This window comes from Cornus florida, unplaced genomic scaffold, assembly GCF_030987335.1.
Source record: "Cornus florida cultivar Cherokee Brave unplaced genomic scaffold, ASM3098733v1 CherokeeBrave_3.0.0_Hap2_Chr01, whole genome shotgun sequence".
NCBI lineage: Eukaryota > Viridiplantae > Streptophyta > Magnoliopsida > Cornales > Cornaceae > Cornus > Cornus florida.
Genome location: NW_026775571.1, coordinates 3,988,791 through 4,060,879, shown reverse-complemented (window position 1 = coordinate 4,060,879; position 72,089 = coordinate 3,988,791). Strand labels below are relative to the sequence as shown.

Here is a 72,089-nt window from a genome sequence, read left to right as displayed (position 1 = left end):
GCACTTTTTAGCGCTCATCATATGGTATGGTGGAATATTAGGGATGGCTTGGTTCGAAACACTAAGACCTACCTATTCTAGGGATGGATTAGTTTAAAACACTAAGTCCTACCTATTTTGAAATGAGTTGGATTAACTATAAACGTTAAGTCCTACTTATATACATGACAGGTCAAGAAATATTTGATTGTCATACATTGTACGGATTTTATATATATATATATATATATATATATATTTATGGTGTCGTGATATGAGCTTAAGCCTCAGGATCATAGTTAGGGTGTGTATATCGCCTAGGATAGATAACTGGACATAGTTGTTGTTCCCTGGTAGGTCTTGGTGTACATGACCACGTTACGTGCGATTTGCATGTTACCTTCTATTCAGACTGAGACTACACTATAGTCTAGTGAACGTCCTATAGTATGTGTATATATATATATATGGATTATTCTAGTTATTATTGAACTATCTAGGATGAATCTGTGTATCAGGTTTCTGTATGGATTATAGTAGGATAGGACTTGCATGTGGGCCTGACCCACTCTTTTATTTTTCAGATGCTCGTCAGTTCCAGGGTTAGAGCTTGGTCGTGCAGAGCTGATACAGACACTCATTCCTCTGACTACGTAAGACTACTTTCCATGTTTAGCTTTATATTTTGTTTCAGTTGTTTCCATTTCAGTTTGGGATTTTATTAGGGGTCCACTAAAGATGGATTCCCGAGTCATTAATTATTGGAGTTTATTATATGGAGGTTTTGGATTTATGGATTTTAATTATATACTGTTGAGGATTTTTAATTTTGAATTCTTTCAGCCTATTATTTTATTCTTATTTCAGTTTTGTATTCCGTGTTTGTTAAATATTAATTGTTTAATATTCCCTCGAGTTTAGGCTGGGACTTGATCAACCCATGTCTCGGAGTCGAGGGGTGTTACATCGGCTGTTGGGGAAGATCCCATATAAGTGATTTTTTGAGGATCGCCGAGGACAACTTCGATGGCTTCGAGAGATTCCTCGGTCGGTTTTGTAGCTTCGGCTTCCTCATCTGCCTTTAAATACTTGGGCAGAGGACTCTGTAATTACTATTTGGAAATACCTCCGGGGTTCTCATCTGGATGGGACTGCTTGAACCTCTTCTTTGCTTCATTTAACGTTAACATGTAGCATTCTTTGGCAGCAACCTGATCTCTCCAAAGATTAATAAGCTTCTTACCGTCCGGAGACAAGCAGCATATCAGTTGATGAAGGGTGGACGGAACCCTTTTCATTCGGTGGAGCCAACCTCTTCTCATAATGAGATTGTAAGAAAGGTGAATGTTTGTTAGAACAAAGTTCTCATTTAATGTTCTTTTTGCTGCAGTGACGGATAAATCAATTACCCCCATGGGGTCCACCCTTGTACCATCGAACCCCATCAAGGGACTAGAGGTGGGCCAAATAGATGATAACGGGATTTCCAGTTACTCAAAGACCGTCTTTATGATAAAATTGGTGCTATTACCTGGATCTATCAAAACTCTTTTGATCATGCAATTTTTCACCAGAAGACTAATGACTGGCGGATCCTCGTGGGGAAGCTGAACTCTGGATAAATCTTTACCGCATAACCCAATACTAATACTTCCTGCAGTGATAGTATCTACCGAGGACTACTTCCTTAGCTTATAGACTGTCCTCAGTCTGGATCGATATACCTCTTCTGACTCTTGGTCATCCTTTGACCTCCCATGTATCGCATGGATAACTTTCACCTAATTTCTCTCTATTTTTAGAGGATTGACCTCGCGAGGCTTCACGTACTCTTTTGGTGTGAGGTAGTCTGCCAACTCACCTTTGGCTATTATGTTCTCCATTTGCCGCATAAGGGATCTGCAATCATTGGTTGTATGCCCGTAATCTCTATTGTAGGCACATTGCCTGCTCTTGTCCCTTTGCTCCAAGGGTTGCCTTATTAGCTAAGGGGCTACAAATCTCACCTTATTTTCTTGGAATAACCGAGCCAAGGTGGTATGAAGAGGTGTGAACCTTTCCTCTGTCCTTTGCCTCTTCTCAGGTACCTGAGTAACTGGTGCCAAGGTATGCTGGCTTCTTTGACTTTTCAAACTTGGAGCTTTTTCCCGAGGCTTATTTTTCACTATGATAAGGGTGGCATGCTGTGCTCGATGGGCTACATTCTCTGCAAGCCTGCATGTCTGGAGGAGAATATTTGACTAGGGAGGTATAGAACTTGGTACCCTGAATCATGCTAATCTTGAACATCTCTATAGCAGTCTCAGGATGACAATCTACTATTTCTGAGCCTCCATATTAAATCTAGATAGGTAATCTTGTAGTGTTTCTCCTCTCCTCTGCCGTATGGTGAAGAGACTAGAGATGGTTTTCTTGTGCTTCTTGTTTCTGCAATATTGTGCTAGGAACATAGCGCATGGGGTTTCGTAGTTTGGGATGGATTTGTGTGGCCTATTCTTTAACCATTCCAATGCCGCTCCAATTCAGCTAGTCGGGAAAACCTTGCATATGAACACATCGTTTTGGTTGTTTAGTGCCATCTTCTGCGAGTAGTGATCGAGATAACAGGAAGGATCTCCTATACCATCATACTGAGTGAAGGAAGGCACAGTGAATTTCTTTGGTCAGTCAGTATGGCATATATCATCGGTGAACGGAGTCCTCACCAGAGAGTTCTTATGCTCTCTGGTCATCTCAGCGGGCGTCTGAACCTTTAGGAGCCTCTTCTCATCAAATGCCTCCTATATGCCGGCACCATCTAGAATACCGTTAGTCCATACCATAAGCTTACGGCTGGACTCGGCTTGTTCGTCCTGTGTACGATGAGGATGATTGTCCGAAGCAACCGCCTCGGTCATAGTCCTCTGCTTTTGTTGAACTTCATTAGGCTGTGCCTCATTGGCCTGAGGTTCGTTGACTGGAGGAGCATTCTAGTTTGGGGGAGGTGCAGCTGTATCACTTGGTAATGCCTACGGTGCTAATTGAGCCATCGTCGTTTGAAGGGCATCGTTTCGCTGTTGAAGCAATGCAACTTGAGCTGCGTTGGTCTCGTTCTCCTGACGAAGCGTTTCGAATTGGTGTAAGAATTCTTCTCGCGTCTTCTACATCAACTCCATCTGTTGATCAGCTGCTGTGGCAGATCCTCAAATTGACATTCCAGATCGTAGTAGCATAAAAGAATTGAATCAATTGCGGGAGTATATTTCTATACGTTTCCCACAGACGACACCAAAGTGTAGGTGCAAAATTTCGATCAACTAAAAATAGCCAAAAGAAAAAGATACAACTCACTCAAAAATAACAAACAGCAATAATTATTCAGAGAGAAGCGTATATTACTTGATGATCTTTATTGGAGGTCTAGACCTCTATTATACACAAAAAGGTAGGACTCGCTTGGCTTGTCCTCCAATTCATTCCATACACAATTCTTTACTAATTGAGTTACTTCCTTTTTACAATTATCTTTGTGCGAAACTTTTCCTTCTGTGGAACTTTCTTTTTATGCAGAGTCCTTTGCTTAGTAGGATTTGTTCTATTTCAAATACTTTTGGGCCAGATTCACCTTGGGCAAGCTGAGTTTGCTTGAAGGGCTGGAAGATTAGTGCCAACGATCTTGGGCCGAGCACAACTTGTATCATTGGAGCTTGCTAACGGGCTATGACCTTGTCGTTAACAACCTTGGGTTGATAGTGACTTTATTTGGACTTGACCAGGATTGGCTCCTTGTAATCCATTGAAAGATAAAAAAATGTAATTCCTTATTGTGTTGACGTGGATGACTTTCATTGGAGGGGAATTTTTCCCTCCACAACTCTTTTTGAGATTGAGAGAGTAGATAATTTTAGAAATTTATAATTTTGTTCTCTTTGAAGGGAATTTTGAATTTTTTTAATGGCTTCCTTAATAGAGATTTTCAACTCTAACAGAACTCTTATGGCAAGTTGTAGATGGGGATATATTTTTGACTTAGCAAAGGGCCTCTTCTTAGTTGAAACTTTTTGCAACCCTACATGATGAGCAAGTGTGGCAAATACTTTCTTCAGATGGAGATGTTCATTTTGGGGTGGCAATTGGCTGGGTTTTGGGTGGGTTTTGAATGGGTCACTAATCCATTCCCAATTTATTAATGGTGGATCATAAATGGGTAACGGTTTAAATGGGTCGGTCAAAAACGGGTCAACTCGTTCCAATCCTTTTATTTTTTTTCTTGCAAACTGGATCTTTTGTGATAGCAAACTTTTGATAATGACTTCAACTGCCAACATATTTAAAATGACAAATAAAGTTTAAATTATTATTATTTTTTTATCCTCAAACAAAGTTTCTTTGACTACCATATCAAATTGAAAAGATAAAAGTTAACTTAATTCCGTAAATAGTTATAAAAACTCATTCCCACGGAAGTGAAAAAAGGATTTTGTCCGTGTCAAATGTTAAAAAGATTGCATTGCATGATTGTGTCCTCAGTTTCTATGTATGTATATGAAAAAGCTGTGCCATAATTTAGCTTCTTGATTAATAATTGAAAAATATAAAATTAAATTAAATAAATAAAACACACACACCAGCACGCCCAAAGGAAATAATAACTTTTTTTTTTTTTTTTTAATAAAAAAAGACATGTTCATTCCTAACATAAAATATCAAACCATTCACTCTCTCAAAACATTTTTTCTTGCCATGATCATTTTCAACTCGTGCACTAATGGTCCAAGTCATTTTGTCTCACTGAGGTCTGAGCAATACCTCACATGCATAAACCCACCCCGAGATAATTTTCACTCCATCGGCTCTGGCCTTCCGATGCGAATGGAACTAGTTTGATGAATTGGAATCTCTCATTTAACTTGAACAATGTGTAAGTTTTTACCTTCTAATATACGAGTCATATTAATATTACTGAAATGTTTTGTTTTGTTTTGTTTGTCTTTTTTATTTTTATTTTTATTTTTAATTAACTAACTAACTCCAGTAGTACTTTTACGCGTGTGTATATATATCTATATTATTATTAAATGTGCAAAGTATTTCACTATTTCAGTATTTATTTATTTATATAAAAAAATATTTATTAATTGATATAAAAATAGTTTTTATAAAAATAGTTTCTATAAAATTTTAAAAATTACCTAATAAAATCAATCACATTCTATATAAAACTCTTATTTTTAGTTATTTATTATGGATACTTATAATATCTATAAAACTCTAAAAATTATTTAATAAAATCAATCACATTATATATAAAACTCTTATTTTTAGTTATTTTTTATGAATAATTATCACAATATAACCGACCCGGCCCAATTATGATTATGTCATTATCAAAAAAGGACACATGTCATCATCCTATTCATCCAAGAAGTCTATAAATAGAGGCATGGAGGAAGGAGGAAGGGGTCTAGAAATTGAAAATTCTAGAAATTCAGAATTCCAGAGTAAAATACAGAAGTTCTGACAAAGAGTTTCAGTATTTATTTATTTATATAAAAAAATATTTATTAATTGATATAAAAAGAGTTGAATTTCAAAGTAAAATACAAAAGCTTTGTCAAGAGTTTCAGTATTTATTTATTTATATAAAAAAATATTTATTAATTGATATAAAAACAGTTTTTATCTATACTATTATTAGATGTGTAAAAAGTGTCATTATTTATTTATATAAAAAAATATTTATTAAATGATATGAAAAGAGTTTTTACAAAAAAAAAAAAAAAAAAAAAAAAAAAAAAAAAAATCTATAAAACAGTAAAATCTACATAATAAAATTTAAATTAACCTATTTATCTATTTATTATTATCCATTTTTAATTAAAGAAAATCTAATTAGACAAGATTTATTAATATATAAAATATTTATTAATTGATATATAAAATAAAATAATTTTTATAAAACTCTACCACAAATTAGCTTTTATTATGAGTATCTTAATAAAATTAAATCTAATTAGACAAGTATATATTTAAAGAAAATAAAATAATTTCAAGAAAACTCTATTACAAATTACTTATTTTATTATCAATAAAACTCTATCAATAAAGATATATTTAAAGAGTTTCTATAAAACTCTAACACAAATTATTAATTTATCAATTTATTATGAGTTTTTTAATAAAAGGAAACCTAATTAGACAAGTATTATTAATATAAAATACTATTTATTAACTGATACAAAAAGAGGTTTTTAAAGAGTTTTTAAAACACAAATTACCTATTTCTCTATTTATTTTGAGTTTTTTTAATAAAAGTAAATCTAATTAGACAAGAATTATTAAAATAAAAAATATTTATTCATTAATATAAAAAGAGTTTATATTAAACTCTAATACAAATTATCTATTTATTTATTTATTATAAGTTTTTTAATAAAAGAAAATCTAATTTACCTAATAAAACCAATCACATTTTATATAAAATACTTAATTTTTGTTATTTCTTATAGATAATTATAATTTTTATAAAAATCTAAAAATTACCTAATAAAATTAATCATATTCTATATAAAACTTTTATTTTTAGTTATTTTTTTATGGATAATTATCACAATATAACCGGTTCGGCCCAGTTATGATTATGTCATTATCAGAAAAAGACACATGTCATCATCCTATTCATCCAAGAAACTTATAAATAGAGACATGGAAGAAGGAGGAACGAGTACAGAAATTGAGAATTCTAGAAATCTAGAATTTCAGAGTAAATTACAGAAACTCTGCCAAAGAGTTTCAGTATTTATTTATTTATATAAAAAAATATTTATTAATTGATATAAAAAGAGTTGAATTTATTTATTTATATAAAAAAATATTTATTAATTGATATAAAAATAGTTGAATTCTAGAGTAAAATACAGAAGCTCTGTCAAAGAGTTTTAGTATTTCAATATTTATCTATTTATATAAAAAAATATTTATTAATTGATATAAAAAGAGTTTTTATCTATACTATTATTAGATATGTAAAGAGTTTCAGTATTTATTTATTTATGTAAAAAAATATTTATTAAATGATATGAGAAAACACTAAAATCTACATAATAAAATTTAAATTAACCTATTTATCTATTTATTATTATTAATTTTTTAATAAAATAAATCTAATTAGACAAGAATTATTAACATAAAAAATATTTATTAATTGATATATAAAATAAAATAATTTTTATATAAGTCTACTATGAGTTTCTTAATAAAATTAAATCAAATTAAACAAGTATATATTTAAAGAAAATAAAATAATTTCTATAAAAACTCTATTACAAATTACCTATTTTATTTTCAATAAAACTTTATCAACAGAGTTTGCATGAAATTCTAACACAAATTATCTATTTATCTATTTATTATGAGTTTTTTAATAAAAAGAAACCTAATTAGACAGCTATTATTAATATAAAAAATAATTTATTAACTCATACAAATAAAGGTTTTAAAAGAGTTTTTAAAAAACTCTAACACAAATTACCTATTTATTTATTTATTATGAGTTTTTTTTTAAAGAAACTAAATCTAATTAGACAATAATTATTCAAATAAAAAATATTTATTAATTGATATAATAAGAGTTGAGTTTATATTAAACTCTAACACAAATTACCTATTTATTTATTATAAGTTTTTTAATAAAAGAAAATCTAAGCAGACAAGAATTATTAATATACAAAATATTTTTATTTGATATAAAAAATAAAATAATTTTTCTAAAATTCTACCACAAATTACCTTTTATTATGAATTTTTTTTAATAAAAGCTAATCTAATTAGATAGGAATTATTAAAATATGAAAATATTTATTAATTCATATAAAAAGAGTTTAAAAATATTTTCTATAATACTCTAACACGTATTTCATATTACAATTTTTTAATAAAAGAAAATCTAATTTTCAGAATAAAATACAGAAGCTCTACCAAAGTATTTCAGTATTTATTTAATTATATAAAAAAATATTTATTAATTGATATAAAAAAGTTTTTATCTATACTACTATTAAATGTGCAAAGAATTTCAGTATTTAAGTATTTATTTATATAAAAATATATTTATTAATTGATATGAAAAGTGTTTTTCTTTTTTATAAAAAAAAAAAAAAAAAAAAAAAAAAAAAACTTCTATCAAATTCCAAAATCTATCTAATAAAATTTAAATTAACCTATGTATCTATTTATTATTATGAATTTTTTAATAAATGAAAATTGAATTAGACAAGAATTATTAATATAAAAAAAACTTATTAATTCATATATAAAACAAAATTATTTTTCTAAAACTCTATCACAAATTATCTTTTATTATGAGTTTCTTAATAAAATTAAATTTAATTAGACGAAGATATATTTAAAGAAAATAAAATATTAAATGTGCAAAGAGTTTCAGTATTTTAGTATTTATTTATTTATATAAAAATTATTTATTAATTGATATGAAAAAAGTTTCTATAAAAAAAAATAAATAAAAGAAAAAAAAAACTCTATAAAACTTTAAAATCTACCTAATAAAATTCAAATTAACTTATTTATCTATTTATTATCATAAATTTTTTAATAAAATTAAATCTAAAGTTTCAGTATTTATTTATTTATTTAAAAAATATTTATTAAATCTGGAAAGAGTTTTAGTATTTATTTATTTATATAAAAAAATATTTATTAATTAATATGAAAAGAGTTTTTATAGAAAAAAAACTTATATAAAACTCTAAAATCTGCCTAATAAAATTCAAATTAACCTATTTATTATTATGAATTGTTTAATAAAAGAAAATCTAATTTTCAGAGTAAAATACAGAAGATCTGCTAAGGTGTTTAAGTATTTATTTACTTATATGAAAAAATATTTATTAATAGATATAAAAAAAGTTTTTATCTATAGTATTATTAGATGTGCAAAGAGTTTCAGTATTTAAGTATCTATTTATATAAAAAAATATTTATTAATTGATATGGAAAGAGTTTTTATAAATAAAAAAAAAAGTATATCAAACTCTAAAATCTATCTAATAAAATTTAAGTTAATCTATTTATCTATTTATTTTTATGAATTTTTTAATAAAAGAAAATCCTATTAGACTAGAATTATTAATATGAAAAATATTTATTAATTGATATATAAAAGAAAATAATTTTTCTAAAACTCTAGCACAAATTAACTTTTATTATGAGTTTCTTAATAAAATTAAATCTAATTAAACAAGGATATATTTAAAGAAAATAAAATAATTTTTATAAAATTCTATCACAAATCACAAATTTTATTTTTAATAAAACTGTATCACAGTAGACAAAAATATAATATTTAAAGAGTTTTTATAAAATTTTGACTCAAATTTACTATTTATATATGTATTAAGAGTTTTTTTTTAATAAAAGGAAATCTAATTAGACAAGTATTATTAATATAAATAATTACTTATTAATTGATCTAAAAAGAGTTTTTAAAAGAGTTTCTATAAAAGTATAACACAAATTACCTATTTATCTATTTATTATGAGTTTTTTTTAATAAAAGAAAATCTAATTAGACAAGTATTATTAAGATAAAAAATTATATATTAATCGATATAAAAAGAGGTTTGAAAAAAGTTTCTATAAAACTCTAACACAAATTACCTATTTATCTATTTATGATGAGTTTTTTTAATAAAAGGAAATCTAATTAGAATTATTAATATAAAAAAATATTTTTTAATTGATATAAAATGTGTTTTTTAAAGAGTTTCTATTAAACTATAACACAAATTACCTATTTATTTATTTATTATAAATAGATTTCCAAAAAATAAAATAATTTCTATAAAACTCTATCACAAATTATCTATTTTATTTTCTTTAAAACTCTATCACATATAACTTGTTTTCATCTATTTATTGTGAGTTTTTTGATAAAGGAAATCTAATTAGACAACATATATTTAAAGAAAATAAAATATTTTTTTAAAAGAGTTTATATAAAATTCTAATACAAATTACCTATTTATGTATTTATTATGAATTTTTTAATAAAATATAATATAACTAGACAATAATTATTAATATAAAAAAATATTTAATAATTGATATAAAAAATAAAATAATTTTTCTAAAACTCTACCACAAATTATCTTTTATTATGAGTTTTTTAGTAAAAGAAAATCTAATTAAACAAGAATATATTTTTTTAAAGAAAATAAATAATTTATATAAAATTCTATCACAAATTAACTATTTTATTTGCAATGAAATTCTATCACATTAGATAAGGATATATTTAAATATATAATACTATAATAATACATATAAATAAAATATAAATGTTAAAGAATTTGAACATTTCAGTATTTATTTTAAATATAAAAAATATTTATTAATTAATAAAAAAAGAGAACTATATCACATATAAGTATATAACCCTTATATTTATCTATTTTTTATGAGTTTTTTAATAAAATAAAATCTAATTTTACAAAGATATATCTAAATAAAATAAAATAATTTCTATAAAACTCTACCACAAATTATATATTTAAAGAAAATAAAATATAACCTAGGGTCTTCCAAAAACCACAAACTTCATATAATAAATTTTTATATCAATTTCAATCTAATGTATAATTAGTATAATTGAATTTCTATTTTAAAATTTAATTAAAAATTAATATAATTGAATTTCTTTTGTAAATTAAAAATTATACTAAATTTCAAATTATCTAATGAAATTCAAATTACAAATTACTTAATAAAATTCAAATTACCTAAAAGAATTTGTTACTTTGCAAAACTCAAATATTTCACTATTAAAATAAAAAATTATTAATTAATAAAAAATAAAATATACATATTTCAGTATTAATATAAAAACATAAAAGAATTTATTAATTTACGAAACTTAAACTCTATCACCAATTTCAAAATATTTTAGTATTTATTTATTAATATAAAATAAATATTTATTAATTAATATAAAAATAAAAATTTTATAAGTTACAAATATTCATCACGTGCATCGCATGTGCTTTTTCCTAATATATATATATATATATATATGCTCAGGTTCAAAGTTTGGGTTGGGGGAAATCTCACCCGGGTTTGGCCCGCAGTAGTTGTTAACATGTCGAGAATTAGATTCTGATCGTACCAATGGAAGAAACATGACCCATATTCCTCTCTCTCTCTCTCTCTCTCTCTCTATATATATATATATATTAAAATTATATTATTATTTTATTATGGTATCATTGCCCTGTCTTATTTTTTATATAAATTTATATATATAGGAAGTTGGTGTCAGGCGGAAAGAGTTATCATTGAAAAAAAAAAAAAAAAAAAGTTTTTCCGTTCAGATGGGTACTCACTATTAATCTTTAAATTATATAAATATTTATCTTTTATTTATTATTGACCCACCCACTTAAATTTCGATGACCAAATAATTTAATTTTAGTAGGTGAATTTAGGCAGTTTAACAGATTTGGACATAAATTGCCCACCCCTAAGTGTGTAAAAAAAATCACGGGCTATATACAGAGTGTGACATTCAAAAAACCTCCTTGCATTTTTCATATTGTGCAAATAAGAAAATTTTCTCTATTTGAAGACTAAAATACCTAAAATGTCCTAAAGCAAAATAATAAAATAAAAAAAGCAATTATTTCAAATTTTATTTAATTTTTTATTAACTGTATTTTAGAATTTTTATAAAAAATTTGGACAAAATTGACAATCAGGACAATTTGCTACATAGTTTCAAATAATAAAGATTTATATGTATATAGTAAATGACATGGCTCTTTTATTTTTTTTAAATCACTACTGCATTCACATGGTATCCAGTGCAAAAATGACTTCACTATGAACACCCGGCGGCCATGGTTGTTACCGAACTGTGGCCCCGGCAAAAATTTACTACACCATATTTTCAACACATTTACTTCAAAATGGATCTTAATACTATAAACACATTCCTTTCATCTTATTTTAGTTAGGTTGAAAATTAATTCTCACTTATAAATTTATAATATATATTTGTCTTTTAATTGGTTGGAATTTTAATTATTAATATAGTCCAATGATAATATATTTGACGTATTTATTGGACTGGGCAAACTTACCTTTAAAATAGATAAAATATTACGAAGGAGTACTTAAAATTTCATTATTTAATTTAAAATTTTATCAAATAGCACTTACTCTATCATAATGTTGCTCTCACTGTGAACTCTCTCCTTAATGTGGATGTGCCAGCAAAACGTAAATGGCCGGACCAATCAAAAGGAAATCTCCAGATTCTTTTTGTTCATCTTGTCTTATCTGCAAGCATTGTCTTTGCTTGGAATGGTCTTTGCTTTTCTTTTCTTCACTATGGACAAGACAAAAAGAAAAAGAATATATTAACAGTTGCCGATTGATAATTTTTGACGATGACAATATTTTACTACTTTTTATTGTTTAATTCCTTGATCAGTAAATCTTTTATTTTTTTGGATCAATTTTGAATTAGAATTAGTTCTGATAAAAAATAAGGGTGCAATTTGGGTACTAAATCTAACTTAAATTCAATTTAATTTTTCATGAATTTGAGCTTAAATTGAACCCAAATTTTAATATTATTTTTATACATATTTTTTATTTTAAATATATTATATATATGTATATATATAATTTAAATGATGATAAATGGTAAAAATGAATTGAACGGTGTTTTTTAAGAATTTGTTTATATAGTAATTTACTAGAAATTTAAATTAAGTTTTTAATTTTGTTTTAGGAATAATCTAATATGAAATTAAAAATAAATCTTAATTGTGCACACCCACACCAATCACATCTAATAAAGTATAATAATTGTCAACTGTGATATGCTACCTGGAATTTCCTTTCACATGTATTGTTTCGTGTAACTTTATGAATAGTTCGTTGTTTGATTGGTAAGGAGTGACTAAATGAAAGTCATCTTCTATCGTGTGACTTTTCTTTTTTATTTTTTATTTTATTTTTGTTTTCTAATTGAATTTAAAGATAAATATATTGTCCAGAAACAACAACATAATATAACGAGTACTTCTGAAAATCTCACAAAAACTACAATGTTTTCAAGGCCACAGTTTGTAACAACCTGGCCTTACCAATGTGCCAAGGCCAACAAATTATAGGTGGGTGCGCATCACTTTGCAACCACCGCGACAATTCAAATTCAACTGCTCGAGGAAGTTGCTATGGAATCAAATACTGTTAGACCACAATAAGGCGGAGTTAGAAATTTGAGGTTGGGGCCGGATTTGTATTATATAATTAAATTTTAAAAATTATACATTAATTATAAAAATTCTTAAATTTTAACTTTTAAAAATATAATTAAAAGAGTCCACGTTGAAAAATTACTAAATTTCAAAGTGATACAAACTAAATTTATTTTCAAATTCTCGATTTTGGATCAATATACGAGTGTTTTGAAAAAAATGGGGGGGCCAATTGAAATTTTTAATGAATTTTAGGAAAAAGCCTACAAAGTAATTAATATTTAGGGGAATAAATAAATTTTTTAAGAAAGTTTGGGGGGGCCTCCGCCCCTGATCACAATCCCTCCATCACTCAACTTCATCAATGCATCTCTGAGCAACTTTGATTCTAAAGACTACTAATAAGTGTTTGGCTCGTGAAAATCATGGTCCTTTCCAAGTGTGGAAAGGAGGTGGGTTGCGGGCGTGTCAGGAACTGCTGTCTTTCTAAAGTTGAGTTCCAAACAATATTCCGTTGGAGTTTGGGATCAGACGATTGTATGAAGTACTGGAATGACCACCTTCAAAGGTTCTTTTTGCCTTGAAAAAAGACTTCAGGACTGTTCTACACCATATTTTCAACACATTTACTTTAAGCTGGATCTTAATACTTTCAACACATTCCTTCCATCTTATTTTAGTTAGGTTGAAAATTAATTCTCACTTATAAATTTATAATACATGTTTCTCTTTTAATTGGTTGGAATTTCAATTATTAATATACTCAATGATAATATACTTGAAGTATCTATTGGGTGGTAAGTGCAGAAAACACCCTTAAAGTATATTTTTCATAACACTTTTACCCATATTTGAAAAAGTGTGCAATAAACACCCTTAATCTTTTTGTGTTGACCTTAATGATTCCATCCAAGGACAATCTAGAGGTTTTGATGATAACAAACCATTAATGATGTTTAAGGACTAATGTTTACATTGAGTGTTATATAGATTATTCACATTCATAAAATGACCTCAATGAAGCACGAAATACCATTCCAAGTGTTCCATTACACAAGAGCACATCTATGGAAAGCAAAGGAGACAAAGACTTGAAGTTGCAAGGAAAGATGGCTTGAACTACAACGAGCAAGAAAACAAGTCAAAGAAAGGAAGAAAGCAAGAATACCTCAAAGCCTAAAGATCATGGACAAAGCTTGAAGAAAGGGGTATATAGGATGGTGAGTGTTTAGAATCAAATGTCAAAGTATTTATGAATTCATTTGAAGCTCATCTCTATAGGTCTTAGCTAGAAGTGCTAAGACCATGCACATCAATCATAAAATTCATATTGGTCAACAATTAAGGCATAAGAAGCCTTCATTACCATGAGTTGGTAACGGACATTAGGACCCCATAATGCACGTCATGAAAAACTGTGTTTTTGGTTAAGTATGAAAAATAAATTTTTGAAATAATGATTATTTCAAAATAATTTTTCCTGGTAATAACTCTTTATACTTTAACTAGCCTAAACTGATTTTATCAGAATTTTTGACCAAGTCTATATTGGTCTACATGCGGATTCATTTTTACCAAAACTATAAGAAATCCAAATTTGTACTAAAATTGAATTTCTACATTTTGATTTAGTTGGATTTCAATTTTCTAGTATTTTTTATTGAATCCAAATAGGGGGTACTTCCTTATTTACATTGTAAACTTAAAGTAAAGACATTTACTTAAATGTTTTCCATGGAAATAAGGTATGTGCAGATGTCCTATGCATAGACTGTTTCATCTGTTAACCTAGAACATTTTCTGAAGCATCAGTTCTATTTCGGTCTACCGAAATACAAGACCAACTCACTTCGGTTTACCGAAACAGAGATACTGAGGATGATGCATCAGTTCTATTTCGGTCTACCGAAATACAAGACCAACTCACTTCGGTTTACCGAAATAGAGATACTGAGAGGATGATATCCAACCTTAAAACCATTTCGGACGACCGAAACACAAGGGTGTTTCATTTCGGTCGACCGAACTTGTATAGATTTGAATCTGAACGGCTATTTCCTCTCGGGTAGTGTGCACAACAACTCTATTTTTAAATTTGATGTTGAAACTCTATAAATAGAGTGAGGGGACTTCGGGATTAAGGGTTGCTATCATTGAGAAACATTATATAGTATCTAAAGAGCTTTTGTTCTTCATTCATATCATACTCTCTCATCCCATATCATTCATAGAGTATTGAGCTTCAATCTATTCAAATATATACTCTAGAGTGAGCTGAAAGTTGTGAGCTTTGATTTGCATATCAATCTTTGAGAGATATTTGTATGCAACAAATTTGATCTTCAATTTGTAAGGGCTGGTGTGGCCCAAGGAAGAAGAAGTTAGTTGGCTTCAAATTTGTAAGGATTGGTGTGACCCAAAGGAAGACTAAGAGATGTTGTCTCTTAGCAAAGTGAAATAAGGTGTTGCTTCATGTAAATGTTTGCTCTCCACCCGTAAGGAGGTGCAATAGTGGATTGGGAAGTCTCAAGAGGGGTCTTGAGCCGAGGAGTAGGAGTTTCCGAACCTCGCTAAAATTGCCGTGTGAATGTTTGCAATGTCTCTTCCCTTATCTCCTTTACATTTATGCTATTAATTGCTTATGTCCATATCTTGATTATTGCATAATTGTTAGAGGGTGTTAAGTAGAATTTGCAAATCCAAAAATTGGCCATTGTTTGCCATAAACTCTATTCACCCCCCCTCTAGAGTCAATACTTGGGTAATATTTTGATATTGTGCAAAATTACCCTTCTATTAGAAATCTGATATAAATTAATATTGTAATACCCATTTTGTGCTTTTACTCTTCCCAAAATTCCCATGCAATCATCCTTTTCACTGTAATCATCCTCTGCTGTCTGTGCTCGCTATATCCATCCGCTTCACGCCAGAAATTTTAGTGTTCATCGCTGAAATTTATTTGATTCTTACTTTAACAAACCCATCAAACTTGACTTCTTTCCCGTAGAGGTACTATGGGAAACAAGGTATCAATGTCAGAGGGTAATACTCCCATCTCTAAAAAAAAAAAACAAAAAGAAGCGTATCAATAAAAATGAGTAACAAAGGACTAAGATTCAATAAAAGATTAAAAGTGAGCGAGCAAACAAGCTTCTCCAGAAACAATCAGATTATTGATTAGATTTTTTATTTCGTCTTTGTTTGTGTAAGAAGGATGTTACACCAAAGCTTTTTCATGTGTATTGTACCCCTCCTCTTTCGGACCATTCTTTCACTTCCGCAAGTACACTCGGCCTGTCCCAATGATGGAACCACTAACATCGCCAAGAAGAAGAAATCGGAAGAAGAGAGAGAGAAAGCTGTAGAGACAAAGATCAAACAGGTAGTGGTCTCACCTGTTACACCCATTGGCCGTAGCCACTATTACCAAGCGACTACTCGCCGAGTGACGCCCACCATCGATCTCAACCACATCTGACGCCAAGACCGCCGATGAGAAACTCTTTCTAAACGAGGATCTTTACACAAGAAGTTTTCTCGGGAAACATGCCTCATGGATCGGGGAAGTATCTATGGACTGATGGGTGTATGTACGAGGGGGAGTGGAAGAGAGGGAAGGCCTCCAGGAAAGGGAAGTTCTCGTGGTCATCGGGGGCGACGTACGAGGGCGAGTTCAAGTTGGGTTGGATGGAGGGGTTCGGGACCTTCATCGGCTCCGACGGGGACACCTACTGTGGGCATTGGTTAGTGGATCGGAAGCACGGGTACAACCAGAAGTGGTACACCAATGGCGGCTACTATGACGGCTCGTGGTGGCGAAACCTCTAGGACGGCCAAGGCCGGTCCGTGTGGAAGAACGAGAATGAGTATGTGGCTGAGCGGCGGAATGGGGTGATCAATGGCAAAGAATTGTTGATTTGGCTTAATGGAAATCGATACGATGGGAAAACAGTGTCCTTTTTGGTCTTTTTACCAAAAAAAAAATTATTTTTATATATTTTATAAAATTATTCAATAAGGGTAATTTGGTCAATTTAGATTTTAAAAGTGTAAGGGAGACCTAATTGTGCCAAATTAAAACTTAAGGAGTGTTTTTTTTTGCACGTGAGGAGTGTGATATGCACAATAAGCATATTTCAGGGATGTTTTTTGCACTTGACTCTATTTATTAGACTGAGTAAATTTACCTTTAAAATAGATAAAATATCACAAAGGAGTACTTAAAATTTCGTTATTTGATTTTAAATTTTATCAAATAGCACTTAGTCTATCATAATGTTGCTCTCAATGTGAACTCTCTCCTTAATGTGATGTGCCCAGCAAACGTGAATGGCCGGACCAATCAAAAGGAAATTTCCAGATTTTTTTTGTTGATCTTGTCTTATCTACGAGCATTCGTAGTTAATTTTTAGATGAAGTTAGTCAATACACCCCACGACGGCTAGCTTGGAATGGTCTTGGAGGCATCCTATTTGCTTTTCTTTTCTTAATTGTGCATGTGTTTATTAATAATAATTGCCAACTTGATATTTTTTCCAACTTGATATTTTTTCTGTCTGTGACAATGACAATATTTTACTGTTTATTGTTTAATTTCTGGATCACTAAATTTTTATCTTATGGATGAATTTTGTAGTAAAATTAGCTCTGATGAAAAATAATTAAGGGTGCAAATTTGGGTGGGTCAATCTGAACTAAATCTAACTTAAATCCAGTTTAATTGTCATGAGCTTGAGCTTAATCTGAACCTAAATTTTAATAGTATTTTTATACATATTTTTTATTTTAAATATGTAATATATAAAATTTAAATTATGATAAATGGTAAAAATATATTGAACGGTTTTCCTAAGAATTTGTATATACGGTAATTTATTAGAAATTTGGATTAAGTTTTTAATTTTTTTTAGGAGTAATTTGATCTGAAAATAAATAATAATTAATTTATAATTTTAATATGGAGATTGGTCCTTTGAATAATTAGATCACTTTTAATTCAAAATCTCAACCGAAGTTTAAAGATTGTTGGATGCACCTCCAACGTTGCAGCTCTACTGCTCTAAAAAATAAGTTTAAGGATGTATTAAAAATAAATATTAATTGCAAATAGTGCCTTAAAGGGTTTTTTTGGCTCAAAAAAGTTAAAAAAAATTGGAAAAAGTTTTTTTTTTAAATCTTAATTTTTAAAATATTTCTACTAACATCATATCATATGGAGAAAAGTGTCTTGTTTTGATTTTTATAATTCATAATAAATATTATATTGTTTTAATTTTTTATATGATATATCCGTGAAAAAAGTTAAAAAATAAAATTTATTAAAAATTTTAAAAATATTAAAATTTTTGGAGAGCGAAATGCACTATTGGAGTACATGCGATAACTAAAATTTGGAGACTTTAAAACGCTGACGTGACTATAAAAAATTCTGATGTGGATATTGAAAAATTCTGATGTGACAAATTCGAGAGTCTAACTTTAGAGAGTCTAACTTCAGAGAGTCCATTGAATATACTCTTAGAAGGCGATATTTTCTTTCATAAATACTACTAGCTCTAAGGCAATTTTTTTTCTCAAAAATCCTTGTTCTTAGTCAAACTTGTCATTCTTTATACTAAATTTATGAAAAGTATGCATTGAAAATTCAATGTGTTTTTTAATTCTTGTCCTTTAAAGAATATGCACTATTTGAATATTTGAAACTTTGATGATTATTTCTAAGCAATCACATCATACGTCTAAGGCATTTTTCTCAAAAATCTTTGTTCTTAGTGAAACTTGTCATTCTTTATACTAAATTTTTGAAAAGTTTGCATTGAGCCTTTAGAGAATATGTAATTGCCTTGGCTCACATGGACTCAGACCTGGAAATTCAGTAGCCCAAGCGTAGGCATTGGGCGCTATCAGTCAACCATGTCGACTTGGAATTAATGTCTACCAGGCCCCTCTTTGTTGCTTTACTTTTCTATTTTATGGACTGGAAAGAAAAAAAACAAAAATTGCAAACTTGATACTTTTTCCAAATGTGACAATGACAGTTTGGCTTTTTATTGGTTTAGTTTCTGGATCCACTCAAAAAGTTTAATTTATGGAATAGTTTTGATTAAAAATTATTTCCGATACAAAATAATACTCACTAATTAAAGATCTAATAAGTTCACAGACGGATTATATATGCCTCTAAAAAAAAAAAAAAATCACTAATTGTTTCTGTGCCTCCCCTCTGTCTCACATTCATTGTACTCGCTCCGATAATACTCACTAACTAATTAAAGACCTAATAAGTCTTCTTCTGCTGATTTGTTGTGTGACTTTTCTTTTTAATATTTTCTAACCTATTTGCTTATCTATATATACTCTCCAAAAACACCCATATAATATGACGTAAAAGTAGAGAATCTCCATACTAGCTGTTCGTCTGACGTCTGGTTTGATTGGTAGGAGTGGCTAAATGAAACTCCTCTTCCATTGTGAGACTTTTCTCTACTTTTTGTTTGTTTATTTTTTATTATTATTATTATTATTATTATTATTATTATTATTATTATTCTAATAGATTTGGAGATGCATGTATTGTCTAAAAACACCAATATAAGATAACAAGTACTTCTGAGAATCTCACAAAAACTAGAGAGGGTATTAAAAAAATGGTGATTGAGTTGTTGTTGGTATTAGGATTAGTGTGGTTAACGGGAGGAGCATCCTCAGCACCGCTAGCAAAGCCTGGTTGTCCACACACATGCGGAAATATTACCATTCCTTACCCATTTGGGATTGGAGTGGGTTGCTATGCCAACGACAGCTTTGCAATAACTTGCGATAACTCCTCCAATCCACCCAAACCTTTCTTCACTACCTACAACCACTTTGAGGTGCTTGATATTTACCTATTTGCGGGCTTTGTTTACATCCATCATCCGGTGCTCGCTTATGATTGTCCAAATGGGACTAATGTTCATCGACTTGCGAATTTGTCCAGTCCTTTTTGGTTTTCTGAAGACTATAATGTTTTCACGGCCACAGGTTGTAACAACCTGGCCTTAATGATGAGCCAAGATCAACAAATTATAGGTGGGTGCGCATCACTTTGCAACCACCGCGACAATTCAAATTCAACTGCTCGAGGAAGTTGCTATGGAATCAAATGCTGTCAGCCACCATCAGGCGGAGTTAGAAATTTGAGGTTAGGGCAGGATTTGTAATATATAATTAAAGTTTTTAAAATTATACATTAATTATAAAAATTCTTAAATTTTAACTTTTAAAAATATAATTAAAAGAGTCCAAGTTAAAAAATTACTAAATTTCAAGTGATACAAACTAAATTTGTTAATGTTATATATATTTATATATTTAGCATTAACAAAACTTTGTTTGCATGCAAAGCACAATTAGTGCTGAACGTGCAGGGTGACTTTGTGTCACAGCTGGAGAGAGAGAGAAGGGAAAAAAGTAGATCGAGCAGTTAATAGTATTACTTTTTAAGTTCTCATTTTGCGAAAATAAATTTGTCCTCATTTTGCGAAAATAAATTTCTTCGCTAGTGCGCGCACGGGCGCGCGCACGCACATATATATATATATATATAGATCTTAACTCTCATCTATGCACACATACATAAATTTTCAACTACTTTGATGTGTATTTGTGTCAACGAATTTGTGGGCTAACTATGTTTGTTTCATCTACAGCGGACAAGAAAAAAACTCGATTGATTATCATAGGTATGCCCCTTCTTTCACATAAACGCACACACCTTGATAGAGTCAAGGCAATTGTGGTACCAAGTTAATTTCAAACTCTTAATTTCCTAAATTTTGGAATTTTAGTTTGATAAAGTGACCTTTTCCAACTGAGTTTTGCAGGTATGAGTACGAGTTTTGGATTCCTACTCTACTTGTTGGCATATGGTGGTTGTATAAATTTGTGAAGAGGAGAAAGAAACTCATGCTCAAACGAAAATTCTTCAAATGAAATGGGGGTTTGTTATTGCAACAACAACTATCTTCGAGCGATCAAGGTAATGTTGAGAAAAATAAATTATTTACTTCAAAGGAGTTGGAGAAGGCCACTGACCGCTTTAATGACAACCGGATCCTTGGTCAAGGAGAGCAAAGTACTGTATATAAAGGAATGCTAATTGATGGTAGAATTGTAGCAGTTAAAAAGTCAAGATAGTAGATGAAGGCAACCTTGAACAATTTATTAATGAGGTTGTTATTTTATCACAAATTAACCATAGGAATGTGGTTAACTTGCATGGGTGTTGTTTGGAGTCAGAAGTTCCCTTGCTGGTTTATGAGTACATCCCCAATGGAACCCTTTACCAGTATATCCATGAGCAAAATGAAGAGTTTCCACTTACCTGGGATATTCGTGTTCGGATTGCTACAGAAGTTTCAGGGGCTCTTGCCTATCTTCATTCAGCAGCTTCCATACCCATTTATCACCGGGATATCAAATCCACAAACATTTTGTTAGACGAGAAATTCAGAGCAAAAGTGTCAGATTTTGGGACTTCAAAATCAATTGCCATTGATCAAACTCATATGACCACAATAGTGCAGGGGACCTTCGGATACTTGGACCCAGAGTACTTCCAATCAAGCCAATTTACAGAAAAAAGTGATGTTTATAGCTTTGGAGTAGTTCTTATTGAGCTGTTAACTGGACAACCACCAATCTCATCAACCAGATCAGAAGAACGAAGTTTGGCAACATATTTCATGTTGATAATGGAGGAGAACCGTTTATTTGACATTCTAGATGCTCGAATTTCCAAAGAGATTCGGAAAGAAGACATCATTCGGGTTGCTAATCTTGCAAAAAGATGCTTGAACTTGAGTGGGAGAAAAAGGCCTACAATGAAAGAAATTGCAATTGAATTGGAAAGGATTAGAATGCCACATGGAGTATCTACCATTCAACAAAATTCTGAAGAGGATGAATATGCAGTAATTGAACTCACAGGACCTTGGGATGTTGGTTCAACTTCGACAGGGTCTTATTTGCATAGGAGTGCATCATCATCACCGGATGCCCATCCTTTGTTATTTAAGTAATCGTGATTGTTAAGAATGTTTGTTCGCTAGTTTTTTTTTTCCCTTCATATTTTACATCTGTCTTGTTTGAATAAATAGTGTATCAATCATCACCCTTGTATTTCCTACTTATGTTGTTTAAGAAATCGTGATATGTTTGTTTATATAACAAAATTTGAATTTTATATAATACTTTGGTTGGTTTTGTTGCCTAACTTGCATGCTGAAGGCTAACATCATTCATTCCATGGAGCCATCTCTGTCATTAGAGCTTACTTTTATTACTAATCTATACGTTGTTGACATAAGAATAATTAAATCAATATATGTATGTGTGTTTGTTTGTGCTTGAGATTACACTTCCTTGAAATAAATTTTCATTAAGTACTATTAAGCTTTTAAGAAGATTTTTAGAGTTTCATGACAACTGAAATCGATACATGTGTGTGTGTATTCTATGTAATATAAAGATACAAGCTAGTTTGTAAGAGATAAATACATTATACGTTAGTTATATAGATATATGTGTGCATGTAGTGTGTAATATATTTGCAAAGACACATACTAGTTAGTATGATGAGATTATATCCAGTTTATCCTTCTAAATGATATGTATTAAGTCATTTATAATAAAACAAGGGTTGATGTGAGCATGCTTGATCTGTGGTGTGTCGTTTGCCGAAGTAACCAAATTGCAATGAAAGTATGGCCAAGTTTAAATTTATAAGTACCACTACTACCTCTAACTACTAATATACCTAGGGTGAGTAGGGATAGTCCCAAGGGATTGAGGGCTATGTTACTATGGAAACAAGGTCGGATTAGTAGGTCGAGTGATCAAAAGGAGTTTTGATTTGTTAATTGAACTACAATATAAATGAATTTAATACTAAGCAATTGAAATAAATAAAAGGGTAAAGAACAAGAGAGAGAGGTCTTGGGATCTAAAGATCACCATTCTAAACACTCAATGTGTAATGAATGAGGGGAAACATGTGTTGCAATACAAAGAGGTGTGATGGATTGAATCAACAAGCATGGATTGACTAATTAAGCATACATTGTCTAGACAACCTAATGAATAGCACAATATATCAAATTAAGTCATTATTCCTTCCTTTAAGCTCTCAATCAACACACTAGCAAGATAGAGGATTATACTACTTGCATTCATAAGTATGGAACATCAAACAACAACATGGATTGTCCTCACATATAAGAAAATAAGGCAACTACATTACATCTAAGCTAATGACATGAAAATTAAACTAATTAAACTAAGGTAGATGCACATTCCATCAAGGAATGAGTATGAACCATCAACCAAACCACAAGAGTATTCTATTTAAGCACTATGCCTTGACAATATCTAGATTCATAGCATCAATACACATAGACATGAACATCTATTCTAGCATACATAGACATATGGATAGAATGAAATGATCAATTAGAAGTATTAATCAGCACAAATCATTGTAAAAATAAGATTCATATATAGATCAAGTGTCAAAACAAGATTACAACACAAATCCCCTCAAAATACAAAACATCAGAGTCTAGAAGACATGCTTATGGCTAACTCTAGCCCCAAGAAGATGTTTAGCCACTCATTGATGTAGTCATCCAACCTTCAAGGGCCATCTCCATGGTAGAAATGCTCTTTTTCTTGATGGAAACCCTAGAAGAATGGAAGAACTCCCAAAAATAGTGTATGTCTCTCTAAGCTCTAGCCTCTTCTCAAAGATAGATGATATGAGATGTATTGAGATATGTAAGTTATAATGTAAAAATGGCTCAAAATCTTTATATAGGTGGCCCAAGTGTCACACCCAATGGTCAGGTCTCGTGCACTAGGGTCCTCTCAATGATTGCACCACGAGCCATCTTTTAATGAGCTGGACTCTGTTTTAATTCGGACTTGAGGAGGTTCAATCAATAGAATTCAGATGAGATCAATCGAACTATGGCCATATCGATCAATCCTTGGCGGCGCCTTTTTGGAATGCGACAAATCTCCAAGATATTTTGAGAAAAAGACCAAAGTGGTAGGTGAGGATAGAATCAAGAAAGTTCGATCGATCTGAAGAAAGTTGGATTAATCGAATATGGAATTTATTTGAGGATGAGGACAAGGGGTCTGATCCATCTTGGTCAGGTGAGATAGATCAATGTGAGATCGATCAAAATATTCCTGATCGACCAAAGTTTGCTGATTTCCACCACTTTGCTTCCATTCTTCCATTTAGCTTGCGATTGCTTCTTTTATGCTCTAATTTGGCTGAATTGACTTATTTTAGGAATAAGCACCTGAAAAGGGCAATAACATGAAATTAGTCTAAAACGGAAAAGTAAGATAAATAAAGGTCCTAGAATACTCGAGCTTAAGGGGTTTAAATGCGCACTTTTCAGCGCTCATCACACCCCCAAACTTAAATATTGCTAGTCCCTAGCAATGAACTACAAGATAAAGGAATGAAATGAACAACAATACAACTATGAATTAGAAAGCAATAAAAGGATAACGCCACTTTCGTAGGGAACACGATTGCATTTAGCACATACAAGAAGCCTTTTAAACCCCTAGGTTACCCCTAGTGGACGAGTGGAGTCTCGTGAGAGTTTCCAGAAATGATACCCACAAACATTAAGCTCATTCTCACAAAAGAGGCACCAATATTACAAACAAGCATTGGGAGAGAACTACCTCAAGTATGCAATTTTTCAACCATTTCCAAGCAATCTATTAAAATCTCAACATCAAGCAAGCAAGTATGGTCCTCCACACATCAAGAAAATGATTATGTAAATCGAAACAAATCTAGAATCCTTTTTGAGTGGACTGGCATCAAGTATGTTGCTATCTAAGCCAACTAAAGAAATGATCACATTCTTACCCTCAAACTAGCACACAAATTTAGTCCTGATCATCAAAACAATGAGTTGACCTTTTATTAAAACTTTATTCATCTAGGTGTGCTTATTCTTTTCACTCAATTTTATTTATTTTATTTATTTATTATTATTTTTTTCTAATCCTAAGGATCAAAGATGGAAGCATAGTGCAATGTGTTGATCTATTAAGCTTTCTAACAATCCATGAGGTCAAGCGTTAGGTTAATGACTCCCAAACCAGACGGCTTTAGGGCATTAGGCGTTTAAATATCCCTAAAGACTTACAAGCTCAAATTAACTAGGTTACAAATCAAAACAACCTCCATCTAATCATTTCCCACTTCTCACCTTTTGGGAGAAGTCCTCACTTTTTTTTTTTTTTCTTACTTTTGTAACCTTTTTATTTTTTTATTATTATTTTTTTTTAGCATTCAATTATTAACCTAGAGTTTGTGCCCTGCACCTTTCGGCACGAGAAATTCAGTGCTTGATGAGGCTAGAATCCCGGCTACTCAGTGAAAAGGGTTTGTTATCCACCTTTGTCAAGAAAGAAAACTTTCAATGTACTACTAGCTCAATTGAGATATAACCAATTCAATAATTAATAAAGTATGTACCCCACAAATGAATGCTAGAGTGCGCCTGTGCTAGTGTACAATTCTAAAGTGAATCTCAAAACAATCATAAAATCAGGATGATGTGGACCACAAATGCAAGCAAGATATCAATTTTATCAATTTTTTGAAAAATTTACTCTTAAATGGCATCCACAAGGCATACAAGGAGTATTGGACTCTTAAGTCAAACAATTTTTAAATCTTAAGCAAAATAGTCCTCAAAAGATCAAAGTCATAGCTAATCATGGACCAATCATAGAAAATCTCTTAAATACATAAGTCATGCTCATAATTTTGAATTGAAAGAAAACACTTCAATTAACACCCATTACCCCCAAACTTAAATGGCATAGTGTCCTCAATGTGCAAAGAGAACAAAGGAGAGAGTATACTAGTGCAGTTAAGGCAAAGAATGACCAGGACACAAGTTTGTACAACCCCCAAACTTGGGATTGACTGTGGTCTTGAACAGATGGCACTGGGAGAAAAGATGATCAGATAATAAAAGGGATAATAATAGTGCACAGTGGACATGCAAGTGTAAATGAGATAACAAATGAACTAAGAAGAGAGGAAAAAGGGTGGTCCTGAAAATTTTTGGGCAGTACTCTTTCACTAAAGTCACTGGGATGTACCTAGTAATGGAGTCAATAACAAATAGATGTATCAATATAAGAATTTGACATCTAAACATAGCATGCATAGAAAGAGAAAAATAATGTACAGTACATCATAGTATCAGGGCCAACAGACTGGCCGCAAAAATATTATAACAGTATAAAAAATAGCAGGTATCATATATTTATATATATATAAAAAGATGAAAGAGAGGTATAGAGATCAGGCAGAGGAAGTAGGGCGAGGGGGGCGTGATCCCCAGATATCTCTAGATAAATTCTGCAGTGCAGCTAAGACGTCTGAGCGGAGAGTAATCACTTCAGTGCTGAGGGAGGCCACATCTGACTGAAGAGAGACAACTGCGTTCTCCAAGGTCTGTATACGCTCTCCTAGTCTAGGTGTTGGAACTGAAGCATCAGGGATAACTGGATCATGAAAGTGAGGTATATCCTGATCCTGCTCCTGAGAATGTAATGTCGACCCTACTGGAGAATGATGTGGTGACTCTGCTGGAGGCTCTCGCTCTAAATTAATATCCATATATGCATCCGTAGCCACCGGTGGGTCTGTTGGATCATCTGCTGCTGCTGCTTCTGTTGCTACTGCCTGCTCCGCCATCTACTAACTCTGCCTTCTCAGCCTCCTTTGCTGCTACGATGGCCTCCTGCTCAAGGCTCCGAATAAGAGCATTATAGCTCTTGTTCCAATCCTTCTTGCCTTAGTGGCAAGCCCCTGACTCAGTATGCTCCTGTGGGTGGAAAGGGTAGTGGTGATCTCGGAGAATCTGAGTAATAAGATGTCCAAAAGGGAGGAAAGTGGCTCGGCTAGGCTTGGCCTTGCTAACATAGCTCGTATATAATTTCATCATGACACTCCAAATGAGTGTAGGAACAGAGAACCAATGGCCTGTATAGAAGGCGTAGAGAGCAGCTAGAAAATCTGAGCGCCGCTGGATCTTATGGCCCGCCATAAATACGTTTCGGAAGAGAATCGAATCGAAGAACCAAAGATCGTTGGGAAGATAAGTCCGAGTGGCGAATGTCTTACCATTACTGTAATGGCCGGTCAGTGCAACGGCCATGTCTGCATCAGAAGGCCTCCTCAGAATAGGATACTGAAGCTCGGGATGGCAGACTTGCGGGCATCAAGAGGATCTGGCCAAGGACTCAACAGTAATGCGGATGAGATGTCCATCTATAGTAGTCCGCAGCTCCGATAGGTCACTCGGGGTCGGCCGGAGGTTCTAGAAGAGCAACCGGACGAGCCTCGGGTAAACTGGATAAGTGACTGGAGCAAAAATGGCTGAAATGCCCCGTCGCTCAATATCATCAAAGGTCGCCCTAGTCAGAATCGACCGGGAAAAGAAAGTAATGTCGAAGACCGACTCATGCGCCACCTGAAGGCATGTATATCTCCTGCTAGGTCTGTCTCGGATCTGGCTTGGCAGTACTGGTGGTGGTGAAAGAGGTGGTACATGCTCAGCCTCATCAGAAGAAGATGATTCGGAAGCAGAAGAAGAAGAGCACTCAGATTGAGCTGGAGCTAGCTCCTCATGCTCCTCTGGATGCTTTACCCGCTATCGTACTCGGCGTTGATACTGCCGGTTGGCAACAGTCTTTACTCAAACCATGGCCTGCAAAAGAAAATAAACACTTGCAACTGTAGTCAGTAATAGGAATAACATATGAAGTATAGAATTTAATGCACACAAATAGAAACATGTTTGTTAGGTAAGATAGACAACTCAGGATGAATCATATGATTCTATGCAAGCGGTAATGTAGCCAGGTATAGACAGTGAATGTTTAAATAAGTGAAGCATACTGAACAATATAAGTATGAAATGCATCCAATGTGGAAAACATAGGCATTGGGCATAAATAAACTAGCATGAACACTATAGAGGGTGCAGAGATATGAAAATGTAAAGTGATGAAATTCGATCAATCAAGGAAAAGATGAGATCGATCCAAGTTAGATCGATCTGGACATGGTGAGATTGATCTTTCTTTGATCGATCAGAGAAAAATTAGATCGATTGAACTCTGCAAAAATATGAAAGTCACAGATCTGTGACGTAAGCAACACAAGGGGCACCTGAGCAAGCTCATGGGTCCCTCTACACTTCAACACATCAAAATTGGTCACTTATGTAGGCTCGTGACCCCCGAAAACAAAACCAGAATCAAATTTATACAAATATATACATACATGTATATACATATGCTTCATCAACTCAAATATGGAAACAATCAATCATGGAAGCTTAGATTTAAGCATGGCATCATGGAAACACAAAATGGAAACTCGAGATCTAAACTCAAAACTTACCAAAATGAAACGAGAGAAGTGGTCTGAGTGAGAGAGAGTAGATCTAAGTCGAGAAGGAGAGTTTGGAAGCTTGGAAGGAGCTCGCCGGAGGTGGGAGAGATGATGAACAATGAAGAGAGAGAACTGGGGTTTTGGATCGATCTTGGAATCGATCTAAATGACCCTTAGCTTCTATTTTTAAAAATTGTTTCCGACGAGATCGATCGATCACTAAGAAATCAGATCGATCGAACTTAGATCGATCAGGAAGGAACTCAAATCGATCGAATTCACAAAATGACACAATATTTTTGAATTTTTGAAAATAAAACAAATTTCAAAATTAAAAATATTTTTTGATTTTTTTTTTTTGAAAATTAAAACAAAATGCTTTTGGATTTTTTGAAAATAAAATAAAAATATAATAAAATGGAATAAATAAAATAAAATATTTTTGGGTTTTGGTTTTTTTTTTTATTATTATTTTTTAAAAAAATTAAATTAAATTAAAAACAAAATTCAAAAGAAAGTCAAAGTTAACATGAAGCACTGAGATCGATCGAATTTAGATTGATCAACGTTCGATTGATCCAACAGGTGAAAACCTACAGATAAGTTCGATCGATGCACAAAGAAGCTTTTTTCTTGGGTTCCAAAAATTTTTCTACGTATAGAATGAAGATCGATCTGAGGAAAATCTCGATCGATCTTAGAACACTCAGATCAATCAGAAATGAAGTTCGCACGATACACAGTGATAAGTGCTTAAATGTTGCACATTTCAGCACCTAAGCTAAGGTATTTCAGTCTTTGCATCTATCTTAATTTTATGTTTTAGTCCTAATTTATGTCTATGTGTATTTCAGGGCAATAAAGTTAAAATGAGCTAAGAACGGTTCAATTAAGCCTTTTTGGAGTTAAGCAAAGATTTTCAGAAAATGGCACAAAGCGGTCAATCTCGCGCCTTTGATGATGTTCCCAAAGATGGAGAAGCAAACCAAATAGCCCGGAGCAAAAATGGAGCTGAATAAGGCTTAAAGGAATTTTCCAACTTGATAAGTGCTTAAATGTTGCACATTTCAACACCTAAGTTAAGGTATTTCAGTCTTTGCATCTATCTTAATTTTATGTTTTAGTCCTAATTTATGTTTATGTGTATTTTAGGGCAATAAAGTTAAAATGAGCTAAGAACGGTCCAATTAAGCCTTTTTGGAGTTAAGCAAAGATTTTCAGACAATGGCACAAAGTGGTCAATTTCGGGCCTTTGATGATGTTCCCAAAGATGGAGAAGCAAACCAAATAGCCCGGGGCAAAAATGGAGCTGAATAAGGCTTAAAGGAATTTGTCAACTCTGGGGTGATCGATCCCCAGGGTGGGGGATCTATCCCCCAGGACTTAGCAACATTACAGTTTTTATTTAATTTTTGGGCTCATTTTGGGAACTGTTGGGCTTTAATGAGATTGTTACTTAAGGCCCAGTGAGCCATTAGATTAGGGTTAGTTTTAGTTTTTATTTAAGTAAAGATTATTAGAGAAAAAAAGAAGGTTTTATTTTATTATTATTTTTCTGTATCGTAGTATCGTATTTTCTCTCTGGAAAAACACGCGAAGAAAGGGAAAAAGCAAGAACAGGCTAGGGTTTGGAAGAAAAGTTCAGAGAAGATGAAGTAGATGATGGGGATTGTCCTGTCTTCGACTCCATCAACCATGAGTGGCTGATTCTTCTACTTAGGGTTAGATAAACCCTAAGCATGTAACCTATTCTCTCTCTCTTTTCATACTTTTTGGGGATTAATTTATGTAATTAGTGTATAGTCTTGAATATTATGAATTAAATTATTCCAATTGATTATCTGTATTAATCTCATATTGTCTTATGTGTGGTTGATTGATAAACAAATTTTACACATGAATTCTTTGTTAATTGATTCTTGTGATGGCTATGCATGGTATTGCTTAGTTGTAATTATGTTTCAAATTGATGAAAAATGCTTCCATTTGATGGATGGTATTACATGTTTAGGTTAATTTGTTGTCTAATTAGTTTTAAATTCATGTTTAATTAGTTTAATTTAAGTTTAATTAATTTAATTGCAATTCAATTATGAGGTAAGTAGACCATCCATACTTATGTTTAAATTCCATACTTTTTGTCACAATTGCATTATCTTCTAGATTAATGTGTGTTAAATTTGTAACTTGGATTGATAATTCATGCTTTGAATGGGTGAATTGCAGTACACTGAGTTTAATTGTCATTAGGTAGTTGATTCATGCTTGAAATTGATGGTTTACACTTTTCATTGCACTTGTTAGCCACATATAGATTACATAGTATTATTTCCCCAATTAGTTGAAAGTGAGTGAGTTAGGGAATGTGCTTAGTGGTGAATCCTACACCCTAAGTCTCTTTCCAATCTCTTAAACTCTATTTCTTTATTGCAATCATTTAGTTTAAAATTAGTTTTAATCACAAACAAAACCCTTTTGGCAATCACATAAGCATTAAAGTAGAATTCAATTCTGGAAAATCTATAATTGTCTAGATCTCTTGGGACGATCCCTGCTCACTTCATACTCCATAGTATAAGTGTTTAGTGGTTTTATAAATTTTAAAATATGGTGCCCACTTGACATTATTTCTAAACCTAAAGTGTTGTGCATTATTTTGTGCACACGCTCGGTCGCACCATAGTTTTGGCGCCGTTGCCGGGGATCTAACTGTTTTTAAAGAATTGAATTAGACATTAGTTCTTTGTTAATTGTTTACTTTTAAGTCATTTTTATTTTTATTTGCTCATTTAATGTGCAATTAGGTATTTGATACAAGAAAGGTGAACACTGGAGCTTAAAACAATCATTGGAATTTGGAGTTGCTTAAGGACCTTTGTAAGCAATTCTTACCCTAATTGTTCATTTTTCTATGCTTGCGAGATAGTCCTTGTTGAGGCTTTTATAATGCTTAAATATTTTATCTAAGGATAGGTCCTTGTCGAGGCCATTACTTTCATTGTTATATGCATGACCAATTGTCGAGGCAATTATTTTATGGTTTTTGGATTGTGAATATGAATGGAGCCCTTATTTGATCCAAGTTTGAAGGAAAATTTTACCCTTTATCCTTATGCATCTCCATCATATCATGATCCTTATGAGAGTGAGTCCAATGCATTTCATGAATCATCATCATATAATGGACTTGATCACTCTTATGACTACTACCCTCCCCCACCATTTTATGAAGAACCATCTCCATTACCTTACTTTCCCGGATTTGAAAATAAAATGTTAGCTCTAATTGATGAACTTAATGAAAGGAGACAACTTATTAATTCTCATTCTCATAGGCTAGCCATGTTAGAAACTCAAGTTGAGGAAATTGCAAGTACTCTTTCTTGTCAAGAGGAAGAAGAAGAAGAGGCAAGTCAATTAATGACTAATCAAAGTGAGCAAAACATGATAATAGAAGAGCGTGAGGCAAATAGGCTAGTGACTAATCCAATAGAGCATAAATTGAATTATGAGGACATTCCTTGTAATCTTGAGCATGAGGAAATTGATAACTTAGAGAGTGAGGAGTTGTTGACCACTGTAGAGATAGGAGAGGAAAAGAAGGAACTTGTAAAAAAGAACCTTCCTTTTATTATCCCCAATGATCCTCTTGAGGCATGCCTTTTGAAAATGTATGAATGATGTGGTTTTAACATCGAAAGCTCCACATATGAAGTGAACTCTCTAATGAACTCCATAGCTAACTTAGAAAGTGAAGAGATGGTGATCAGTGAGGAAGAGAAAAGGGATGAAAAGAGTACATTTCCTAATAATTCAATTGAGTCTTTGAAAGACGTTGCTTTGCCAAGTGCAAGACTGTCCATTATTGATTTCATTTTCAAGACCATTGATGAAAGGAAAAAAATTGCATCTTACATCATTTCTTTTCAAGTCATTCTTTTGGGAGATGAATTTGTTGTTATGAGAAAGAATCCACTTGGGAAAATAGACAAACGGATTAATGAGGATGTCTCATATCCGGTTTTTGATTCTTTCGACTAGTGAGTCGCCCCAACGTTTTTCTAGTGACATTAAACACTAGTTTTTTGTAGAGTTTCCCGACTTTACTTCTCCCTCATTTCTTTTTATTTTATTTCTTACATCTTCGTCTAAATAAAATTTTATTTTATTTTCTTCTTTTATTTTATTTTATTTTTTGTACAATTCTGCTTTCAGAAATTCAAAATAAAAAAAAAAAAATTGTAAATGGGTAATTTAGATTGGTGTTTGATTTTATTTCTATTTTATTATTATTATTTTTATTATTTTTATATATATTTCATGTTAGTTTTGCTTTATTCAAAAACATAAAAAAAATTAGAAATTTAAAAAAAAAAAAAAAGTACTAGTTAGTATAGATTGATAAGTGATTTTATTTTAATTTTATTTATTTATTATTATTATTTATTATTTCTTATTTTTTTATCTATTTTTCATTTAAAAAAATTAATTAAAAAAAAAAAAAAGAAGAAGCAGAAGAAGAAAAAGAAGAAGAAAGAAAGAAAAAGAAAAGAAAGAAAGAAAAAGGAAAGAAAAGAAAAGAAAAAACAAAAATATATATATATATATATACACATAAAAAAAAACAAAAAAAGTTGCATTAAAAAAAAAAAAAAAAGAAAAAATGTTGAATTGTTGATTAAAAATAAAATAAAAAAATAAATTGCATTGATTTTATTTATTTAAAAAAAAAAGTGTTGAATAGATGATTAAAATAATAATAATAATAAAAAAATAAATAAAAATAAAAATAAAAATGAAATTGTTGATTGTAAAAAAATTAAAAACAAGAATCAATTCAGTAGATTTTGTAATAAGGTTTTTATTTATTTCTTTCTTTCTTTTAAAATAAATACAAAAAAAAAAAAAAACATAAATAATAAAATAAAAAAAAAAAATCAAAAGTCCCAATCCGTCTTGCTAGAGACGTTAAACTTAGCCCATTTTATTTTTTATTTCTTTGTAGGTTGTGTACACATAATTTTTTTCTTTGATTTTTTTTTTTTAAAAAAAAAAACAAAAAAAAAAATAAATTCAAAAATCAAAAATATGTTACTAATATGCCCTTATGCTTGGTTATACATGTTTCATCTTTTATCTAGGGTTTCATCTCATATCTTTTTGCAGCATGTTATATATTGTTTTAGACTGTAGGTATTGCTTATCCCATATGCTATTTGATGTGAGTTTGCTAGTATGGTTATACAGCTAGGTTTTTGCATCCAAGTTTGGGGGAGACATCTTTCCTACTGGATCACTGCTGGACTTCATAATCGTTGCCATCACGGTATACTCTTTCCATCATTTTACATTGTTCTCATTGTACATTGAGGACAATGTACAATTTAAGTTTGGGGGTAAGGTCATCATGCTTCACTCTATTTTAAGTTAAGCTTTAAATGCATGATGAGATTTGAGATGTGTTTGGCAATGATTTCGAACTTTTGAAGTATAGTGCCTTAGAAAAACAAGTTGTTAGAGTCTAATATTTCTTGTATGCTCTAGGATGCCATTTAGGGGTAAATTTTTAATTTTTGATATCCTGTTTGCTCTTGTGGTACACATCATCTTGTTGGCTGAAAATGCTTTGAGAGTTGATTCTAGAATTCTACACTTGCACTTGTACACACTAGCATTTAATTTGTGGGGTATATGCTTCGTTGATTATTGTCTTGGTTTGTTCCAATTGAGCTAGTATGCTTTGAAAGCTTTCATTCTTGATAAAATGACCTTGCAAAGAAAAGAAAGAAATAAATTTAAAAAAAAAAAAACTGCATTCTTTCAACATGTCAACTGATTAAAAAGGAAGACAAGGAAAGAATGTAAGATGTATGATTAGTTTGAGTTCGTAGCCTAGTCATTCTGAGTCATTACGCCCTTAGGAGTGTCTTTACACTTAACGCCCTAAGACCATCTGGTTTGGGAGTCGTTGGCTCAACGCTTATTACATGGGGTGATTAGAGAGCTTAATGAACTTGGACATTGCACATAGTCATACATAAATAAATAAATAAATAAATAAATAAATAAAAATTAAAAAAAAAATGAAATCAATAAAAAGATGTTTGATTGAATAACAAGGTTCATTCAATGTCTTGATATCTGGTACTATGTCTGTATGCTAGTTTGAGTGTAAGGCTATGCCATTACTTTGATTTGCTAAGATAGCAACACATTTTGATGCCGGTTCACTAAAAAAGGATGATAGAATTGATTCAATTTGCATGATTAACTTGCTTGATGTGTGGAGGACCATTGTTGCTTACATGATGTTGAAATATTGAGAATAGCTTAGAAATGGCAGAAATTTGCATACATGAAGTAGTCTACTTTAAACACTTATTTGATATATGTTGTTGCTTCTCAAGTAAGAAAGAGCTGTTGATGTTTGTGGGTATCATTTCTGCAAACCCTCACGAGACTTCACTCGTCCACTAGGGGTAACCTAGGGGTTTAAAAGGCTTGTTGTATATGCTAAATGCAACCGTAATCCCTACGAAAGTGGTGTTAACTTTATTTGCTTTATTAGTTCATAATTGTATATATGTTTGTTTCATTTCCATGCTGTAGTTTATTGCTAGGGACTAGCAATATCTAAGTTTGTGGGCGTGATAAGTGCTTAAATGTTGCACATTTCAACACCTAAGTTAAGGTATTTCAGTCTTTACATCTATCTTAATTTTATGTTTTAGTCCTAATTTATGTTTATGTGTATTTCAAGGCAATAAAGTTAAAATGAGCTAAGAACGGTCCAATTAAGCCTTTTTGGAGTTAAGCAAAGATTTTCAGACAATGGCACAAAGCGGTCAATTTCAGGCCTTTGATGATGTTCCCAAAGAAGGAGAAGCAAACCAAATAGCCCGGGGTAAAAATGGAGCTGAATAAGGCTTAAAGGAATTTGTCAACTCTGGGGGGATCGATCCCCAGGGTGGGGGATTGATCCCCCAGGACTTAGCAACATTACAGTTTTTATTTAATTTTTGGGTTCATTTTGGGAACTGTTGGGCTTTAATGAGATTGTTACTTAAGGCCCAGTGAGCCATTAGATTAGGGTTAGTTTTAGTTTTTATTTAAGTAAAGATTATTAGAGAAAAAAAGAAGGTTTTATTTTATTATTATTTTTCTGTATCGTAGTATCGTATTTTCTCTCTGGAAAAACACGCGAAGAAAGGGAAAAAGCAAGAACAGGCTAGGGGTTGGAAGAAAAGTTCAGAGAAGATGAAGCAGATGATGGGGATTGTCCCGTCTTCGACTCCATCAACCATGAGTGGCTGATTCTTCTACTTAGGGTTGGATAAACCCTAAGCATGTAACCTATTCTCTTTCTCTTTTCATACTTTTTGGGGATTAATTTATGTAATTAGTGTATAGTCTTGAATATTATGAATTAAATTATTCCAATTGATTATCTGTATTAATCTCATATTGTCTTATGTGTGGTTGATTGATAAACAAATTTTACACATGAATTCTTTGTTAATTGATTCTTGTGATGGCTATGCATGGTATTGCTTAATTGTAATTATGTTTCTAATTGATGAAAAATGCTTCCATTTGATGGATGGTACTACATGTTTAGGTTAATTTGTTGTCTAATTAGTTTTAAATTCATGTTTAATTAGTTTAATTTAAGTTTAATTAATTTAATTGCAATTCAATTATTAGGTAAGTAGACCATCCATACTTATGTTTGAATTCCATACTTTTTGTCACAATTGCATTATCTTCTAGATTAATGTGTGTTAAATTTGTAACTTGGATTGATAAATCATGCTTTGAATGGGTGAATTGCAGTACACTGAGTTTAATTGTCATTAGGTAGTTGATTCATGCTTGAAATTGATGGTTTACACTTTTCATTGCACTTGTTAGCCACATATAGATTACATAGTATTATTTCCCCAATTAGTTGAAAGTGAGTGAGTTAGGGAATGTGCTTAGTGGTGAATCCTACACCCTAAGTCTCTTTCCAATCTCTTAAACTCTATTTCTTTATTGCAATCATTTAGTTTAAAATTAGTTTTAATCACAAACAAAACCCTTTTGGCAATCACATAAGCATTAAAGTATAATTCAATTCTGGAAAACCTATAATTGTTTAGATCTCTTGGGACGATCCCTGCTCACTTCATACTCCATAGTATAAGTGTTTAGTGGTTTTATAAATTTTAAAATATGGTGCCCACTTGACATTATTTCTAAACCTAAAGTGTTGTGCATTATTTTGTGCACACGCTCGGTCGCACCACAACTCTGGGGGATCGATCCCCCAGGGTGGGGGATCAATTCCCCAGGACTTGGCAATATTATAGATTTTTTTATTATTTGGGCTTATTTTGTGAACTATTGGGCTTCAATAGGGTTGTTACTTAAGGCCCAGTGAGGCCCATTGTTTTTAGGGTTAATATTTATTAGTTTAGTGAATTATTAGGTTTTTTAATTAAGTTTTATTTTATTATTATTTTTCAGTATCGTAGTATCGTATTTTTTCTCTGGAAAAACACGCGAAAAAAGAGAAAAAGCAAGAACAGGCTAGGGTTTGGAAGAAAAGTTCAGAGAAGATGAAGCAGATGATGGGGATTGTCTTGTCTTCGACTCCATCAGCCATGAGTGGCTGATTCTTCTACTTAGGGTTGGATAAACCCTAAGCATGTAACCTATTCTCTCTCTCTTTTCATACTTTTTGGGATTAATTTATGTAATTAGTGTATAGTCTTGAATATTATGAATTAAATTCTTCCAATTGATTATCTGTATTAATCTCATATTGTCTTATGTGTGGTTGATTGATAAACAAATTTTACACATGAATTCTTTGTTAATTGATTCTTGTGATGGCTATGCATGGTATTGCTTAGTTGTAATTGTGTTTCAAATTGATGAAAAATGCTTCCATTTGATGGATGGTACTACATGTTTAGGTTAATTTGTTGTCTAATTAGTTTTAAATTCATGTTTAATTAGTTTAATTTAAGTTTAATTAATTTAATTGCAATTCAATTATTAGGTAAGTAGACCATCCATACTTATGTTTGAATTCCATACTTTTTGTCACAATTGCATTATCTTCTAGATTAATGTGTGTTAAATTTGTAACTTGGATTGATAAATCATGCTTTGAATTGGTGAATTGCACTACACTTAGTTTAATTGTCATTAGGTAGTTGATTCATGCTTGAAATTGATGGTTTACACTTTTAATTGCACTTGTTAGCCACATATAGATTACATAGTATTATTTCCCCAATTAGTTGAAAGTGAGTGAGTTAGGGAATGTGCTTAGTGGTGAATCCTACACCCTAAGTCTCTTTCCAATCTCTTAAACTCTATTTCTTTATTGCAATCATTTAGTTTAAAATTAGTTTTAATCACAAACAAAACCCTTTTGGCAATCACATAAGCATTAAAGTATAATTCAATTCTGGAAAACCTATAATTGTTTAGATCTCTTGGGACGATCCCTGCTCACTTCATACTCCATAGTATAAGTGTTTAGTGGTTTTATAAATTTTAAAATATGGTGCCCACTTGACATTATTTCTAAACCTAAAGTGTTGTGCATTATTTTGTGCACACGCTCGGTCGCACCACAACTCTGGGGGATCGATCCCCCAGGGTGGGGGATCTATTCCCCAGGACTTGGCAATATTATAGATTTTTTTTATTATTTGGGCTTATTTTGTGAACTATTGGGCTTCAATAGGGTTGTTACTTAAGGCCCAGTGAGGCCCATTGTTTTTAGGGTTAATATTTATTAGTTTAGTGAATTATTAGGTTTTTTAATTAAGTTTTATTTTATTATTATTTTTCAGTATCATAGTATCGTATTTTTTCTCTGGAAAAACACGCGAAAAAAGAGAAAAAGCAAGAACAGGCTAGGGTTTGGAAGAAAAGTTCAGAGAAGATGAAGCAGATGATGGGGATTGTCTTGTCTTCGACTCCATCAACCATGAGTGGCTGATTCTTCTACTTAGGGTTGGATAAACCCTAAGCATGTAACCTATTCTCTCTCTCTTTTCATACTTTTTGGGGATTAATTTATGTAATTAGTGTATAGTCTTGAATATTATGAATTAAATTCTTCCAATTGATTATCTGTATTAATCTCATATTGTCTTATGTGTGGTTGATTGATAAACAAATTTTACACATGAATTCTTTGTTAATTGATTCTTGTGATGGCTATGCATGGTATTGCTTAGTTGTAATTGTGTTTCAAATTGATAAAAAATGCTTCCATTTGATGGATGGTACTACATGTTTAGGTTAATTTGTTGTCTAATTAGTTTTAAATTCATGTTTAATTAGTTTAATTTAAGTTTAATTAATTTAATTGCAATTCAATTATTAGGTAAGTAGACCATCCATACTTATGTTTGAATTCCATACTTTTTGTCACAATTGCATTATCTTCTAGATTAATGTGTGTTAAATTTGTAACTTGGATTGATAAATCATGCTTTGAATGGGTGAATTGCACTACACTTAGTTTAATTGTCATTAGGTAATTGATTCATGCTTGAAATTGATGGTTTACACTTTTCATTGCACTTGTTAGCCACATATAGATTACATAGTATTATTTCCCCAATTAGTTGAAAGTAAGTGAGTTAGGGAATGTGCTTAGTGGTGAATCCTACACCCTAAGTCTCTTTCCAATCTCTTAAACTCTATTTCTTTATTGCAAACATTTAGTTTAAAATTAGTTTTAATCACAAACAAAACCCTTTTGGCAATCACATAAGCATTAAAGTAGAATTCAATTCTGGAAAACCTATAATTGTTTAGATCTCTTGGGACGATCCCTGCTCACTTCATACTCCATAGTATAAGTGTTTAGTGGTTTTATAAATTTTAAAATATGGTGCCCACTTGACATTATTTCTAAACCTAAAGTGTTGTGCATTATTTTGTGCCCACGCTCGGTCGCACCATAGTTTTGAAAAAAAAGTTACTAATCAAAAATCAAAAATATGTTACGAATATGCCCTTATGCTTGGTTATACATGTTTCATCTTTTATCTAGGGTTTCATCTCATATCTCTTTGCAGCATGTTATATATTGTTTTGGACTGTAAGTATTGCTTATCCCATATGCTATTTGATGTGAGTTTGCTAGTATGGTTATACAGTTAGGTTTTTGCATCTAAGTTTTGGGGAGAGATCTTTCCTACTGGATCACTGCTGGACTTCATAATCGTTGCCATCACGGTATACTCTTTCCATCATTTTTCATTGTTCTCATTGCACATTGAGGACAATGTACAATTTAAGTTTGGGGGTAAGGTCATCATGTTTCACTTTATTTTAAGTTAAGCTTTAAATGCATGATGAGATTTGAGATGTGTTTGGCAATGATTTCGAACTTTTGAAGCATAGTGCCTTTGAAAAGCAAGTTGTTAGAGTCTAATATTTCTTGTATGCTCTAGGATGCCATTTAGGGGTAAATTTTTAATTTTTGATATCCTGTTTGCTCTTGTGGTACACATCATCTTGTTGGCTGAAAATGCTTTGAGAGTTGATTCTAGAATTCTACACTTGCACTTGTACACACTAGCATTTAATTTGTGGGGTACATGCTTCGTTTATTATTGTCTTGGTTTGTTCCAATTGAGCTAGTATGCTTTGAAAGCTTTCATTCTTGATAAAATGACCTTGCAAAGAAAAGAAAGAAATAAATTTTTTTAAAAAAAAAACTGCATTCTTTCAACATGTCAACTGATTAAAAAGGAAGACAAGGAAAGAATGTAAGATGTATGATTAGTTTGAGTTCGTAGCCTAGTCATTCTGAGTCATTACGCCCTTAGGAGTGTCTTTACACTTAACGCCCTAAGACCATCTGGTTTGGGAGTCGTTGGCTTAACGCTTGTTACATGAGGTGATTAGAGAGCTTAATGAACTTGGACATTGCATATAGTCATACATAAAAAATAAAAAAAAAATGAAATCAATAAAAAGATGTTTAATTGAATAACAAGGTTCATTCAATGTCTTGATGTCTGGTACTATATCTGTATGCTAGTTTGAGGGTAAGGCTATGCCATTACTTTGATTTGCTAAGATAGCAACACATTTTGATACCGGTTCACTAAAAAAGGATGATAGAATTGATTCAATTTGCATGATTAACTTGTTTGATGTGTGGAGGACCATTGTTGCTTACATGATGTTGAAATATTGAGAATAGCTTAGAAATGGCAGAAATTTGCATACTTGAAGTAGTCTACTTTAAACACTTGTTTGATATGTGTCGTTGCTTCTCAAGTAAGAAAGAGCTATTGATGTTTGTGGGTACCATTTCTGGAAACCCTCACGAGACTTCACTTGTCCACTAGTGGTAACCTAGGGGTTTAAAAGGCTTATTGCATATGCTAAATGCAACCGTGATCCCTACGAAAGTGGTGTTATCTTTATTTGTTTTATTAGTTCATAGTTGTATATATGTTTATTTCATTTCCATGCTGTAGTTCATTGCTAGGGACTAGCAATATCTAAGTTTGGGGGCGTGATAAGTGCTTAAATGTTGCACATTTCAGTACCTAAGCTAAGGTATTTCAGTCTTTGCATCTATCTTAATTTTATGTTTTAGTCCTAATTTATGTTTATGTGTATTTCAGTGCAATAAAGTTAAAATGCGCTTAAGAACGGTCCAATTAAGCCTTTTTGGAGTTAAGCAAAGATTTTCAGAAAATGGCACAAAGCGGTCAATCTCGGGCCTTTGATGATGTTCCCAAAGATGGAGAAGCAAACCAAATAGCCCGGAGCAAAAATGGAGCTGAATAAGGCTTAAAGGAATTTTTCAACTCTAGGGGATCGATCCCCCAGGGTGGGGGATCAATTCCCCAGGACTTGGCAATATTATGGATTTTTTTATTGTTTGGGCTTATTTTGTGAACTATTGGGCTTCAATAGGGTTGTTACTTAAGGCCCAGTGAGGCCCATTGTTTTTAGGGTTAATATTTATTAGTTTAGTGAATTATTAGGTTTTTTAATTAAGTTTTATTTTATTATTATTTTTCTGTATCGTAGTATCGTATTTTCTCTCTGGAAAAACACGCGAAAAAAGAGAAAAAGCAAGAACAGGCTAGGGTTTGGAAGAAAAGTTCAGAGAAGATGAAGCAGATGATGGGGATTGTCTTGTCTTCGACTCCATCAACCATGAGTGGCTGATTCTTCTACTTAGGGTTGGATAAACCCTAAGCATGTAACCTATTCTCTCTCTCTTTTCATACTTTTTGGGGAGTAATTTATGTAATTAGTGTATAGTCTTGAATATTATGAATTAAATTCTTCCAGTTGATTATCTGTATTAATCTCATATTGTCTTATGTGTGGTTGATTGATAAACAAATTTTACACATGAATTCTTTGTTAACTGATTCTTGTGATGGCTATGCATGGTATTGCTTAGTTGTAATTGTGTTTGAAATTGATGAAAAATGCTTCCATTTGATGGATGGTACTACATGTTTAGGTTAATTTGTTGTCTAATTAGTTTTAAATTCATGTTTAATTAGTTTAATTTAAGTTTAATTAATTTAATTGCAATTCAATTATTAGGTAAGTACACCATCCATACTTATGTTTGAATTCCATACTTTTTGTCACAATTGCATTATCTTCTAGATTAATGTGTTAAATTTGTAACTTGGATTGATAAATCATGCTTTGAATGGGTGAATTGCTGTACACTTAGTTTAATTGTCATTAGGTAGTTGATTCATGCTTGAAATTGATGGTTTACACTTTTCATTGCACTTGTTAGCCACATATAGATTACATAGTATTATTTCCCCAATTAGTTGAAAGTGAGTGAGTTAGGGAATGTGCTTAGTGGTGAATCCTACACCCTAAGTCTCTTTCCAATATCTGAAACTCTATTTCTTTATTGCAATCATTTAGTTTAAAATTTGTTTTAATCACAAACAAAACCCTTTTGGCAATCACATAAGCATTAAAGTAGAATTCAATTCTGGAAAACCTATAATTGTTTAGATCTTTTGGGACGATCCCTGCTCACTTCATACTCCATAGTATAAGTGTTTAGTGGTTTTATAAATTTTAAAATATGGTGCCCACTTGACATTATTTCTAAACCTAAAGTGTTGTGCATTATTTTGTGCACACGCTCGGTCGCACCACACAGAGAGGTGAAATATGCAGGAAAATTATGCACGATGGGACAGAGAGATGATTAGATGCAGGGTTGACAATTCGATCGATTGAACCTTTTTCGAGATTGATCGAACAGGCACAAAATGCCTAATTTGAAAATGACAGTGCATACATTCTCAACCAAAGTTCCTAGCAATGTGTATGAACCCAGAATGTATCTAGACGACGCAAGAAATGAAAGTTAAAATAGAAATGAGGGAGGAATAGGGTTGTAAACTCTACGAAGCACTAGTCTTTAACGTCTCTAGCAAGATGTTGGGCTCTTTTAGCTCGGATCGAAAATCTTGTTGTGCATCCCCTCCTTGACGGGGTGAATGGCACTTTGAATCCCACCTAACAAATTATTCCCTAAGGAACTCGTTGGATTTGAATCAAAGGAGATTGACGGTCCTTTGTTAATGTAATTTTTGGGCTTCCATGCCCTTTCAACACTAGCTTTTGAAACAACACTTTTCTTTGAACTCTTTTTGGTAAGCAAACCATGGGAATGTTCAACATCAAGCAAAGATTCAACTTCATCAAGTTCATTTTCAACACACTTCTCCACAACACACACTTCTTCATGCTTATCTATTGAATTCGGGGTTGGATTAAAGATGTTTAACTTCACTTTCTTATGGCCAAATGAGATTTTTATTATCCTCGTCCTATAATTTATGTTGGCATTTGACGTTGCCAAAAAAGGACAGCCAAGGATAACAGGAACTTGGCTCTTGGGATTTAGAACCGGTTCTGTGTCAATGACAACGAAATCGACCAGGAAGATGAACTTATCAATCTTAATTAACACATCCTCAATGATACCCCGGGGCTTTTTGATGGATCGGTCGGCAAGTTGCAAAACTACCGACGTCAGTTTTAAGTCTCTTAAGCCCAATTTAACATATACTGAGTATGGAAGAAGGTTAACACTTGCCCTTAAGTCTAAAAGAGCCCAGTTAATGACATGGTCACCAATAATGCAAGAAGTAGTAGGTGAACCGGGGTCCTTAAACTTTGGGAGAGTTTTGTGTTGCAAGATAGAGCTTACTTGCTAGGTTAAGACGACTTTCTTTGGTGCTTGGCTTTTGTTCTTCTTCTTTTGGGTGCAAAGATCTTTCAAGAACTTGGCACAAGCCGGAATTTGCTTAATTGCATCCAAAAGTGGAAGATTGATCTTCACTTGCCTAAACACTTCAATTATTTCATTTGCTTTGGTCTTTTGCTTATCAAGAGAAATGGATCCTTTTAAGGCATCCGAAAATAGAGCTCTTGGCTCAAAGTCTTTTTCAAAGTCTTTCTTTGGATCAATTTCAACATAAGAAGTTTTTAACTCGTTGTTCAAATCATTTTTTAAATCATTTTTCAAATCATTTTTCACTACTTACTCAACAAGATGATCATGCATATGCAATGAAGGAGGAATAAAATGCGAAATGGGACGGGTGTCAACTTTCGGTTGCACTGGTTCACTCTCTTCATTTTGGACACCAACTTGGTTGTCAACAAATTTCCTACTTCTCAATGTCGTCACCGCATTGACATGTTCAATTGTGTGACCTTTATTAGTTTCTAAAACGAATTGTTGCTTTGGTGGGGCATTTAGAGGCATCGTTCCTTTCTCTCTAGTATTCAAGGTATTAGCTATTTGCTCGACTTGGGTTTCTAACTTAGCAATGGATTGAGAATGGGAATGAAACAATTGAGTGTTTGCCTTTAGAGTACGCAAATCGGTCAACACTTTCTCCTCAAAAGCGGGACTCCTAGAATTTCATTGGGAATAAGATGATTGATTAGGCAAATGAGAATTTGAAAACTGGTTTCCATGTGATGATTGAAACGAAGATCTACAACCTTGGGAATCTTGGCCTTGCATTGGAGGTGGAACATACTTGCCTTGAAAACCACCTTGGGGAGGGTTTGAGCCTTCCCCTTGGCTTTTCCAAGAGAAGTTTAGATGGTTCCTCCATCCGGCATTGTAGTATGTGCCATAGGGATTATTCCTTGGTGAACAAAAGTTGCATTTACTTGTTCTTGGTGCTCACTTTGCACATGTCCATGAGGACAATTGGAAGTAGAATGTAAGACACTAGAATAAGTCATGCAAGATTCATTTGAATTATGATGAGTTTGATTAGGGGAGGAAGACATTTGATTCACCGAATTTTGGTTGATCAAACCTTTGCGACAATGATTTCATTTTGGCGGCTATGTCATTGAAGTTGTCAACTTGATATAAGCCGACATTCTTCCTTTCACCTAAGTTTTTACCATTTTTGGAAGATAAGGATTTATGTATGGAATTTTCACTCATACTTTCATAAAGACGCCACATATCATCCTCATGCTTATCAAGATAAGAACCACCCATAGATGCATCAACTATACCTTTTTGACTATCCGGCAAACTTTCAAATAAATATTGAACTAATTGCCACTTAAGCATGTCATAATGTGGACATTTCCTAAACAAGTCATTGAATCTTTCCCATGCCTCATGAAACAATTCCCCATCTCCTTAAGAAAATTCTCTAATGGAAGTTCTCATAACATTGGTCTTTGATATCGGGTAGTACTTCTTCAAGAACTCTTGTTGCATTTCTGCCCAAGAAGTTATCGAAAAAGGCTTAAGATTGTTGAACCAATATTTTGCTTTGTCTTTAAGGGTAAAAGGAAAAAGTTGGAGTCTTAACACTTCTTCTGGCATGTCCGTGTATTTCACGGTGGAACACACTTCAAGAAACTCATCCACATGCTTGTACGGTTCTTCATTTGGAAGTCCATGATAGTTAGGAAGCATTTGAATGGTTTGCGGTTTAATCTCATAGTGATATGCTCTAAATAGGGGCAATTAAATGCATATCAGTGCATTATATTCATTTGGCACATAATGATCTCTTAAAGCAAGAGGAGGATTCACAATTGGTGGTGCAACATAAACACCTTGATTCCTTTGAATAATGGGAGGTTGGGGAGCAAAAATTGGCCGAGGCATTCCCAATAGAACTTGGCCTTGTTGTTGTGGTGGGATGAATGGTCTAGGCATGCCTAATGGTACTTGATTGTTGTCATGATGCACATTAGGGTGGAGGATGCCTTGTTGGTCTATGTAACCAAGGTCCTTCACATGGTCGTCATGTTGCTCCTTCATTGATGAAATTAAGTGACGAGAACTACCTCTTCCCCTAGGATTATGAACAACCGATTCAAGATGGAAATCAAGTAGGACAAGAGTAGGATTTAATGATCTACGACCATGCACGCACTATCAAAACAAATAACAAGTAAACAATCAAATAGCAATCACTTCGTCCCCACAACAAATCAATCAACAAACATTCTCTACATACATTGGTTCCATACTCCCATGCTTGAACAATATGTAAGAAAAGTAAATTGCCTCCACGCGGGCTCATGATTTATCTAAGAATTTAAGAATTTGCCACCATGCGGGTCGACGATTTAACTAGAGATTGAGTTAAGAAAGAGCTCACAAAGGGTCTTTAAGCAACTTCAATTCATTTTTCAATTTTTCCGTTTAGCTTTGCAATTTTTAGATTTTTAGCCTTTTTGTGCTTAGCTTAACTCCTTGCTTTCAATTCTCCCTTGCTTGACTTCCTTTACTTAATTCACCTAGCCAAATAAGAACAAACACAATAAGTAACTAAAAAGAAAATAAAGTAAAGACACGATCAAAAGAGTACTAATTTCTAATTACTTCCAAAACATGGCGTTGGCAATTCAATTCCCCGGCAATGGCACCAAAACTTGGTGTGTCGTTTGCCGAAGTAACCAAATTGCAATGAAAGTGTGGCCAAGTTTAAATTTATAAGTGCCACTACTACCTCTAACTACTACTATAGCTAAGGTGAGTAGGGATCATCCCAAGGGATTGAGGGCTATGTTACTATGGAAACAAGGTCGGATTAGTAGGTCGAGTGATCAAAAGGAGTTTTAATTTGTTAATTGAACTACAATATAAATGAATTCAATACCAAACAATTGAAGTAAATAAAAGGGTAGAGAACAAGAGAGAGAGGTCTTGGGATCTAGAGATCACCACTAAACATCACCATTCTAAACACTCAATGTGTAGTGAATGAGGGGAAGCATGTGTTGCAATATAAAGAGGTGTGATGGATTGAATTAACAAGCATAGATTGACTAATTAAGCATACATTGTCTAGATAACCTAGTGAATAGCACAATATATCAAACTAAGTCATTATTCCTTCCTTTAAGCTCACAATCAACACACTAACAAGATAGAGGATTATACTACTTGCATTCATAACTATAGAACATCAAACAACAAGCATGTATTGTCCTCACATCTAAGAAAATAAGGCAACTACACTACATTTAAGCTAAGGACATGAAAATTAAACTAATTAAACTAAGGTAGATGCACAATCCATCAAGGAATGAGTATAAACCATCAAACAAACCACAAGAGTATTATATTTAAGCACTATGCCTTAACAATCTCTAGATTCAAAGCATTAATACACATAGACATTCATCAATATCACAAAATCAAGAGATAAACATATGAACATCTATTCTAGCATATATAGACATATGGATAGAATGAAATGATCAATTGAAAGTATTAATCAACACAAATCATTGTAAAAACAAGATTCATATATAAATCAAGTGTCAAGACAAGATTACAACACAAATCCCCTCAAAATACAAAACATCAAAGTCTAGAAGGCATGCTTAGGGCTAACTCTAGCCCCAAGAAGATGTTTAGCCACTCATTGATGTAGTCATCCAACCCTCAAGGGCCATCTCCATAGTAGAAATGCTCTTCTTCTTGATGGAAACCCTAGAAGAATGGAAGAACTCCCAAAAATACTGTATGTCTCTTTAAGCTCTAGCCTCCTCTCCAAGATAGATGATATGAGATGTATTGAGATATGTAAGTTACGATGTAAAAATGGCTCAAAATCCTTATATATGTGGCCGAAGTGTCACACCCAATGGTCAGGTCTCGTGCACTAGGGTCCTCCTAATGATTTCACCACGAGCCATCTTTTAATAAGCTGGACTTTGTTTTAATTCGAACTTGAGGAGGTTCAATCGATTTCAGATTAGATCAATCGAACTGTGGCCAGATCTATCAAAGTTAGGCCAAATCGATCAATCCTTGGCGACGCCTTTTTGGAATACGATAAATCTCTGAGATATTTTGGGAAAAAGAAAAAAGTGGTAGGTGAGGATAAGATCAAAGAAGTTCGATCGATCTGAAGAAAGTTGGATCAATCGAAGATGGAATTTCTTTCAGAATAAGGACAAGGGGTCTGATCTATCTTGGTGAAGTGAGATCGATCAATGTGAGATCGATCAAAAATATTCCTGATCGATCGAAGTTTGCTGATTTCCATCACTTTGCTTCCATTCTTCCATCAACTTGAGATTGCTTCTTTTATGCTCTAATTTGGCTGAATTAACTTATTTTGGGGAAAAGCACTTGAAATGGGCAATAACATGAAATTAGTCTAAAATGGGAAAGTAAGATAGATAAAGGTCCTAGAATACTCGAACTTAAGGAGTTTAAATGCGCACTTTTCAGCGTTCTTCAATCTGAGTTTCTCATTCATTCGGTTAATGTTTTTATTGGAATTTGGATGCTTCATGGATTTATAAAACAAACAAACTATGATTATAGTTTATTTTTTCTCCATTTTTACAAACTCCATTTCTTAAACAAAAAGATTCCATAAGAGACCCTCATAATAATTTTAGGGTAAAATGCAGAAAAAAAAACTGAACTATTAAGGTTTTACAAGAAACTACCCAAAACAATTAAAGTTTTGCAAGAACTCGCCCTGAACTACAAGAAACCCCTCTAAACTACTATTTTGTTGCATTTTACCCCATTAGGTAATCAGAAAAGACAAAAGACAATTTTGAGACAGAAACAAGTTCTCTAGAAAACATGATGTAACGGTTTAGATCAATCCATGTAACCGATCAGATCGCATGAAGTAACCGGTTAGTTCACACAATGTAACCGATCAGTTGAACTAAACTAGAGAAATGTTTTTTAGCATTTATCTTCATGTAACCGATTAGACAAGATCATGTAACCTTTTATGTGATGACCCCATTATCTCACTCTTCTTTTTTGACGACTTTATTTTTTCGTTATTTGTTGTTGTCATTCTTTTCGTGTAACCATAGGGTTTTGGAGACCCGAGATAGGGTTTTGTGTTCTGAAATGTTTTCTGACCTTGTATGCTTTCACTTCACCTTGTTTTGATGAAATGCCTAGTCTTATTTTCGTAGAAAAGCATGATAACTTGTTTTAAATTCCGTAGGGGTATGAATGCATTGTTTATTCGAAAATATTTTCGCTTTAGGAGTACCTTATGTAATTATGTTTTTTAAATATTTTTGTCTTGGGGACCATTTTGCAACTTATTTTGGAAGATATTTTTGGAAAGAACCATTTTACCATTTTTAGAAAGCGTGACATGTGTCACACTCCTATTGGTCCACTTGTAGGCCTTGTAGTGGAAATACTTGAAAACCTTGTTTAGTGACAAGTGTTGGGTATAAATTCACCCCCTTGTTGGCTTTGGATTAGGATACTTGGTGGCTTGTGATGTTGGCAAGTGTAGGGCTTAGATTTAGCCTTGTAAAGGGGCTTAAGATGGTGACAAGTATAAGCTTAGGATTGATTCTTGTGTGGGGTGCTTGAGATTATGACAAGTGGAGGGAGTGGATGAGAGAGTTGATAAGCGCCGAATATTACATATTCAAGCGCCCTTATTTGCATTAGTTAAGTCCATTAGTTGATTATACTATATATACTAGCTTCATTTGCATGTTTTTGTCTATTTTCAGGTTAGTTCCCCAAAGAGAGTTAAAAGTGACGCTTTGATGAGTTTTTGAAGATCACAATATGCCGTTGCCGGGAACCTTTGTTTTGGCCAAGCCAGTGACCCAACGAACTTTTGGTTGTCCCTGCAAAGCGCTATGAAAGATGACTGCGCCAGAGGACCGAGCAAAGAGAAGTTTTTAAAGCATATTGGTGCAGAGCCAGAAGAATGGCGGGCGCCTTCTAAGAACCCGCGGACGCCTGCCAAAAAGGGCAGTGCCCTCGTGAAGCGACGGGTGCCCACCAAAAACCCGTAGGCGCCCGCCAAAATGGCCAGCATGTTCGTGTATGCGCGCCCTGCGCCTGCGGGCGCCCGCCGTTCTGTAGTCAATAGCTCATGGGTTCATTTGTTTCTCCTAATGTTATCCCTTTGTTTGAGGGGATAGGTCTGCACTCTCTCAAGGATTTTGGGCCATGAATTTGGAGTGGTTGAGAGGTCATTTTGTGTTAAATAGAAGGCTTAAGCTTTGTATAAGGGAATCTCACATTTTTGTAAGGTTCTAGAGAGAGAAATATTATGAGCTTGAGGGTTTGTGTGTCTTGGAGCTCCTAGGTGCGAAAATGGTGGGGATAATGATCCCTTCTCCTTCCTCCTTTGCATCTATGGGTAACTAACTCCCTTTCTAGGGAGGTGATGAAGCCTTACTTTGTAAGCATGCTCTAGTTTTGATTTTAATTTGGGGAATGGAATGTATATATGGTAGTTTCATGATTTAGAGCACCTTACTTGTTGTAATGGATTTTAATGTCTATAAATGATCATTTTGAGTTGATTATCTTGTCTTAGATTGTTTCCTCTCTTGATTATATTGCTTGCATTTTCATAGTGACAATGGAAATGAGATTATGGAATGGTTTTAATGGCATGTTGTTGGAGAACCTTCATAGTCCATGGCTTAGGTCCTTCCTTTGATGGTCTATACTTGATTTCTAGCTTCATGTGCTTTTATCATTTGATTAAGGGCTTGATAATCTCAAGCTTAGTGAGCATGTCTAAGGCTACACCCTAGTTTAGGTAGTTCAAGCATGTGAAACTTTGATAGGTTATTCTTGCCTTTTGATTTCATGAATTTCTTGAAGGTAATGTAGCAATTTTGTGTTGTTGCATTCCATGGCCACTTATATATGTTGTTTCCCCAAGTTAATCATAATCTAGTATGTTTATAGGGTAGGTAGTGGATTCACTTCCCTAGTCATCTCTACCTAGATTTCTTTTCTCTTTAAATTCCTTGCATTTATTGTTTTATGCAATCTTCAATTCCATGTTACCAAGTGACAAACCAAACAAAAACTCTACACCCCCTTCATCAAACTAAGTGATTTTCAAGACCTTGGTTGCCATAAACTAGCAATCTCAGTGGTTCGACTTACCTGTCCAATAGCCCTATTTTACAATGATTTGTGCTATTGCAAAGGGTTGATTATTATTGAGATAGTTGACGAGACCGATCAATTTTTGGCGCATTTGCCGGGGATTGCAAATGGTTTTGTAACTGAGGTTGAAGGATTAACTTTGGTTTGATTGTTAATATTGTTTCTTGTGAATATTTTCTTGTTCGGTTTTGACTATTGTTATGTTTTAAGTATACTAGTGAGATTCGAGGTACTTAAGGCTTGCTGTGGAAAAATTGAAAATATCATAAATCTAAAGGACTTCAGGTAAGTTTTCGAAGTTCTAGTTTCAAAAATTGTGAATATCTTGCATGTGGTTAAATTAGAGATATTTAATTATGGAGCCCTTGTCGAGGCTATTCCTACTTTATTGTTTTGCAAAGCATCGGCCCTTGTCGTGGCCATTTATTTTTGGTCTTGTTGATAATTGAGGAGAAAGGGAACATCGTATGTGGAGGTTAAGGTGATAAATTGTTTTGCTTGTTGTGAAATATGTTGTTGATGTTTGGCCATAGGTCATTATCTTTACCAACTCTTGAATCTCCCATTGACATAAATTCGCTTGAAAGGACTTTTAGAAGAAACCTTTGGGAATCTGCAAACATAAAAGGAATTGAACTTGAATTTAATACAATGGCCGGTAATGGAGAAAATGTCGGGAACGAGGGAATCAATAATGATAGTGCCAAAATTCCAAATGTAGTTCCTATGACTCTTAGGGGCCATTTCAACCCTACCACTTATGCCTCTCCTTCTTACATAGTGATGCCAAACATCGAGGCAGCCCAATATGAGATCAAATCTAGCACAATTCAAATGCTTCCATCCTTTTATGGCTTTAAAAATGAAGACCCCTATAAGCATCTTGATGAGTTCCTTGAAATTTGTTCTACCATCAAGCTGAGGGGCTTCCCTGAAAATGCTCTCCATTTGCATCTCTTCATATTCGCCTTAAAAGATAGGGCAAAATATTGGTTGAACTCCCTTGCTCTAAATTCTATCACTATATGGGCTCAATTGCAGCAAGAATTCTTAAAAAAATACTATTCTATGAGTAAAACCAACCAAATGAGGTGTTCTATTCTTAGCTTTGCACAAATCGATGGGGAGCAACTCCATGAGACTTGGGAAAGACTTCAAGACCTCTTTAGGAAATGTCCGCACCACCTAATTCCAAAATGGCAATTGGTGCAAGCTTTCTATGCTAGTTTAATCGACCCCCATAGATATATGGTTGACTTATCATGTGGAGGGATGTTCATATCTAAAAATGTGGATGAGGCTTAGACCTTACTCGAGAATTTGAGTGAAAACTCATTGCAATATAATTCTCGTAGTGCTCCAACCTCAACCAATGCAAAGAACACCAATCTATGTCAACCAAAGACACCGAGAGAAGAATCTTCTCAAGTGGATGCCATAGCTCACAAATTCTATCAATTAATGGCACCACATCTCTCTCCTTCCTTGTCTCAAAATTCGATAAGTGTGGTGTATGCATCATGCACTAGCCCATTCCATCTCTAGGAAGATTGCCCCATAATGGAGCAATTTCCTAGTACCAATCAAAAGCAAGCAAATGCTATGTTTTCCAGGCCCGGAAATAATCCGTATTCCAAAACCTATAATCCGGGATGGAGAGATCATCCGAATTTTTCGTGGAGGCAACCAACCCCACAAAATTCGAATTTTTAAAATCAAGGGCATCAAAATCAGCCCCCTTCTCAATTTCAAAATAGGCAATTTCAGGCCTCTTCGAGTTACCGTTCACCTTATAATCCAAATGTCTCTACTCCATCTCCTGTGTTTCCAATTGATGAAATTCTCGCTGCAAATAAGCAAATGATGGAATCTCTAACCAAGCAAATGTTGGAATCCAACAAGCAACTCTTAACATCATTGCAGCCCACTCTCTAAATGGTTTATTCTCATACTCAGTCTATAGCTAAACTTGAGAATCAAGTAGGACAAATAACTACTTCAATGAACCAACTTCTTCAAAGAGATAAGGGAAAGCTTCCCGCTCAACCATTTGAGAATCCTAGAGGGATGCATGTGATTGATGAAGCCCCTCCTCCGAGTGGGCCTACTCATGAATAAGTTTAAGCAATCACCACCCTTAGGAGTGGTCGAATTGTTGATGGAGGAAAAGATGAAAAAATCCTTCCTTCCAAAAATCCAAATCCTAGCTCATCTAGTCCAAATTTCACTCCTGAAAATCCAAAGTCTAGCACTGAAAATTCCAAGCTTATGACCCCAAATATGGAGACTTCTTATGAGCCTAAGGCTCCGTTTCCTCAACGTCTCCAAGAGTCAACACATTTTGGGAACAAAAGTTGTAAACTTCAGGACATGTGGTAGGTCTTTAAGCAAGTCAAGATTAACCTTCCTCTCTTGGATGCTATAAGAAAATCCCTCCCTATGTAAAATTTCTCAAGGATTTGTGCACTCAAAAGTTCACTTCCAAAAATCATTTGCCAAAGAAGGTAAGATTAACTGAAAATGTGAGTGCAATCATTCAACACAGTACTTCTCCAAAGTATAAGGATTTGGGTGCCCCAACAATCTCGTTTGTCATTGGCGACAACAAGATAGAGAGGGCCCTCATTGACTTAGGAGCTAGTGTGAACTTGATTCCATATTCAGTTTACTTATAACTTGGGTTGGGAGATTTAAAGCCAACCTCTATGGTCTTGCAGCTTGCTGACAGATCGATCAAGCACCCACGAGGCATTCTTGAAGATGTCATAATCAAAGTGGATAAATTCTACTTCCCGGTAGACTTTGTGGTTCTTGATATGGAATCGGTCCATGATCCAAAGAAACATATTCCCGTGATCCTCTGTAGGCCTTTCTTAGCTACAGTTAATGCTTCGATAAATTGCCGAACCGAAATATGCAAGTCAAACTCCACATTTTCCATGCAACTCAACATCCTTCCAAAGAGGATGATTTTTTCTTCATTGATGTGGTAGATGAAGTGGTCGAAGAATCTCTCTCCTTCATTCTAAGCAAAGATCTGCTTGAAACTTGCATGTCTCACTTTGATTTTGAAAACTTTGATATCAACCAATCCATCCAAGAAGTGAATTCTTTGCTTAACATTGGTGCTATCATGGACTTTCCTCCTTGGAAGGTGCCAAGAGAACCACTTCCTCAACTTTCCACTACTCAACTTGAGTTAAAGCTGCTCCCGGTCCACCTCAAGTATGTGTTTCTTGGTGTAAATCAAACTCTTCTAGTCATCATTGCATCGGACCTTTTAAAGGACCAAGAAAATAGCCTTTTAGCAGTGCTACAAGAGCACAAAGAAGCTATTGGTTGGGCAGTGGCTGATTTAAAAGGAATCAACCCTTCTATTTGTATGCATCGCATTCATATGGAGGACGACGCAAAACCTTCTAAAGAGGTAAAACGCCGGTTGAATCCCAACATAAAGGAAGTGGTCATGAAAGAAGTGATCAAGCTACTAGATGCGGGAATCATCTACCCCATCTCTGATAGCAAGTGGGTAAGCCCCACTCAAGTGGTTCCCAAGAAATCCAGCCTCACCGTTGTTGAAAATTCAGCGGGAGAGCTTGTGCCACAACGCACCACCACCGGGTAGTGTGTGTGCATTGACTACCGGAAACTCAACTCTACTACTAGGAAGGATCATTTCCCACTCCCATTCATTGATCAAATCCTGGGGAGGCTAGCCGACCAAAGCTACTACTGTTTCCTTGATGGTTATTTTGGCTATAACCAAATGGCAATTGATCCTCAAGATCAAGAGAAGACCATATTCACATGTCCCTTTGGAACATTTGCCTATAGACGCATGCTCTTTGGGCTATGTAATGCATCGACAACTTTCTAAAGGTGCATGATGTCCATATTTTTTGATATGGTTGAAAAGTTTTTGGAGGTATTCATGGATGATTTTTCTGTCTTTGGATCTTCCTTTAACTCATGTCTCCAAAATCTATCCCTTGTGCTTCAAAGATGCAAGGAGACCAATCTCATTCTAAGTTGAGAAAAGAGTCATTTTATGGTCCAAGAAGGCATTGTCCTGGGACATGTTATTTCAAAAAGGGGAATTGAGATCGACAAGGCCAAAGTCGAATTGATCTTTAATCTTTCTCCTTCAAATTCTGTCAGACAAATCCGTTCCTTTCTTGGTCATGTTGGCTTTTACCGCCGCTTCATCAAAGATTTTAGCAAAATATCCCGGCTTTTGTGTAATCTTCTCGCCAAGGATATTCCCTTCAATTTTAATGAAGCCTGTTTGGAAGCTTTTAAGAAGCTTCGTACTCTTCTCTCTTCAGCCCTAATCATGAAACCGCCTATCTGGTCTTTTCCATTTGAGTTCATGTGTGATGCATCCGATTATGCATTGGGTACGGTTTTGGGCCAGTGTGTGGACAAGCTTCCGCATGCTATCTATTACGCTAGCAAAACTTTCTCTGATGCTCAGTTGAATTACACCACCACTGAAAAAGAGTTGCTAGCTGTGGTGTATGCCTTGGATAAATTCCGTTCCTACTTTCTTGGATCTAAGGTCATTGTCTTTTCGGACCATGCCGCTCTTAGGCATTTGCTAGCTAAAAAATAGACCAAACCCCGGTTAATTCGATGGATACCCTTACTCCAAGAGTTTGACATTGAAATCTGGGATAAAAAAGGGACAGACAATGTCGTCGCTGACCATCTCTCTCGCTTACTCATTGAGAAATCGTCTGAATTTGCTGTAGTTCGTGATTCCTTCCCGGATAAGCAATTGTTTCAGATTTCTCATTCAAGTCTTCCTTGGTTTGTGGATGTTGTCAACTACGTTGCTGTATGAAAAATTCCATCCAAATGGTCCAAACAAGAAAAAGATCGGTTCTTCTCCCAAGTCAAGTACTTCTTTTGGGAAGATCCGGACCTATTCAAGTATTGCCTGGATCAAATCATCCGGTGATGCATTCCCGAATCTGAATTCATAAGTGTCCTAAATTTTTGCCACACTCTTACTTTTGGGGGTTACTTCAGTGCCAAGAAGACCATTGACAAAGTCCTGCAAAGCGGATTTTATTGGCCATCTTTGTTTCAGGATGCTTACAATTTCTTTAAGTCATGTGAGCGTTGCCAAAAGCTCGGATCCATGTCCAAAAGAGACATGATGCCCCTTACCCCCATCTTAATCATAGAAATTTTCTATGTGTGGGGAATTGACTTCATGGGACCGTTTCTATCCTCTTATGGCTGTGAGTACATTCTCGTAGCGGTGGATTACGTGTTTAAATGGGTTGAGGCCAAAGCTACCAAAACCAACGATCATAAAGTTATGGTTAAGTTTGTTCAATCAAACATCTTTAGTCGGTTTGGTACGCCTAGGGCTATCATCAGTGATGAAGGATCTCATTTTTAAAAATGCTATCTTAAATCCGTCCTTCTTAAATACTCTATCATTCATAAGGTTGCCACACCTTACCACCCTCAAACGAGTGGTCAAGTGGAAGTATCTAATCGTGAGATCAAGCATATTCTGGAAAAAAAACGGTTCGACCGAACCGCAAAGATTAGTCATTAAGACTAAACGATGTGCTTTGGGCCTACCAGACATCGTATAAGACGCCCATTGACATGTTACCATATCGACTTATCTTTGGCAAAGCTTGTCATCTCCCGGTCGAATTAGAGCACCGTGCTTTTTGGGTCATAAAAAGGCTCAACTTTGATCTTAAACAAGCCGGCTCTACCCGCAAATTGTAACTCAATGAACTTGAGGAAATTTGAAGTGATGCATATGAAAGCGCCAAAATCTATAAGGCAAAGACTAAAGCTTTTCATGACAAGCACATTGTCAACAAGTCTTTTGCCCCCGGACAAAAAGTTTGGCTTTTCAATTCTAGATTAAGACTCTTTCCCGGTAAACTCCATTTATGGTGGGATGGTCCATATGTCATCAAATCCGTCTTTCCTTATGGTGCCGTTGAACTTCATGATCCTACCGATGGATCTCTCTTTAAGGTTAATGGCCAACGACTTAAGCCTTATGTTGATGGCATAGTCTCGATCCGAAAAGTTGAGAAAGTTCTATTAATGGACCAGTTTACGTGGGCTGATGCGCCATCATACTTCATCTAGCTATCGACATTAAATTTAGCACTCATGGGAAGCAACTCTTTCTACTTCCAAGCTTCCCTCTTCCAAGTTGCCTTAGCCAAGAATTTTTCAGAAATTAACTAAGTATAGCCAAAATGTGAACTCTTCCGGAATTGTCTCGAATTACATTCCAAAAGTCACATGTGGTTTTCTTAGTCATTTTAAGGTCTTGGTACCATTTTTGAAATTTTTCGATGTCATTCCTGCAATTTTCTCGTCTAATCCAAAAATCACGGCAAATTTGGGCATAAAAAATGGTGTTTTTGTGAATGAGCTCCGATTCTCATTCTGAAGGTTTAACAAAGTGTCTAGGGTCAATAGGAGCTTAAATTTCAAAATTGAGAATTTTTCGATCCTATCCTGGCCCCCGTTAGGCAAAAATTTAGTCAAAGGAGGAGTCTGCCCAAGCCCTTGCGAGCGCCCGCCAATTTCCTACTGGTGCCCGCCCAAAAGGGCAGTGAAGATCAAGCTTTCGCGGGCGCCCGCCAACTTGGGCAGTAGCATCATGAATCCACGGGCACCCGCCGCCCTTGCCAGCATCGTTAAAATGGGCATTTCAAGCCCATTTTAACATTCTAAACTTCCCTCCTTCTCTCTCTTATCCTCCTAGCCAAGCCACTCTCCCTCATTCTCCATTATTCTTCCTATTTCCATCACCCCTTGTCATTTCCATCTCCCCCACTCCATCATCTCATCTCTCTTTCCACTTCACAATCTTCCATCACCAAGCAAGGGGCTTTTTGGTTCTTCCATTGTTGGGTAAGTTTTTTTCTCTCTCTTTTAATTTTTGGATCAATGGAGAACGGGATTGAATGTGTGGAGGTGTAACATTTGTTTGGGATTGTGTCTTGTTGATTACAGGTTCAAAATTTTGGGGTTTTCACATCTCTAATTCCCTTTTGTCTCTCTTCCTAATTTTTGTGCACGCCAGGTGTTTGCTTAATTTCTTGAACCAACTTCTTTCTCCAAATGGCGCCCAAAACCTCATCCATGCGTGCTCATTCTTTCGAGGGACCTTCCGAGGAACCTCCCACGCCAGATTGGGCTGATTAGCCCATTGAAACTGAGGCTAGATTTGTCATCAAAGATGGCTTCAAAGAAAATCCGAAAACGGCGTGGGCGGTCAAAGAATTGACGGACCGTGGCCTAAAATGTCTATTTAAGCCATGCGAAAGCTCCTTCTACCCGCACATTGTCCGCTAGTTCTTTTCCAACATGTTCTATAAATGTGCAGAGCTCGATATCATTAAGACAACTATTGATGGCGAAGCTTTTGAATTCAACATTCAAGACCTCGCCATGGCTTTGGCATGTCCATTGCCATCTCCTGGGGATGAAGCGAGCCTACCTTTGTATGTCGATCCTCTAGTAGATCTGCGTTTATCAGACATTGTGGAGGAAATTTGCCACAACCAATATACTAGGAATTGCAGGACAAGCAGCAATAAGTCATTCCTCCCATGCCGGCTCTGGTTCGTGGACTCCGTCTTGGCCAAAAATGTCCTCCCCGTCCCTAAACATTCTGAACGTAAAGGGGCTTTTCTGAGCTCCCTTTATGCGGCGGAGAAGGGGCATTGATTTTCTGTCCTGCAGCTTGTCTAGGACCAATTTCTCAAGATCTATAATGACCTAATTGTGATGCAAATGAACAATGCCATCACTTGGGCATTCCTTTTCCGATACTTGATCACCAGGCTGCTAAAAAATAAAGGTTTCAGGCCACCACGTAATGAGGAGAAGAAGACGGATGTGTATCTTTTTGACCTTGGGGCATGGAAGTCAAGTACAGTCCAGCTTAAGACGTCTCAACAGGCCCGCATTGGCGATGTGTTGGATTGGGGAGGTCCAGCTGTCCCTGTTGCTCCTGCGCCAGTTGCTCCCGTACCTGTTGTGCTGCCGCTGCCTGCTATGTCGCGTTCCGATTATGTCTCTCTCAGTGCTCGTATTGACGCACTTCACCTATGAGTTGGGAACGTCGAGGGCGCTCTTACGGACTTCCGTAAGGAGACTCAGGAGGGACAAAAGGTGTTGCAGACTATGTTGCAGTCCTTGGTTGACCACTTGATAAGCGCCGAATATTGTATATTCAAGCGCCCTAAATTGCATTAGTTAAGTTCTTTATTTGTGTATTTTATATAGATTATCTCCAATTGTATGTTTTTGCACATTTTCAGGTTAAATTGCAAAAAGGAAGCAAAAATGATGCTTTGTGGAGTTTTGAACATAGGAAGGTGCAATGCTGAATTCTGGCAGCAGTGAAATCCGGATTTGCTCACCATTTTTGACCTACCAAACTCGAGAACTGGACTTCCATCATAACATGAAAGATTTAGAGCTCTGAATCAGCTTTCCAAATATTCAAGTGGTTCATCATTCAGAGTTCGGAACAAAGAGTTATGATCTTCTTATTAGAGGTGCTCAGAACTGCCTGGCAGCAATGAAAGTCTGCATTGTTCTTCAATTTCAACCAACCAGACCTGAGAATTGGATCTCCACCAAAACATAAAGTTTTTAGAGCTCTGAATTAGCTTTCCAAATATTTAAACATTTTGTCATTCGGAGTTTGGAGTACAAAGTTATGGCCATTTTACAAAAGTAGGTCCGGGCAGAGCAAACCAAGCATAGGGCATTCTGCCCAATTTTCGAGTGCTCGAGGCCCTATTTCGAGCACTCGAAATTAGGGCAGAATTCTACATGACTCAGCCCACTTGTGCTCAGATTTTAGCCCTTTTGGATTGCCTCCTTTATGAAGTGGTTGGAGATGTTGGTTGGTAGCTTTTGGGGTGGATAAGTGATCTAGATAAGGGAAGCAAAGCCGCTCATTATCTCTTAAGCTTCATTTTGAGAAGATAGGGGAGGAGGATAGAGCAAAGGAAGGAGAGTTCTTGGAGCAAGAAAGAGGAGCTCGAAAATGGAAGGAGGATCCATGGTTCTTCTTCATTCTAAGGCTCCCATGTGTAACTAACTCCTCCTCTAGGGAGGTAATGGAACCCCTCATTGTAAGCATGCTTTACTTTTGATTCTAGTTTGGGAAAAATAATGTATTTTTGTGGTGATTCCATAATCTAGAACTCTTACTTGATGTAATGAATTGATTTTGATTTAATGATCATGTTGGACCTACTTTCTTGTCTTAGAATGTATGTTTTCATGGTTGTATGGTTTACATTTTCATGGTGACAATGAAGATGAGCTTTTTTGGAATGATTTTAATGGCATGTTGTTGAGAGATTTTATAGGCCATAGCTTAGGTTCTTCCTTTGATGGCTTATTCTTAATTCTTAGCTTCATGTGCTCTTATCATGTGATTGATGGTTTGACAATTTCTAGCTTAGTGAACATGTCTTAAATTACACTTTAGTTTAGGTAGTTGAGCATGTAAAATCTTTGATAAATTGTTCTTGCCTATTGATTCCATGAATCCTTTGAAGGTAATGTAGTAACCATGAGTAACTACTTATCATAGCAACATATTTATGTTGTTTTTCCCCGAATGAATCATATTCTAGCATGTTTATATTGTAGGTGGTGAAGTTACTTCCCTAGTCTCTTTTACCCACATTTTATCTCTTTTAAATTCTTGCAAGTTCTTAATTTATGCATCTTTACATTCCTATCTTTAGTGACAAACAAACACTTTATACCCCTTCATCATCCTAAGAATGACTCTAGACACTTAGGTTGCCTTAGACTAGCGCAGTCCCAGTGGTTCGACTTACCTGACCAATAGCCCTATTTTACAATGATTCGTGCTATTGCGAAGGTTGATGTTTAATTGACCAACCGATCACCACTCCACCGGCGGCGCCGGTGGCTCATCCTCCACTCCGATGATGGAGTGATTTTTCTGCTTTTAGTATCTATTTTGCTTGCCAGTAGTACTATTTGGATTTATTTTGGGCCGCTTTTGGCATTACTTTCAGTTCTTATTTTGAACTTATAACTGCAAGCCTTTTTGCTATTTTGCATGGATACTTGGTTTTAGGTAAATAAAATTGCAGTTATTTATTTTCATTTTTGTCTAGATTTATATGATACTTGTTGTGTATAGATACGTTTTGACAGGTTTTTTGAATCAAGTTTGGGGGCGTCCTTTTGGAATTCACAAGGTGGCTTATTTTTGCACCGCCATTGAATTTCCTCCTCCACTTGGTATTATTGCTCTTTGTACCCTCTTTTCATTTCTATTTTCATTCTTTGTCTTCTCACATTGAGGACAATGTAACATTCAAGTTTGGGGGTACATTATTGCATTTTTGGTATTACATTTTTTATTGCATGTGCTAAATTGTTCATGTAAATTAATAAAATCATTTTTGGAAAACAATGATAATATAATCTTGGAACTTGTTGGAGAATGGAGTCTGTGTTTAATACTTTTTGTATAGAGGCAAATGATAGTTTTGAAAATAAAGAAAAATCTAAAATGATCATGTTAATTCAAATTGGTTTGTATAAATACTTCAATTAGATTTTCGTCGGATTTCATACTTTTCTATGCTTCACGTTTCACAGATACACTGGAAACTTAATTATGAGGCATGCAACCTAATTGACCTTGACCATGATTCAGTCGATTTGAATTGATGACCCTAATAAATGAATATCTTTGGCATGTTTAAAAATAATAATAATAATAATAATAAATAAAATAAAATAATGATAATGATTAGTTTAAGTTCGTAGCCTTGCCAATTCGAGTTATTAAGCCCTAAGAATGTCCTTACACTTAGCACCCTGAAGCCATCTGGTTTGGGAGTTGCTGGCCTAACGCTTGCTACATGGGTTGGTTAGAAAGCTTAAGGGACTTAGGTATTGTATGGTCATTCACAAAGATAAAAATAAATAAATATGGTTCGTTAAAGTTCGTAACCTTGCCAACTCGAGTTAATAAGCCCTTGGAGTGTTTTTATACTTAGCACCCTAAAGCCATCCAGTTTGGGAGTTACTGGCCTAACGCTTGCTACATGGGTTGGTTAGAAAGCTTAAGGGACTTCGGCATTGCATGATCATAATATGTATCATAAAAAAAATAAAAAAGAAGAAGAAGAAGAAGAAAAAGAAGAATAAGAAGAAGAAAAAGAAGAAGAAGAAGAAGAAGCAATAAAAGTTGTATTTTGAATAAATTCATGCCTTGGAGACCTTATTTAAAAAGGAAAGTCAATGATTTGAAGACTTGTGCTTTGAAATTGGAAAAAGAAGGTAAAAGCCACATATTGGGAATCCGGTTCACTTTCATTGAAGTTAAAGTTGATTTTTTTTAAAGAGATGACAATTGAAGTATTTATATAGACTATAATGTTGATGCATGAGATTTGAAATGTGTTTAGCCATCTTGTTATATCAAGGCTTCATATACGTAAGGTAGTCTGCAAAATGATTCCGTTTCCAATGTTTTGTCTGTTCTGAGTTGCAAGTGAGCTGTATGCATTTTCTTGCACCATGGTTGATGCATGTAGATAGCATTTCAAATGTTGTCATTTTGTCAAGAGTTTCATTTTTGGTTTTGTTATGGGACTAGCAAAATGTAAGTTTGGGGGTGTGATAAGCGCCAAATATTGTATATTTAAGCGTCCTTATTTGCATTAGTTAAATCCATTAGTTGATTATACTGTATATATTAGCTTCAGTTGCATGCTTTTGTCTATTTTCAGGTTGGTTCCCTAAAGAGAGTTAAAAGTAACGCTTTGATGAGTTTTTGAAGATCAAAGTATGCCGTTTCCAAGAACCTTTGTTTTGGCCAAGCCCCAACAAACTTTTGGTTGTCCCTGCAAAGCGCTATGAAAGATGACTGCGCCAGAAGACCGAGCAAAGAAAAGTTTTTGAAGCATAATGGTGCAGAGCCAGAAGTATGGTGGGCGCCCACCAAGAACCCGCGGGTGCCCGCCAAAAAAGGCAATGCCCTCGTAAAGCCGCAAGCGCCCGCCAAAATGGCCAGCATGTTCGTGTATGCGTGGACGCCTGCCCTGCGCCTGTTGGCGACCGCCGTTCTGCAGACAACAGCTCGTGGGTTCATTTGTTTCTCCCAATGTTATCCCTTTGTTTGAGGGGATAGGTCTGCACTCTCTCAAGGATTTTGGGCCATGAATTTGGAGTGGTTGAGAGGTCATTTTGTGTTAGATAAAAGGCTTGAGGTTCGTATAAGGGGATCTCACATTTTTGTAAGGTTCTAGAGAGAGAAATATTGTGAGCTTGAGGGTTTGTGTGTCTTGGAGCTCCTAGGTGCGAAATTGGTGGGGATGATGATCCCTTCTCCTTCCTCCTTTGCATCCATGGGTAACTAACTCCCTTTATAGGGAGGTGATGAAGCCCTACTTTATAAGCATGCTCTAGTTTTGATTTTAATTTGGGGAATGGAATGTATATATGGTAGTTTCATGATCTAGAGCACCTTACTTGTTGTAATGGATTTTAATGTCTATAAATGATCATTTTGAGTTGATTATCTTGTCTTAGATTGTTTCATCTCTTAATCATATTGCTTGCATTTTCTAGTGACAATGGAAATGAGATTGTGGAATGGTTTTAATGGCATGTTGTAGGAGAACCTTGATAGTCCATGGCTTAGGTCCTTCCTTTAATGGTCTATGCTTGATTTCTACCTTCATGTGTTTTTATCATTTGATTAAGGGCTTGATAATCTCTAGCTTAATGAGCATGTCTAAGGCTACACCCCAGTTTAGGTAGTTCAAGCATGTAAAACTTTGATAGGTTATTCTTGTCTTTTGATTTCATGAATTTCTTGAAGGTAATGTAGCAATTTTGTGTTATTGCATTCCATGGCCACTTATATATGTTGTTTCCCTAAGTTAATCATAATCTAGCATGTTTATAGGTAGGTAGTGGATTCACTTCCCTAGTCCTCTCTACCTAGATTTCTTTTCTCTTTAAATTCATTGCATTTATTATTTTATGCAATCTTCAATTCCATGTTACCAAGTGACAAACCAAACAAAAACTCTGCACCCCCTTCATCAAACTAAGTAATTTTCAAGACCTTAGTTGCCATAAACTAGCAATCCCAGTGGTTTTACTTATCCGTCCAATAGCCGTACTTGACAATGATTTGTGCTATTGCAAAGGGTTGATTATTATTGAGATAGTCGACGAGACTGATCAAGAGTGCGTGTGTGTAATACCCTTAATTTTATAAGGATAGTCTTGGTATTTATTTTATGATTTTATTGTATTTTTTTAAATTCATTATGTGATTATTTGGCTATTTGTTTAATTGTTTAATTGAATTATTTGTTTTAATTTTATTGTATGTTTATGTGGTAATTGAAATAATTGTTTATTTATTTTATTAAATAGTGTGTAGCTTATTTGTTAGGAAAGAAATCATTTCAATGTTTATTTTATTTTATTTTAAATTTTTATTTAAAGATGGACTTGGACAGTACTATTGGACCAACCGTTTGGGTCTCATGGATTACTTGGATAGGAGATTAAATGGGTATGGTTTTATTCATGGATAGTTATACATATATATATGGGTATATATGTATATAAGATTACGTTAATTATTAATTATAATTAATAGTTACATTAATTGTGATTTTCAGTATATGCTATATATTATATAATTATAAAGGTTTATATATATATGTTATCACGTTGGATTAAGGTACCGATATATTTAATATATATTTAGTTTATTTTTCTTTTCCTTTTCCTTAGGGAATTAAAATTAGGTTAAATTAGAATTGCCTATAAATATATCATTATATGTCTGCCAAGGGTTTTAGAACCCTATTCACGTAACAGTGGAGGCAGAGAGAAAGAACGGAGAGGTTTGAGAGGGAATTGAGAGAATGAATTAGGGTTTTGGCTAAGAACAAAGGCTAAACCAAGGAGAGGTTTTGAAGCTTGCTCGTGGGTTGAATCAAGGGCAACAGGGGAGTGAGAACAGTCGAGGATTGTCGGAAAATCTAGGAAGACAACTTGAGATTTTAATCAGAAATCTCAAAGGCAAGTTATTTTTCTTACTCCTTCTCTTATACTTGTGTTCTGTGCATGCCTAGATAATCTCCAGGATTTAATCGGATAGTAAAACTGATTATGTATGCATATTAATTAAGAGTTTTAACTGTATTATGTGTTGTTAATTGAAAATAGATGTATTGTATCAATTGTTTCATTTTATGTATTTTAAATTGTTATTAGTGATGCATACTGTATTTTTATGAGTTTTTGGGATTATTTGAGACATAGATTAAACCCTAGGAATCTTAATAAAACATTACAGAGGGTTCTGCAACATCGCCAGAGGCAAATGAAGGAGCCGGCTCTAGGAGAGAGAGAAAAGGCTCTCCATGAGGGAGAGCCGGCTTCAAAAAGGGTACCGCAAAGGGGAGAGGCGGCTCCCCTGTTGGAAGTACACTTACGGGTGTATTTTTGAAGTTTTTGGAACTTAAGGGGCTAAAACGTGATTCTGGACTTTAATAGGGGGTTTTAAATGATTTAAATAAACATGTTAAAATCCCAGAATTTTTAGTCCATGCTATTATGATAAGATATTGGACATCATGAAATTTAAATATTGATTTGCATGCTGTCAATGATTATGGAAGATTTAATTGCTTCTTGTTGTTCTAGCAAGTTAAATGGATTAATATGATTATACTCTTGTATAATTCAATATAATGTGCCCAATTAGTTATCTTACTTTCATTATATCATTCTCTAGATTTTAATTGATGAACAACATATTTCTGTTTTATCAATTATTGGATTGTTTTGTGGATTATATGCACCGGTGTGGGACGGTGGCATATTAGGGATGAATTAACATAAAACGCTAAGTCCTACCTATCTTGGAATAAGGGAATGGATTAACTATAAAAGTTAAGTTCTACGTCAACGAACAGTTGAATGACATACCTTGGTTTTGGAAGGATTTATATATACGATTATGGTACCATGATATAAGCTTGAGTCTCAAGATCATAGTTAGGGTGCGTATATTTCCTAGGATGGATAACTAGATATAGTAGACATCTGGGTACCCTGGTAGGTCTAGGTATACGTGCCCACTTTATGTGCAATTTGTATGTTACCTTCTATTCTGGTTGAGACAGGCCTATAGTCCAGTGAACGTCCTATAGTGTGTATTTATATATATATGGACTATTTAACTATTGTTGAGTTATCTAGGATGTATCTGCATATCAAGTCTCTGTTTGGATTGTAGTAGAGTAGAACTTGTTCATGGGCCTGACCCACTATTATTTGTTCAGGTATCGGACGTCTTAGAGCTTGTGTGTTGAGCAGAGACAGTCACTCACTCTTCTGACTACGTAGGACTATATATTTATGTTTTAGTTTTTAATTCCCTTTTTAGTTCAGTTTATTTTTAGTTAGGATTTTATTAAGGGTCCACTATGTTAGACCAAGAGGGGGGTGAATTGGTCTAATTAAAATTTTTCTTCAATGAAAGTAACACAAGTTAAACACTAATTAAGCGCATAACACAAGGTATACAAGGAAACTCTCTGAATAGGGAAAAACCTTAGTTCTTGGCCTCAGCTAATAAAAGCATCCACTAGTCGTATGTATCTTGTTACACACTCAGCTGTCTCACTCTCTGCACACACCTATGCACCATAATAGACACTAGTTTTCACAACCAATACACACACACCAGTACACCACAGTGCATCCATGCACTCCCCCTGTCCTAAGCAACCACGCTTGGACTTAATAAGCTCTCAATAGCTTAATCAACAATAGGGTGAGGGATCATGCCTCACTACCATTATCAACAATGGGGTGAGGATGTAAAACCTCACTACCATTTACAATAAGTGTCAACAAACTTGCTCATCAACAACACTTGTTGTCTGCAAGTAGTTACTTACTCAGCTGCCCCACTTTCCAACCACCTTGTACTCACTAGGACACTGACTTTCACTTCACCTACACATACGTAAGCTTTAACAATATGCACATATGCACTCCCCCTGTCCGAAGCAACCCTGCTTGGACTTACAAGGTCTCAATGGCTAGATCAACAATGGGGTGAGGGATTAAAGCCTCACTGCCATTGACAATAAGGGTCAATACATAAACTTCAATACACTTAAGCTACACCATAACGTAGGAATGCAATACACAGCCTTAAGTGGAACAACGTGATACCCTAGCTAACTTTCTTCTGTAATCAATGGATACTTCTTCAATGACACAATGCAGCTTTAATTGACACTCATACTAGGATCCCACAGTCTTGATTCAGCTTAGCAAACTTGCTCAATTAAGTATTAGACAGTGATTAGCAAGTTCTTTCAACAATTCAGCTCAATTAGACTTCAAACCCTCTTCAATGGGTAAATCTGTCAATTCATAGAATATCTTCTTCAAGGCCCCCTTTTTTTGTCTTCATAGCTTTATAATCTTAAAACACACTTGCACAAACAATGTCTTCAATAAGCTCTACAAGATTATCACACTTCAGCACAAAAAGCTTCAGCATAGAATATCCTCAGCACATAATAGCCTCAGCACAAAGTAGCCTCAGTACAGAGTAGCTTCAACACAAAACAGCTTTAGCACATAATAGCCTTGGCATAGAATAGCTGTGTCAACCTTCCGAATAGACCATAACAGCTTGAAACCCAAAGTCACTACTCAATACTGCCCTTGCATCAGTTAATTTCATAGCAGCCTCATCTCAGTAATTAGTACACTCCTCAGAGTTGATTCAATGAGTTTTTCTTGCATAGATTAGCATCAAACAGTAGAGAAAAACTTGCTTGACATAGTATGGTCGAGATCCTCAGTTATATTTCAAATTAATATACATGCTCAAATAGAAATCACATCAAGAATAGCATGGTATAAACTATTCAAAGCTCAAATATCAGTTTTCAAACTTAAACCTTTAATAACTTAGATTTTCGAGGCCAAACACCAACATGGTCAGGTTTGTGGCAACTTTTTAATTTTAATAGCCTCAAATTAGTGATTGAAACTTGCTAGAATGCTTAACATGCAACTCATAGTAAGATATAGGTAGTTTATACTCAAATCAGTAGGCTAAATCAGAAAACAGGCTTGACTGAGGGTTTAAGACGTCAAAACTTACTTTAGCTCAACTTTATACAAGTGAGCACCTCCTGTAGATGTGGAAATCACATACAAACTTGCTTGAGCCTTGTTTAAACCATAAAAACCTTCAAATTAATTTTTGAACCTCCACAGCCCCCTTCTTAAACCAGAAAATTAGCAACACCGGATCTTCAATGCTTTGGTGATTTAGTGTCCCTTTTCTTGTTGATTTCAGAGATAAAATTCAGCTCAGAACCTCACAAATTCTCTCTGAAAATCACTCAACATCTTAGCTCATGAGACTCTAATTCACAGTAGCTCAGTTAAAGCTCATAAGGCCTTAAGTCAGTGCACTGTAAATTTTTAAGAGGCTCAAACCCTAAGGAGCCTTATAGCAGCATATTTATAGTGGCATTAAATTGCACAAGGCCTCACACACCATGGATATACACCTTTCACCTCTAGCCAATGATTGAGAGAGCATATTTTAGATATTTTCAAAGCAAAGGACCAATGCAGACTTGCCACCTTAGCTAATTTTGTCATTATTCTACCAGCTACAGCAGGTTACAAGTTTGAGTACTGAATTCCATTTCTATCCAAACTTAGCCTCTAAGGAATGAAATATTCTTTTATATACTAGCTCTCTAGGACCACTGAGATGTGTCACATTCTTGAGCATAGCTGACATTCTTCTTTATGACCACTGAAACGTGTTAAAATAGATTTTAACTTTACTCAGCACTGTATTCCTCACAATGCAGGTCCAATTTTAGTGCAATGCATGTACCAAAACATATGTATATATATCCTTGAGAATATGGCTAAGATTACATAGTTGCCTTTCACAGTTTGACATTTATCACTTAAACTAGATGATGCTTGCTGCAGCCCATTTATCCTTCAGCCTTCAGCCTTATGTAGAAATGATGCTTGCTGCAGCCCATTTAGCCTTCGGCCTTCAGCCTTCAGCCTTGTGTAGAAATGCCTTCAGTCTTCAGTCTTCAGCCTTCGGCCTTTAGCCTTTAGCCCAATTTATCCTTTAGCCTTCAGCCTTGTAATCAAGAACAAACCTCAAGATAGGTGATACCATAGCCTTCAGCCAAAGGATTGGTATTTTTTTATTCAAAGAGCAAACCACATTAACACACCAGATGGATTCTCGAGTTATTTTAATGTTGGAGGTTTTGGAAATTTTATTGGAGGATTATTTAATTAGTATTTTCTAGGATTATTGTTTAGAATTCTTTCAGTTTAATTAATCTTTATTCTTTAAATTCTTCTTGTATTCTATGCTTATTTATATACTTAATTGTTTGGTATCCCTCGGATCTGTGCTCGGACATGATCACCCGTGGCTCTAGAATCGAGGGGTATCACAGTTGGTATCAAAGCACTCTAGGTTCACTGTCTCTAGGGTTGTTTCGTAATAAGACTTCCGCGTAGCGTATTCTCTTGTTTAGACATTAAGTTTAGGATTCGTTGTATTCGTTTACGGTCTATTTAAATCAAACTGATGTCTGTCTTTCTATGTTAACAGAATGGTTAACGCTGGAACCAGACGGAACAATTAGAGAAACAGGCAGCGAAGGGAAGCGGCACGTAGGCAGCAAGATCTCCTACAACATCAGCAAATGGAAGAAGAGCAACAATTGCCTGGGTTTTAGGATGATGATGGTCAGTTGCACACAGAGCATGAGGAAGTTCAGCAGACTTAGGAGTCTTAGGATCAGGGTTACAATCAGGGTAGGGATCCAAAATATCTTCCTCATCTAAATGACCTCATTACTCGGGCTATAGAAGCAAGTGTAACAGTTGCACTTTGGAATCAGCCACAGGTACAACATGCACCTATAACCTTACCAATGGTTCAGACTGATCCTTAAGAAAAGGCTAGGAGTTCTTTCACAAAGGGGAGCCCACCTGAGTTCTCGGGTTCCACCGATGCGAAAATAATTCACTAGTGGAAGAAGAACATTGAACAATATCTCCGTATGGTTAAATGCATAGAGGTTCAAAAGCAGATACTTGCTACCTTCAAGCATGTCAAGATGCACTCTAGTGGTGGGAGTCAGTTATCACCACAAAGGAGAGGACTTCATTGACCTATGCTCAGCTCAGTGCTCGCTTCGATGAGAAGTATTTTCCATATGTAGTTAGGACAGCTATGAAGATAGAGTTCCTTAATCTACAGTAGGGGAACATGACAGTGGCAAAGTATGAGCAGCAGTTCACGCGCTTATCTCTTTTTGCTCTAGAGGAGGTGTACACAGAGGAGAAGAACTGTAATAGTTTCGTTAAGGGACTTATGTGGTCTATTAAGTGATCTATTACTGGTCACCTAGCCTACATTACTTATGCTCAGGTGGTGGATGTGGCTTTACAACAATATTAGTTGACTGTGGACTTTAAATAGGCTAGGGGTGAGAAGTAGGGTGACAAGGACTCTGCTAATCAGTCAACTGAGAAAGGGGGTGGCAATGGACACTGACACAATGATAAGGGCAAATTCCAGGGACAGTAGTCTTGGAAGAAGCACAAAGGTGGTTCAGATGCTCATAGGAATAAGGTACCTATTCAGAGGCAGCAGGATGGGGGACCACAGGCAGGATAGCATCAGTCATAGGCTAACTGACAGAGGAGGCCATTTGGTACTTTCTAGGGTACTTGCTATACTTATGGAGAGTTTGGTTACACTTCCAGGCAATGTCTTAAAGCAGGACAGGGACAGTGACAACATGTGTAACAGGGACAGAGGGCACCATTACCTTTACTTGCTCCACAAATTCTACAGATTCAGGGATAGACATATCCGTCTTTACCAGCATCGCCACAGCCTTAGGGACAGGTACCGCAATAGTTGCATTCTGGCAGGGTGTATAACCCCATGCCACAGGATGTTCAGGCACCTTAGGCTGTTGAGGGTATGTTTCCTATTCATTATACACATGACCGTGTTTTATTTGATACGAGTGCTACACATTCATTCGTGTCTAAATCTTTTGTTGCATTATCTGGGATAACGACGCGAGTGTACAATAGACCTCATAGTATTTCTACACCTTTAGGCTATACTGCCATTTTACATGAGAATGATGGGCTTGTGACACTAGATATTGGTAGATTTAAATTTCTACCCAATCTATTGGTCCTAGACATGCACACTTATGATGTGATACTTGGGATGGATTAGTTATCTCACTACCATGCCCAAGTTAATTATTATGACAGGTCTATTGTATTCATCATACCTGGTCAGGATATGTATGTTGTTGCTATGCCACGTTCTAATGGGGTTACTAGCACTTATTTGTTCTATGTGGAGGAGGAGACTAAGGAGGAGATTACCGTGTCACTAGATAGCATACCAGTTGTACAGGAATTTTTGGATGTTTTTTAAGAGATTCTAAGGTTGCCACCTAGTCGCGAGATAGACTTTGTTATTAACTTAGCTTCAGGTATTACGCCTATTGCTAGAGCACCATACAGGATAGCACCAGTAGAGATGTGAGAGCTAAGGGATCAGATTCAGCAATTGCTCAGTCAGGGTTTTATTCGTAGAAGTACTTTATCTTGGGGAGTACCAGTTTTGTTTGTGAAAAAGAAGGATGGTTCACTTCGCCTGTGTATAGATTACAAGGAGTTGAATAAGGTTACTACTCGGAACAAGTACCCTTTATCCCGGATCGATGATCTTTTT

General features: G+C 34.4%; 1 protein-coding gene and 1 pseudogene across 1 annotated transcript; both read left to right on the top strand.

Moving 5' to 3' along the window:
• The first annotated feature begins 19,787 nt into the window (after nucleotides 1-19,787).
• On the top strand, nucleotides 19,788-20,443 carry LOC132268924 (wall-associated receptor kinase-like 8). Its single transcript, XM_059769852.1, has one exon. The coding sequence runs from the start codon at nucleotides 19,889-19,891 to the stop codon at nucleotides 20,441-20,443; it is 555 nt and encodes a 184-aa protein (XP_059625835.1). The 5' UTR covers nucleotides 19,788-19,888.
• Nucleotides 20,444-20,853: 410 nt separating this feature from the next.
• LOC132281829 (wall-associated receptor kinase-like 2) lies at nucleotides 20,854-22,448 on the top strand (annotated as a pseudogene).
• Nucleotides 22,449-72,089: the final 49,641 nt, after the last annotated feature.

Bases quoted from the DNA above. Each gene is read 5' to 3' on its own strand.
- LOC132268924 (XM_059769852.1), top strand. From the start codon at position 19,889: ATGGTGATTGAGTTGTTGTTGGTATTAGGATTAGTGTGGTTAACGGGA.